Source organism: Salvelinus namaycush, chromosome 2 (genome assembly GCF_016432855.1).
Source record: "Salvelinus namaycush isolate Seneca chromosome 2, SaNama_1.0, whole genome shotgun sequence".
NCBI classification, from domain to species: Eukaryota; Metazoa; Chordata; class Actinopteri; order Salmoniformes; family Salmonidae; genus Salvelinus; species Salvelinus namaycush.
The window spans coordinates 63,894,808-63,966,719 of record NC_052308.1 but is presented as its reverse complement, the minus strand read 5'-3'; the positions used below and the strand labels follow the sequence as shown (position 1 = coordinate 63,966,719).

Genomic DNA, 71,912 nt, shown 5'->3' with positions numbered 1-71,912 from the left:
ATATACTCCAGAATAATATGAAGAGTGATCAGATGATTTGCAATTAATTGCAAAGTCCCTCTTTGCCATGCAAATTAACTGAATCCCCAAACAACATTTCCACTGCATTTCAGCCCTGCCACAAAAGGACCAGCTGACATCATGTCAGTGATTCGCTCGTTAACACAGGTGTGAGTGTTGACGAGGACAAGGCTGGAGATCACTCTGTCATGCTGATTGAGTTCGAATAACAGACTGGAAGCTTCAAAAGGAGGGTGGTGCTTGGAATCATTGTTCTTCCTCTGTCAACCATGGTTACCTGCAAGGAAACACGTGCCGTCATCATTGCTTTGCACAAAAAGGGCTTCACAGGCAAGGATATTGCTGCCAGTAAGATTGCACCTAAATCAACCATTTACCGGATCGTCAAGAACTTCAAGGAGAGCGGTTCAATTGTTGTGAAGAAGGCTTCAGTGCGCTCAAGAAAGTCCAGCAAGCGCCAGGACCTTCTCCTAAAGTTGATTCAGCTGCGGGATCGGGTCACCACCAGTACAGAACTTGCTCAGGAATGGCAGCAGGCAGGTGTGAGTGCATCTGCACGCACAGTGAGGCGAAGACTTTTGGAGGATGGCCTGGTGTCAAGAACGGCAGCAAAGAAGCCACTTCTCTCCAGGAAAAACATCAGTGACAGACTGATATTCTGCAAAAGGTACAGGGATTGGACTGCTGAGGACTGGGGTAAAGTCATTTTCTCTGATGAATCCCCTTTCCGATTGTTTGGGGCATCCGGAAAAAAGCTTGTCCGGAGAAGACAAGGTGAGCGCTCCCATCAGTCCTGTGTCATGTCAACAGTAAAGCATCCTGAGACCATTCATGTGTGGGGTTGCTTCTCAGCCAAGGGAGTGGGCTCACTCACAATTTTGCCTAAGAACACAGCCATGAATAAAGAATGGTACCAACACATCCTCCGAGAGCAACTTCTCCCAACCATCCAGGAACAGTTTGGTGACGAACAATGCCTTTTCCAGCATGATGGAGCACCTTGCCATAAGGCAAAAGTGCAGCACAACATTGCTTAGAATCAAGGGCAACGGTGACATCATTGAGGACCGTTAAGGTTGCAGTGACACATCCATAACCTGGGCGGAAACCAGGTTGCATACCAGAGAGAATACTATAGACATCAAGAAAGCCAGTCAGTTGATTATTGACAAGTTTTTCCAACGCTTTTGATAAACAGGACAAAATAGAAATAGGCCTATAACAGTTAGGATCAGCTTGATCTCCCCCTTTAAATAAAGGATGAACTGTGGCTGCCTTCCAAGCAATGGGAACCTCCCCAGAAAGGAGCGACAGGTTAAAAAGGTTGGAGATAGGCTTGGTGATGATAGGGGCAGCAACCTTAAAGAAGAAAGGGTCTAAACCATCTGACCCAGATGGATGTTTTGGGTCAAGTTTCAGGAGCTCCTCTAGCACCTCGGACTCAGTGACTGCCTGCAGGGAGAAACTTTGTAGCGGGGCAGGGGAAAAAGAGGGAGAAGCATCGGGGATAGTCACATTAGAAGGGGTGGGAGATGAGGAAATGTTGAACAGACAAGGAGGCATGGCTGAGTCAAATAGGAATCCTGACTTAATTAAGTGATGATTAAAGAGCTCAGCCATACGCTCCTTGTCAGTAACAACCACATTATCCACATTAAGGGACATGGGCAGCTGTAAGGAGGAAGGTCTCCAGGTCTTTCACCATTTTCCAGAACTTCTTGGGGTTAGACCCACAGAGAGAGAACCGCTCCTTAAAGTAACTAACTTTGGCCTTCCGGATAGCCTGAGTGCACTTATTTCTCATTTGCCTGAACGAGAGCCAGTCAGCCTGAGTCCTTCGCCAAATGCAATTCTTGAGGTGGAGTGACTCTGCAAGATCACGGTCGAACCAGGGGCTGAACCTGTTTTTATTCTCATATTCTTTATGGAGGCATGTTTGTTAACAATACCACTGAAAATATCAAAAAAGTAGGTCCAAGCTTCTTCCACAGACGATCACGTGAGTGACTCAACCCACTGAACTCGAGTATAGAGAAAAAAGCCTGTGAGCCCACATAATAGGAGCATGTTTAAATAGTGATGATGCCGCTGCAGCCCTATACCAAAAACAGGGACTGATAGCTGTGCGACTGCTATGTTAAACATCCCCCCGTCATGTCATTTTAGCACTTGGAGCAACATTTGTCTTCTGATAAGGAATTAATTTAAGATTCTGCCTTTTGGCATCTCCATCTTGCAATTTAATTTTCTCTACAAATAAAACTTGTCTGAACCGATTTGCACATCATTGAGTAGGTTAGTGGAGGGGCATCCAAGATAAACATTCAATATTCATACTCCATATCTAAAGATCACACATGAACACACAATGCCTCCAGATCATTTCCATGCATGACAGTTTACAGTCAAATCGAGTGGGTGGGGGGGGCTTGTAGTTTTTCCTGATCTGGTAACCTAACCAGGTAAAACTCCAGGCCGTATACGGTATGACGTGATTAATCTGTTGTAAAAAGGTTTAATATGAGAGATTAATATGTTGTAAAAAGGTTTAATATGAGCTATGATGGGACCAGAGTTTTTGTAGGTCACAGGTCACATAATTTTTTTTTAAACTCCTGGAAAAACTCCTGGCCTTGGGGAGGATGAAAACCCCGTGAAACTGCAGCAACCTTGTACTTGTTCACATGAATTATATTTTAAAAGAAGGGGGTCTCCTATACACAGACACAGAAAACAAAGCAACACGATTTCACAATAAAACATTTATTCACAGTCTACGTCAGCTATTGTGTTTATTGATTCATTCCAGTTAATAATTTGGGTTTGAAAAAGTCTAGTTAGCCCAAGTTTGAATATAAACCAAATTTGATCCCATTCATATTTTCTCACAAACAAATGGGCTATAAATACACAACATTACGGCTTTGTTTACCCTTGCCAGAGGGACAGGGCGCATAGTAGGCTAGACTACGCAGCTGCTGTTGTTAGTAAAATAGTCTTGTTTCCACGCAAAGAGTTTTTGGAAGAGTTTTTGCTTGTGTCTGTCTGTCGGGAGTAAAGTGATGTGTTATCACACATAAATAAAGGAGGAAAGTGGAGAGTGCGTCTTGAGCGTAATGCACTGTACTTTGTGCCCGGCCTGTGAGACCTGCAATTTCCGTGAATCTGATTGGTCAAGACATGTAAGTGTCTGCAGCAGCACTCCGGTGTGTAGGACAGAGAAATTGTGCACGTTTTGACAAATCATGATTCAAATTGGTCTAAAAAACAGCACATTGACCCTCTTTTGAAAGCTTTTCGTCAATTGATTTTATTCAATTAAATCAAAAGTGTTTGAAAGGTGCTGTGTCAAATCAGCCCTGATAAAGACATCTCATGCAGTGGGCAACCCGTCATTCAGGGCAGGTGGGGTAGCGACAAATAAAAAAGTACAAATATATATATAATATTTTTTTCATGTTTTTCATGTCATTTTGGCATAAATACTTGTCACATATCAGTTTGCAAACAATGTAAAAAAATATATAATAGTGCCGCATACAAACATGGTCTCTTTTTTGCTTTCTTGAATAAGGCACCTCCAAAATGTGGGTATTTCAGCCTAGCTCAGTGCTGTCTGTGGTAGTAGCGAAGCCAGCGGATAATACGGAGCGTAAAGGTTGGTAATGTCAAATCAAATCACATTTTATTGGTCATCCGATGTTATTGCGAGTGTAGCGAAATGTTTGTGCTTCTAGTTCCGACAGTGTTCTCTACTTGCGCCGTGATTGGCTCAGTGTTCTGTCACTCATGGGGCACTACGTCACCGCAAAATATACGGGGAGAGCTCAAAAATTCAAGCCCCTTGGGTGCTACCATAGAGTTACATTAGTAGTAAATGAGAAGGCTCAAGGTTATTGGCCACAGATAAAATTACATCAAATCACGTTATATCTACCATAGCATTGATTGGACTGATCAAGTCAACATCATACTTTCAAAATATTAGCTAGCAAGCTAGAAGTCTACCTATTGAATCAAAATCAACTATCTTATTTTCAACCCTTGTCATATGAAGAGAAATTATGAAGAGAAATTATAGATAAAACGTATCGGTGCACATTGGCCATTGGACATACACATTAGACAACAAGTTAGAAATCACAATTTCAGCAGTGAGTGGTTTGGAAGGAATCAGTGGCTAACTGCAAGCATTGTAAAGCAATCACTAGCCTGCTATTCAGTGGTGGGTGTGTGGTCCAAGTCTGGGTTTAAGGGTCTCTTTTCCAAGCTTAAAAGGATAAACATTCAGCATTGGCCATGCTGTCAATCCAGCATGACTTCTGCCACATTCAAAACAATTGGAAACTCGGAACGGGGAAATATCAGACTTCATTGAGTTCAAGACAACTTAGAACTCTGAAAACAAAATTGCCCAACTGGGAAAATACGTTTTGAACGGTCATCCAACTCAGAGTTCCAAGTCGGGAACTCAGGCCACTTTCTAGAGCTCTGACCGGAAGATGACTGACATCATGATTCAAACTACTTTTTTTCAGAGTTCCCAGTTGTCTTGAAAGCACCACAAATCCAGAGAATGCCAGGCTTTGATGACAACATTTGCCAACGAAGGACCGCCGCGCCACCTTCCTGTTCAAGTGAGAACAGCACCACAAGGTGAGTCCAAAAATGTCTTGCATGCTGCTGCATAAGTGATGTGATATGCCAGGGAGATATGTATACTGTAGCTAAGAAAGTAATACTAAGTGTATGTTGTGTAGTAAGCTGTTAGTAGCCCATAATGCCTCACCCTAATCATTTGGTCCCTTTTCCCCTCATAACTTAGCCTACTGTTCTGACTTGGTGGTACACATGTAGCCTATAGCCTGTTTTAGAGAAATATCATAATCAAATATTGTAACAACTTTCATTGTCTGTTTATATGCCCCTTTATTTTGCCTACGGTTCTGACTTGGTGCGGAGGGAGAATACTGTAAGAACGACCCATTTTTTTTTAAAGCAGTAAATGAGGCTGAAAGAGCTGTTTCGCTGCCAGACAAGGCTCCACCAGGTGTAGCAGTGGTAAGATGTTGGCGTCACTCCTATCAAATCCCATTGAGAGCATACGTCATTGACAGAAAAACTTGAATTGTTGCATCTCATTGTGTTGTTGTCCTCCGGTGGGAAATTAGTCCTTTCCTAAATTAGCCATGAATGGAGATAGGGATTTGGACATGTGGTTTAACTTAATTCTCTGTACTGGCCAATGACTATAATGGTGATTCTGATCCAACCATTAATTCATACATTGTTGTTCTTCTGGCCAGAGAGCATGGATGTCCAATATGTAGCTAGATGTAGAAGGCTAATGTTAACTAGCTAACGTTGCCCATGTATGGAAGTTGGGCTACCAAGCAAGCATTTTAGCCAGGTAGCCTAGGACAACAAAAAATAAAAGTGTGTACTGTATGACAGAGTGACAGACCGTTTCGTCAACATGAAAGAGAGGAGGATGGCATTGCCGTTTTTCTACAAGTAGGATGAGTCAACATGTTTTTCTACTTGCACGAACACACACACACACACACACACACACACACACACACACACACACACACACACACACACACACACACACACACACAGAGAATCATGGACAGCCACATCATATTTAGCATACGTTGATTGGACTAAATTGTTTTTGGTATCTTTTAGTTTTCACTGTATTAGACTAAGCACTGATTTGATTAGACTGATTTGATGATGTTGAAATGTTGAAGTTGAAGTTGAAATGGTACTGGAATAGCGGAGGCAGCTCCTGTTTTCCTTGCGACTAGCGGTAACTCTCCGTGGTTCTAAATCAATAGTTGTTTAGTGGTCCAAAAATGTCGGAAACATTAACTTGCTTGACCATGCTGTAAGTCATGTTACTGTCTGTTACTGTTGGCTTCCCCAGTGATTTTACCCATGCGCCGCTGCTGGTTGCTTGTTGAGTATGCACAACAGTGTCTCCATCGCTGCTTTCTATTACAGCTGCCTTGGCCTGCACTGCCCTCCATGCATTGCTCTCTGTCACCTCGCAGGGGGTATTGGCCAATTACGCCTGTGCATTAAACAGCACTTCAGCACGGCTTCTCAGCTGCCTTGGTTGTGTTAGGAGAGGGGAAATGTTGTGCTGACATAACCTCTGGTTAACTAGTCTATTTACAACATGGGCCCATGAAAGACCCTACAGTGGGTCAATGCCAGGAGTCTGTCATTGTTTTACACCAATAAGACCTATTTGCCACACGCTGATAAAGGCTCTTTAGCCAAAAAATTGGTCAAATAAATCCACAGCAAGGAGAGGAGCGTGGGACTTTGTTTGACCCTAAGACATCCATTGGACCAAACGCAAATACGAAAGGATGTGGGCTCAGGAGAAACTATTTTAGCACAATGCTATTTCGACAAGCCTAAATATGGAACAGAGAAAGTAGAGGGGACCTGGGTCCAGCAGCCTTCCAGACAAAACCTAATCCGTTTTAGAGAGCATCTTGGAAGAGGACAGGGACAGTCAACCCATATCACAAATCAAACATGAGTGACACTCGTGTTGAAGCCCAAAGAAAGGAGAAGTGGATCAACCCAAACCAACCCCGCAGGACATGGATAAGATTTAGAAAATGCCCTTGTTTCTCTGTCTTGAGTCAGCCAAGGTCAAGAAGCTGCAGAGGATAACAAAGGGAAAGAATGACATCAACACTGGCGTGTTGGTGTGGAACGAGCCAAAAGAGACCTACAGTGTTTATGGCGGAAGGCAACATTAGGTACAGTAGGATAGATAGGTGAACCCCTATGACTTACTGTACTACCCATCCTTGCAAACATCCGATGAGCCATGATAAGAATGCCATAATGTTGAGAAGATATGGGCCTGGCTAGAGTTGGATTACCGGATCAAATGATAGTGTTTGTTTTCTCAGGTAATTGTGCATTTGGTGCTGCTTTCTGGAATTCTAACATACGAGGAGGGGGAAAACTAAGACTGTACTTAGGGAAGTCATATGGTGTAAATGACAGGACTTTGGTCAACAACAGCACATGTGACACAAAAGACCAAAACATTGGTTTAATGACATTTCCATATCAACAGTTACCACTATACTACGATGAGGGAAGAGTGGAAACCATGGCGAGTACAAGTGAATACAATATAATAACAATTTGGAATCAGTCCAAAGCACTAAACCTAAAATGAAGCCCATAGAGAATGGATTTTTCCACCAATCTAGGTAGAATTGTCAAACCCATCATAGCAGATGCGTGACTGATGAGTTGAAAAACTGGAAAGATGTTCACTGGAAGATGATGCTGTCTATCTGATCATGTTCCACTCCATGCATGCCTGGATCTTTGATTACAAAATCATTTTTCATTGAGAATTAGAGTTATTTCCAGATCAGAAACATCGGGAAGATTGCGCAGTCAAGAGAATGTACTATTTTTTTAAAGGCGGGAATCCTTCATTGGTGGAACCACCGCATCCGTTTGATATATTACAACGACAAATAAGTTACTGCAAACAACCAACACTTTTTCCCCCTCAAACATCATTGCATGTGCGAAAGAACAGCAGAATATGTAAAAAAATATATATATAAAAAAATAATAGTAATTACTACGCTCATCCCATGTTCTGCATTTCATCAACAAAAACAATAACAAAAACGATGGCGTGAACATGGCGCTGTTTCCCCAAATGCGGATTCAATCTTTAACGGGTGCAGGCTAATTCAGTGCCTCACATACACAATATAATACAGGTCTATATATTTTCGGCCAAATATCACTGTTGTCATCTCCACCGTCTTCTTGCAGGGTTATGTTGTGTTCAGTGGAGGCTGCTGAGGGGAGGACGGCTCATAATAATGGCTGGAATGGAGCGAATGGAATAGCATCAGAATGGAAACCGGGATGTATCTGATACCATTCCACTTATTCCGCTCTAGCCGTTATCGCGAGCCCGTCCTCCCCAATTAAGGTGCCACCAACCTCCTGTGGTTGTGTTCCTCTCAGGGCTACAGACATAGACAGGGTCTTAGGGAATCATGGCACTGAACACGTCCACAGTACACAAGGGCTTTAAGCCAAGCGCCTGTCTATTTCTGATGCTGATAGTCAACACTTTAATAATAGCACGCTAGTATTTCCCTGTATCAACCAAGCCGGGTGCTAGGATCAGTTTCAATTATACTGTTTCAGATAGACAAGGACAGCCCAAAATTTGCCCACAAAGTATTAACCAATTACATTGAAATGCATGTTCTTGTAATGATTGGAAAATGAAGGGTTTTTGTAATGCATGTTCCTGTAATGATTGAAGGGATTTTAAATGTTTTTTTTGGTGATGTTAAGCAATAAGGCCCGAGGGGGTGTGGTATATGGCCAATATACCACGGCTTAGGGCTGTTTGTTAGCATGACGCAATGCGGAGTGCCTGGATACAGCACTTGGCCATATACCACAAACCCTCGAGGTGCTTTAGTGCTATTATAAACTGTTTACCAATTAAATTAGAACAGTAAACAAGTAATTTTGCATCATACCCGTGGTATATTGTGTGATTTACCACAGCTTTCAGCCAATCAGCATCCAGGAGTCAAACTACCCAGATTATAATGATTGTTAATTAATGTCCAAGTAATGCCTCTGGTGATTAAAAATTATTAGAAAGTCTGTCGAAGGTTTTAGGTGATTGCAAATGAATGTTGCTGTGATCTTGAAAATGATTGTAAATGAATGCTTGTGTAATTACCGTAGTAAATGGATGTCTGTCCGGCACTCGCACATGTAATGTTCGAGCTGAAGGAGCGATAGAGCTTGGCACACCTGGGTGCGCGTGCACCCTAATTGGGCTCTCCTATGCGGGGGTTACCCACAATGGTGGAGGGGATTTGTATTGGGAACATTAAATAGTCAAGGAGAAGAAGGACACGGTGTCACGCCCTGGCCTTAGTATTCTTTGTTTTCTTTATTATTTTAGTTAGGTCAGGGTGTGACATGGGAAGTTTGTGTGTTTTGTCTAGTTTAGGGTGTGTGTATTGTTTAGGGGGTGTTGTATAGTGTATGGGGTTGTGTTCAGGAGAGTTCTAGGAAAGTCTATGGTTGCCTGGTTTGGTTCTCAATCAGAGACAGATGTCATTAATTGTCTCTGATTGGGAGCCATATTTAAGGCAGCCATAGGCTTTAGGTGATTGTGGGAGATTGTCTATGTTGAACGTAAGTAGCTTGTGTGTGCACTTTCGTTTGTAGCTTCACGGTTGTTTGTTGTTTTGTATAGTTTGTATAAGTGTTTCGTTTCATGTTCATCTTCGTCGTAAAATAAAAGAAGATGTATTCATATCACGCTGCGCCTTGGTCCATTCATTCACCTCAAGACGACCGTGACAGAATCTCCCACCACACATGGATCAAGCAGCGTGAGCGGAACCAACAACAGCGGCAAAGTAACCAGGACTCGTGGACATGGGAGGATGTATTGGACGGCAAGGGTTGCTACACATGGGAGGAGATCCGAGCTGGAAGAGATCGCCTTCCATGGGAACAGCTGGAGGCGATTAGGAGAGCAGAGGCAACCGGAGAGAGGAACCGAAGTTATGAGGGTACACGACTAGCAAGGAAGCCTGTGAGTAAACCCCAAAAATTTCTTGGGGGGGGGCTAAGAGGTAGTGGGCCGAGGGCAGGTAGGAGACCTGCGCCCACTTCCCAGGCTAACCGTGGAGAGCGGGAGTACGGGCAGACACCGTGTTACGCAGTAGAGCGCACGGTGTCAACTGTACGTGTGCATAGCCCGGTGCGGGTTATTCCACCTCCCTGCACTGGCAGGGCTAGATTGAGTATTGAGCCGGATGTCATGAAGCCGGCCCTACATATCTGGCCACCAGTGCGTCTCCTCGGGCCGGTTTACATGGCACCAGCCTTACGCATGGTGTCCCCGGTTCGCCTACATAGCCCGGTGCGGGTTATTCCACCTCCCCGCACTGGTCGGGCGACGGGGAGCATTCAACCAGGTAAGGTTGGGCAGGCTCAATGCTCAAGGGAGCCAGTATGCCTGCACGGTCCGGTATTTCCGGCGCCACCTCCCCGCTCCAGGCCAGTACCACCAGTGCCTACACCACGCACCAGGCTTCCAGTGCGTCTCCAGAGCCCTGTTCCTCCTCCACGCACTCTCCCTATGGTGCGTGTCTCCAGTCCAGTACCACCAGTTCCGGCACCACGCACTAAGCCTCCTGTGCGTCTCCAGAGCCCTGTACGCACTGTTCCTTCTCCCCGTACTCGCCCTAATGTGCGTGCCCTCAGCCCGGTACCACCAGTGCCGGTACCACGCACCAGGCCTATAGTACGCCTTGAGAGTCCAGTGTGCCCTGTTGTTGTTCCCCGCACTAGCCTGAAGGTGCATGTCCTTAGCCCGGTACCTCCAGTTCCGGCACCACGCACCAGGCCTACAGTGCGTCTCAGCCGGCCTGAACTGCCCGTCTGCCCTACGCCGTCTGAACTGTCCGTCTGCCAAGTGCCGCATGAGCTGCCCGTCTGTATTGAGCCTTCAAAGCCGCCCGTCTGCCATGAGCCTGCAAAGCCGCCCGTCTGCCATGAGCCTACAGAGCCGTCCGCCAGACAGGAGCCGCTAGAGCCGTCCGCCAGACAGGAGCCGCTAGAGCCGTCCGCCAGACAGGAGCCGCTAGAGCCTTCCGCCAGACAGGAGCCGCTAGAGCCTTCCGCCAGACAGGAGCCGCTAGAGCCTTCCGCCAGACAGGAGCCGCTAGAGCCTTCCGCCAGACCGGATCAGCCAGAGCCTTCCGCTAGACCGGATCCGCCAGAGCCAGCCAGCCAGGATCCGCCAGAGCCAGCCAGCCAGGATCCGCCAGAGCCAGCCAGCCAGGATCCGCCAGAGCCAGCCAGCCAGGATCCGCCAGAGCCAGCCAGCCAGGATCCGCCAGAGCCAGCCAGCCAGGATCCGCCAGCCAGCCAGGGTCAGCCAGCCAGTCCGGTGTTGTCCCTCAGTCCGGAGCTGCCCCTTATCCTGGTGCTGCCCCTTATCCTGGTGCTGCCCCTTATCCTGGTGCTGCCCCTTAGTCCGGTGCTGCCCCTTAGTCCGGTGCTGCCCCTTAGTCCGGTGCTGCCCCTTAGTCCGGTGCTGCCCCTTAGTCCGGTGCTGCCACTTAGTCCGGTGCTGCCCCTTAATCCAGTGGGGTTAATTTGGAGGGTGGCCATTTGGAGGAGGATACGAAAGCGGGTAGTGACTATGGTGGGGTGGGGACCACGACCAGCGCCAGAGCCGCCACCGTGGACAGACGCCCACCCAGACCCTCCCCTAGACTTTATGCTGGTGCGTCCGGAGTTCGCACCTTGAGGGGGGGGTTATGTCACGCCCTGGCCTTAGTATTCTTTGTTTTCTTTATTATTTTAGTTAGGTCAGGGTGTGACATGGGAAGTTTGTGTGTTTTGTCTAGTTTAGGGTGTGTGTATTGTTTAGGGGGTGTTGTATAGTGTATGGGGTTGTGTTCAGGAGAGTTCTAGGAAAGTCTATGGTTGCCTGGTTTGGTTCTCAATCAGAGACAGATGTCATTAATTGTCTCTGATTGGGAGCCATATTTAAGGCAGCCATAGGCTTTAGGTGATTGTGGGAGATTGTCTATGTTGAACGTAAGTAGCTTGTGTGTGCACTTTCGTTTGTAGCTTCACGGTTGTTTGTTGTTTTGTATAGTTTGTATAAGTGTTTCGTTTCATGTTCATCTTCGTCGTAAAATAAAAGAAGATGTATTCATATCACGCTGCGCCTTGGTCCATTCATTCACCTCAAGACGACCGTGACACACGGGCAATTAGAGAAGAAGTGGACTGCATGAGTGCACATGATCGCCCCCCCTTCGCCCAAACATCTCCATCACTGCCGCCATGACAGCACAAAGACACCTGTTGTCATGCCTGCTCCCGCTCTTCCCCCCTGGAGCTCGAGGGTGCCAGGCTCCCCAACATTACGCACTCCTGCCACCATCATTACGCACACCTGCATTCCCCCGTCACGCGCATCAGCGATTATTGGACTCACCTGCACTCAATCACCTCTGTCATTACCTCCACTATATCTGTCTGTTCCCCCGCTCTGTTCCCCGCTTCAGCATTGATTGTCTTATGTCCTTGTATACCCGTGAGCTGACACTGTTCCTGTCTTGTTTCATGTCTGTTCCTGATTAAATGTTTGACTCCCTGTACCTGCTTCTCTACTCCGGCGTCGGTCCTTACACCTGTGGGTCCGGTCACGAAAGTCCAAATGGTTTGAGGTGGATGAGGGCTGAGGCACAATCAGAGGACTCATCTGTGATGGAGAGGAGCACAGGGATAGAACGTTCCCTGAGATTAACAGCAGGACAGGGAGAACCAGTGTCTTGCCTGGTGATGGGACATTGGCAGCTTTTGGACAGACTGTACTATAATATACTATCTACAGCACTACGAGGATTCCCCCCATTAGGCCCACGTCACATGGGAAGGAGGTGGTCCACTAATAAACGCAGTTGAAGATAGGCCTATTTACTGGGAATTGGTTGTTCTGGACACTTGACATGCTCCCCAATAAGCCCACTAATGTCTCAGGTCATGTCAGAGTGGACAGAACATCGTGAATGAATAAGAACGCTAGAACACTGATTAAAATTCCAGAGTTGTGAGTGCATACAGCCTTGCAGTATACCAGTGCATACAGCCTTGCAGTATACCAGTGTATGGCAGTCTTGGAACATAGATTGTATAGATGATATTTCCCAGGCTGCTCTGCTGCCTATCACACAGACAGTGGTCCAGAGAAGATAACTGAGATCAGGTACACACCGTGGTGGGGAGGGAGTCCCTCCGTGGAGCTCACGATGGTTCCACGCTGTCACTAGCCTGACGAGGCAGGGACAGGGACAGTCACAGTCCGTCAAACGCTGCAGATCCTAGGAGAAATTTAAGAAGGAAATTGGCTCCCTTCTTTAAAGCATCTGGCTCTCACACAGGAGCGACGTGATTCAGTACATATCACTCAAAGGCTATGAAATGCTTTAGCCTACACCTAATTGGACGCTGAGGAAAGAGAATGTATTAAAGATTCAGGCAATAAGGACAAATGTGCCTCAAGACACGTTTAATTTGTGGAAGCATTACACAAGTCGAAAACCAGATGATCAACACACAACACCTTTCTTTTTCTCAGTGAAATAAGATTATGAGGACGATATTGGATTTTGCAGGATTTCTTAAAGAGGTGCCACTAATACATCAATTCATTGAGTCAGCGTGTTATAGCTGAATAACAATAACCACCTACTCCAATGTCTACCTGGCTGCACTCCTCGCGGAACACAAAACACCACTTTTGTTGCCAACGATGGAGCCTCTCATCAGGTACAGTTCCCTCCTGGTAATAACACAGTGGTGGCATCTCCCTCAGAATGCATTGAGGGCTTTTGAAATGTTGTCAAATGTCATCAGAGCGGACCTAATGGCCATAGAGTTGTTTCACTCATCAGCAACACAGACACCTGGTGTGGAAAGATCAACAGGAATTAGTTCCTGTGAACACACACCTGTACATGTCATTTACACTGACTGTCCATAAAAAATACATGAATAGGTGTTGTGATTAAGTTCATCTGATATAATATTCAGTGTGTTGTGATTAAATTCATCTGATATAATATTCAGCGTGTTGTGATTAAGTTAATCTGATATAATATTCAGCGTGTTGTAATTAAATTCATCTGATATAATATTCAGCGTGTTGTGATTAAATTAATCTGATATAATATTCAGCGTGTTGTGATTAAATTAATCTGATATAATATTCAGCGTGTTGTGATTAAATTAATCTGATATAATATTCAGCGTGTTGTGATTAAGTTAATCTGATATAATATTCAGAGTGTTGTGATTAAGTTAATCTGATATAATATTCAGCGTGTTGTGATTAAATTCATCTGATATAATATTCAGCGTGTTGTGATTAAATTCATCTGATATAATATTCAGAGTGTTGTGATTAACTTCATCTGATATAATATTCAGCGTGTTGTGATTAAATTCATCTGATATAATATTCAGCGTGTTGTGATTAAGTTCATCTGATATAATATTCAGCGTGTTGTGATTAAGTTAATCTGATATAATATTCAGCGTGTTGTGATTAAATTCATCTGATATAATATTCAGAGTGTTGTGATTAACTTCATCTGATATAATATTCAGCGTGTTGTGATTAAATTAATCTGATAAAATATTCAGCGTGTTGTGATTAAGTTAATCTGATATAATATTCAGCGTGTTGTGATTAAGTTAATCTGATATAATATTCAGCGTGTTGTGATTAAGTTAATCTGATATAATATTCAGCGTGTTGTAATTAAGTTAATCTGATATAATATTCAGCGTGTTGTGATTAAGTTAATCTGATATAATATTCAGCGTGTTGTGATTAAGTTAATCTGATATAATATTCAGCGTGTTGTGATTAAGTTAATCTGATATAATATTCAGCGTGTTGTGATTAAGTTAATCTGATATAATATTCAGCGTGTTGTGATTAAGTTAATCTGATATAATATTCAGCGTGTTGTGATTAAATTCATCTGATATAATATTCAGCGTGTTGTGATTAAATTCATCTGATATAATATTCAGAGTGTTGTGATTAACTTCATCTGATATAATATTCAGCGTGTTGTGATTAAATTCATCTGATATAATATTCAGCGTGTTGTGATTAAGTTCATCTGATATAATATTCAGCGTGTTGTGATTAAGTTAATCTGATATAATATTCAGCGTGTTGTGATTAAATTCATCTGATATAATATTCAGAGTGTTGTGATTAACTTCATCTGATATAATATTCAGCGTGTTGTGATTAAATTAATCTGATAAAATATTCAGCGTGTTGTGATTAAGTTAATCTGATATAATATTCAGCGTGTTGTGATTAAGTTAATCTGATATAATATTCAGCGTGTTGTGATTAAGTTAATCTGATATAATATTCAGCGTGTTGTAATTAAGTTAATCTGATATAATATTCAGCGTGTTGTGATTAAGTTAATCTGATATAATATTCAGCGTGTTGTGATTAAGTTAATCTGATATAATATTCAGCGTGTTGTGATTAAGTTAATCTGATATAATATTCAGCGTGTTGTGATTAAGTTAATCTGATATAATATTCAGCGTGTTGTGATTAAGTTAATCTGATATAATATTCAGCGTGTTGTGATTAAGTTAATCTGATATAATATTCAGCGTGTTGTGATTAAGTTAATCTGATATAATATTCAGCGTGTTGTGATTAAGTTCATCTGATATAATATTCAGCGTGTTGTGATTAAGTTAATCTGATATAATATTCAGCGTGTTGTGATTAAGTTAATCTGATATAATATTCAGCGTGTTGTGATTAAGTTAATCTGATATAATATTCAGCGTGTTGTGATTAAATTAATCTGATAAAATATTCAGCGTGTTGTGATTAAGTTAATCTGATATAATATTCAGCGTGTTGTGATTAAGTTAATCTGATATAATATTCAGCGTGTTGTAATTAAGTTAATCTGATATAATATTCAGCGTGTTGTGATTAAGTTAATCTGATATAATATTCAGCGTGTTGTGATTAAATTAATCTGATATAATATTCAGCGTGTTGTGATTAAGTTAATCTGATATAATATTCAGCGTGTTGTGATTAAGTTAATCTGATATAATATTCAGCGTGTTGTGATTAAGTTAATCTGATATAATATTCAGCGTGTTGTGATTAAGTTAATCTGATATAATATTCAGCGTGTTGTGATTAAGTTCATCTGATATAATATTCAGCGTGTTGTGATTAAGTTAATCTGATATAATATTCAGTGTTGTGATTAAGTTAATCTGATATAATATTCAGTGTTGTGATTAAGTTAATCTGATATAATATTCAGAGTGTTGTGATTAAGTTAATCTGATATAATATTCAGCGTGTTGTGATTAAGTTAATCTGATATAATATTCAGTGTTGTGATTAAGTTAATCTGATATAATATTCAGAGTGTTGTGATTAACTTCATCTGATATAATATTCAGTGTGTTGTGATTAAGTTCATCTGATATAATATTCAGCTCACTATTTGGCTTCTTAAATAATCAGACCAACACTGCCAAAGGGTATATTTATGTCACGCTAATCATCTATGTCATACATTATTAGCGTGACCTATAGACATTACCATGACGGTCATGTGAGGTGAACGGTTTATTTAACCAGGAGGACCATAGCAAACCAGACAGGCTGTCCTTGCACTGGCAAAGAGTTGTTCATGTAGAAGAAAATGACAAGCATGAGTCATAAAGTGGGACGTCATCATTTGATTCAAAATGTATTATCAATCAATTTAGATGTGGACTGAGAGACTTTAACCATGAGGAAATACAGAGCAAGCAGCAAGCAATAGTCTCCTTGATGGAATCTTTTGTTGTTGTAATCACTCTCAAACACATTCTATTGCATTGAAGTCCATACTGTAATCACTACTCAAGGTGGATTTACTATATTTCTAAAATATAGGTAGTTTTTATTGTGCATATGAACACAAAATAGGATATCAAGATGATCAGGCTGCTCTTTCATCTGTGAGCTAATGTTACGTGAGTCGGCGTTGAATGATAATCAGACTTCTGCTCCTACCAGTAGCTCGTTATACACTTTCAGATATCACTTAGTTTTCCCCTCTCCAATCTGTCTAGTACTCCCATTTGCATGCAGACCAGTGATTGGCCACTCATATCTTATGCCTCAATAGACAGCTGTGAACTGATTGGCTCCTGCCAGAAGAGGGCATGGAATCCCTGCGACCAAAAACACACATAAAAGGGAGCGTGGAAAACCACAGAGGCAGACAAGCACCTACCTACTACAAGAGAACTTTGAGCACTATCAGAGACCTTATGCTAGAATCTTTGGACAGAAATCTCTGACAATCTACACTCAGTGTGCAATTGCGCAGCTGTTTCTACCGACAGCAACTTCACCAGAAGACAGAAGAGTTTGACTGGTCTTACGTTCTACTATTCTACCTGTCTACTGACAGAGACTGTCAGTGACTGAGCGGCCAGTTTAAAGACACTTTTAGAAGCATATCGTCATCCAGACAAAAAGCAGTATCATGTCTCTAGAGGTGAAGGAGAAGACGCAGGTGAGGTTGGTGTTCCTGGGGGCGGCCGGCGTGGGCAAAACGGCCCTGATCCGCCGCTTCCTCCAGGACACCTTCGAGCCCAAGCACCGGCGCACCGTGGAGGAGATGCACAGCAAGGAGTACGACATCGGTGGCTCTAAGGTCACCGTGGAGATCCTGGACACCAGCGGCAGCTACTCCTTCCCTGCCATGCGCAAGCTCTCCATCCAGAACAGCGACGCCTTCGCCCTGGTCTACGCGGTCGACGACGCAGAGTCGCTGGAGGCCGTCAAGAGCCTCCGCGACGAGATCCTGGAGGTCAAGGAGGACAAGTACACCCCGATCGTGGTGGTGGGTAACAAGGCAGACCGAGCGGGAAGCGACCGGCAGGTGGCAGCTGACGACGTACTGTCAACAGTGGAGCTGGACTGGAACAACAGCTACGTGGAGACGTCGGCCAAGGAGAACAACAACGTGACGGAGGTGTTCAGGGAGCTGCTGCAGCAGACCAACCTGCCCTGCCGGCTGAGCCCTGCTCTGAGGCGCCGCAGGGAGACCTTCCCCAAAGGAGACCCCAAGGCCTCCCGGCCGCCCATGAACAAGACCAACTCCTGCATCATCTCCTAATAGGGCAGGTTGAAGGAGAAAGAGAGGGAAAGGGCGTGGGCTAGTACACCTGTTAAAGTGCTGCTGGACAAGAGGGAGAGGGAAACTTTACTATGTATGGGCTGAAAAGGTTGAGGTGAGGAACTGCCAGTGTGCTGAAACAGAACTGAACTCCCAAACACTCTTGATTCCACGTCTGCTTCCCTTGTCCAAGCGATGTGGTTGATATGGGAAGAGGATGGGCGACAATGAATGGTTATGAAAGAGGACTTGGTCCAACTAATGTAAACATTGTAAGGTGGGGAGATAAGGGTGAAAAGGTGACAAAGATGTTCAACTGCTCAGTTGTTTACTTAATGTAACGTGATGCTGCTTATTTGGTTAACAGGCTTCTGCTGTTTCCGTTTAGATCAATGTATAGCTTTTGTATTCAATTGATGCTAATTTTGCAACGTGTGTTTGACATTCACTTGTAATAAGACATTTGACTATTGCAACCATACAAGAAGAGTATTTATTGACTCAAAGGAAAGATTTATATGCTGGGGTTTGTGCAAAGTTAATGGTTTGATGTAAAACACCATCTATTCAGTTGGAAATTCACGTGTAGGACAGCATTATTGTTTACAAAAGACTCGCTTGTATTCAAGTTTTTATTATTGATTTGCTATTAAGCATGACTTGATTAATGTGTGTAAAAAGTGGTGACATGCAAATGTCTACTACATGCAATTTTTATTTTAAACATGTTTTTATATTCTTACGTTTTTTTTATTCATGATTTATACATGAAACCGCTTTACCAGTGTTCATTTTACAATGGAATGTTTACCCCATAAAGCTAAATAAATAGTACACAAAAAAAAAAAAAGCTATGATCTCCTGTAATAACTAACTGCATTATGAATATGAGAGACACATGTTCATTCTCTATTGAGAATGCAAAACGCAGACACAAACTGGAGGAGTGAAACGGATGTCACACACATCAGACATCGCACACGTCAATCAAATAGCAACGGTCTATCTATCATCATGGCCCCAATAGATGTGCAGGTGCACCATGACGTGGACACCATCTACTACCTGTAGTCTGGTTCAGGTATCAACACATTTCCACAAACAAACTACAAAAACATACTATCAAATCCCACTACTAGTGAAAGTTTGCACTGTAGGATAAGGCTTAGGCCAGGGATGGGCAACTTTGATGGGGGTAGGGACTCATGAGGGGCCACTGTGGCTCACGGGTCTGCATACCCACATATGCAGTCAGAGCAGGCCCTAGCCTTTTGAGGGCCCTAAGCTAAAAAACAAATTGGGGGGTGGGGGATATTGATTCGCGGGCCTACAAAAGAGCTGCCAGTTGCCCATCCCTGGCCTAGGGTATAACTTACAATTACACAAGGCACTTTCTGATAAAATGTTTAAAGATGACTATGCTGGCGTTATCAGGCTACCAGGAATACAATTGAATAACATTAAGCGTAAACCGTCATTTCTAACTGTAAAGAACAAGATAGGCTTATAAAAATTGCAGATATAGCTTACTGTGATTCAGTTCACACAGCCCCACTTCTTGGTCCAGAAAAGGCGTCGAACTGAATTGTGCAGGCTGTATTACAGTCCAACGTCGCCCTCTAACCACAGTTGTCTTTCACTGCGCCCCCCTTCATAAAATATTGATCAACTTTATAAGCATAAATCTTTGTATTTCTTTAAAATTACTGTATTTAAATCAGTCTTACTTTGAGACATTGACCGTTGCTCTCACAAACAAAATTTGGCTAAATTAGTTACACCTGCTGTGAGCAGTCTAGGCATGCGCCACAAGCCTCAGTGCTGTATGCAAATTAGCATCATTATGAGACAATAGGCAACCTTTCTCAACTGATATAAGGTATTTAGCACAATATACTGCACTTGAGTGAGCCCATCTTGGGACCTTTGTACTTTACAAGGCATATCCCGTACAAAGTATTGTATTTCTGTCTTGTTTCGATAGCCTTGCACCATAAATCAAATAGAAGCTCATTGTAATTGTGCATATTAGGAATGTTAAAAACACTGAAAGAAATATGTGTGCGGATGTTCCCTGAATGTCATGAACACAGACAACACGGTCACAGCTTCCAACATAGAAGTAAAGTACAACACACTCTGTCTCCACCAATAGCTGTGGTTGGTCCATGTGCTTCCCCCTGTCCTCATCAGATGCATTGTTTCCCTTCTCATATGGGGAAGTGGCCTGTTGAACGTTAGGCCTGTAGTTCCTCTTTCTGTCCAGTTAAAACATTCTTCCGTACTCTCCCCCTATTCATTCACAGAATGGACGACTGGAGAAGAGAGCTCTATATACACACACAGACGAACAGGTACGTAAGGCCTTTGAGACACAATAGTGTTATTCAATGACATGACTGAGGGCGTTTTAATTGTTATGCCTAAAATTGGTTCTCATATGCAATAATTGTCTGTGATGAGTGTTTACTGAATGTAGTACTACAGCCTACTGTATTGAAATGACTTGGTTTATTTTTTGTAGAGAATCGAAATAAGTTAAAAGTACATATCGTGTCCTCAGTTCAGATGGATTGTCCAGTGTCTATGGTTGTCTCTGCCCCTAGACTTGGTCAAAGCTCCTCAGCAGTTTGAGAATCCTGAGGCGTTTAGAACAAGTTCAGGGTCCTGGACTCTTTTTGACGACTACAATGCATCTCAAGTTCAAACATTTGCTATGAAATGTGATGTGTTCTGTGAAGACAGATCAACAAGTTGGTTGAGACAATATACAAATTCTCTTAATATGCTGCTTGCACGACATAGTTAGCAGGTGCCGTTTGACTCCACATTCTATCCCATAATGAACTGTGGTCTTTCTACTTTTAGCGATATACCGTAGTTGCTATTAATGCTATATCCTCAGACAAGCAGAAGTGAAATTATGTGATATCACTTGCACACGTGGGGAAAAAATAAATAAAACTACAAAATATACATGTCCTCACTTCTTTAACAGACTCGTTGCCTAGTCCATCCATGCACTTGCCTCATTCTTTTAAGCCAGTGCCACTTGCTTTCATGACACGGTTCACATGGAAATCAGACAGGTTTCATTTGAATTTATAGAGGAACCCAGATGTTACACACGCAACCGAAACCACCGTCAACATTGAGAGACAATGTTTCCATTGAGTGTGTGGTAGATCAGAAAATATGAGAGAAGTAGGCCTATTGAATAAGCTGGCAGAAAGAGACAACTGACAGAGCTATTCAGCTTGACCCTTCAACATCAGCTCAACAGGTTTATTCAGTCCATTGATGGTAAACACTTAGCTGTGTGAGGGAGACGAGAGGCACGCAATATCTAGAAACAGAAAAAGGCCAACTCAATGCACCTCTGCAGAACAGAGCCAGTGTTTCACCATTCAGACTGTTGTTTGCTCATGACAGACTTCAACAGAACACAAAGCTTCAAGGGAACGAGAGAGAAGAGATTATCGCTACACATGAAAGTATGTAAGAGCAGATTTAAGCATTTGTTCTCTTCAAAGGCTTAGCCTTGTCTACTTCCGTGTGGTTAATGGGTTCAGTAAATACCTTGATATGCATATTCCCTGTTTAAATCTATGAGCAAATGGAGATCAAATCCCCATGAAAACAGAGTTGCTGATAGACTGAGGTCCTCGTGATTTGTCTATCATAATTTGAAAAGTGACAGATGAAATAACCTATTCATGATGTTTTTTGTGTGCAGAAAACAGACTGTGCAAGTGTCTATTCTTGTCCGATATCAGTTAGAGAGGTATCAGTATCTGTGACTAAAATAGGCATTGACACTTGTTACAATACTGTGCTCTAGTTCAATGGCTGCGAAGGGCTTTGGGCCATTGGCATGTAACTACAAGCTAATTCAGTAACCCTTCGAAAAGACTAACCATGTACCAGTCTTGCTTCAATATTGGAGTTCAATTGATCGCAAATACATATTAATCAAAAAGGCTTAATTAACCAAATGCTATGCTGTACAAGTTGCATACAACACACACAACATGGGATTAAATGAAATGAATCCAAGATATATCAGTGCACTTTGTGCTTCATGAGAGTCTGCATGGGTGATGTATTTACCATGCACATAGTATAGCAGAGTACAGTAAAGGACTATTGGTATGCATGAACAGTAGACATTTATTGAGAATGCAAGATATTTTGTTTTACATAGGAAGTCAATTAGAATGAAAAGAAACAAGTTCCTATGTAACGGAATTGAAAATCCTTGGTCTCACAGTGTGAACACAACATATTTGTGCGTGTAGCTCAGTCATCTACTGTGATGTTACGGAACAGGTAAGCCATGGACTCTCCATTGTGGATGCGTCGGATGGCCTCGGCCAGGATCATACTGACGTCCACCGTCTTGATCTTGGGACACTGGAGCTTCTGGACCTCATGAGGGACTGTATTGGTCACCACCACCTGGGGGGGGGGGCACAAGAACACAAAATGGAGAGCTAGGTTACAGCCGAGACTATGTTAAAGAAAGCAAAGTTGTTGTTTTTTGTGTATGCATTGCATATTTCTGTATTTGGGTATCGGTTTGTGGACTTGTCTTTTAAGAAAGATTTGTTTGATTTATCCAGCAAAGAGACATAATTCCGACCATGAGCAGCTTCAAGTATCAGAGCAGCACAGACTACGTACAATAATTGTCAGCTGTGTGGATGTTAGAAAAAAACAGCCATTTCAGGCTTAATAAAAGCCTGCGCGCATACAGCCTGTGTCCTTCGTCTTACCTCGTCGATGGCGGATTCCTCTATGAGTCGCGGGGCCTCTGCTGAGAGCAGGCCGTGTGTCGCCATGATATAGATCTTATAGGCCCCCCTCTCTTTCAGAATCTCAGCCGCCGCCACAAAGTCCTCCACGTCATCTATGATGTCATCCTGAGAGAGGGAAACAGTTATTAGCGTCTAAATGACACACGAGCTCTGTCATACAGTATGTCCAAATACATCTTACATGAGGACTTCCTCAGAACAGTGAGTGTTAAACATAAATAGTTTATATACAGTTGAAGGCAGAAGTATGCATACATTTAGGTTGGAGTCATTAAAACTCATTTTTCAACCACTCCACAAATTTCTTGTTAACAAACTATAGTTTTGGCAAGTCGGTTAGGACATCTACTTTGTGCATGACACAAGTCATTTTTCCAACAATTGTTTACAGACAGATTATTTCACTTATAATTCACTGTATCACAATTCCAGTGGGTCAGAAGTTTACATACACTAAGTTGACTGTGCCTTCAAACAGCTTGGAAAATGACAGAAAATGATACCATGGCTTTAGAAGCTTCTGATAGGCTAATTTACATAATTTGAGTCAATTGGAGGTGTACCTGTGGATGTATTTCAAGGCCTACCTTCAAACTCAGTGCCTCTTTGCTTGACATCATGGGAAAATCAAAAGAAATCATTCAAGACCTCAGAAAAAAAATTGTAGACCTCCACAAATCTGGTTTATCCTTGGAAGCAATTTCCAAACGCCTGAAGGTATCACGTTCATCTGTACAAACAATAGCACGCAAGTATAAACACCATGGGACCACGCAGCCGTTATACCGCTCAGGAAGGAGACGCGTTCGGTCTCCTAGAGATGAACGTACTTTGGTGCGAAAAGTGCAAATCAATCCCAGAACAGGAGCAAAGGACATTGTGAAGATGCTGGAGGAAACAGGTACAAAAGTATCTTTATCCACAGTAAAACGAGTCCTATATTGACATAACCTGAAAGGCCGCTCAGCAAGGAAAAAGCCACTGCTCCAAAACCCCCATAAAAAGCCAGACTAGGGTTCGCAACTGCACATGGGGACAAAGATCGTACTTTTTGGAGAAATGTCCTCTGGTCTGATGAAACAAAAATAGAACTGTTTGGCCATAATGACTATCGTTACGTTTGGAGGAAAAAGAGGGAGGCTTGCAAGCCGAAGAACACCATCCCAACCGTGAAGCACAGGGGTGGCAGCATCATGTTGTGGGGGTGCTTTGCTGCAGGAGGGACTGGTGCACTTCACAAAATAGATGGCTTCATGAGGAGGAAAATTATGTGGATATATTGAAGCAACATCAAGACATCAGTCAGGAAGTTAAAGCTTGGTCGCAAATGGGTCTTCCAAATGGACAATGACCCCAAGCATACATCCAAAGTTGTGGCAAAATGGCTTAAGGACAACAAAGTCAAGGTATTGGAGTGGCCATCACAAAGCCCTGACCTCAATCCCATAGAAAATTTGTTGGCAGAACTGAAAAAGCATGTGCGAGCATGGAGGCCTATAAACCTGACTCAGTTACACCAGCTCTGTCAGAAGGAATGGGCCAAAATTCACTCAATTTATTGTGGGAAGCTCATGGAAGGCTACCCGAAACATTTGACCCAAGTTAAACAATTTAAAGGCAATGCTACCAAATACTAATTGAGTGTATGTAAACTTCTGACCCACTGGGAATGTGATCAAAGAAATAAAAGCTGAAATAAATCATTATTATTCTGACATTTCTCATTCTTAAAATAAAGTGGTGATCCTAACTGACCTAAAACAGGGATTAAATGTCAGGAATTGTGAAAAACTGAGTTTAAATGTATTTGGCTAAGGTGCATGTAAACTTCCGACTTCAACTGTAACACTAACTCTTGCTTATTAGCAATAGCTTGGACAATGCAGTTTTTTTTGTCCCATAGGGATCAAAGTTAAACAGAAGAGAGACGATAGAATTCTTACAACAATGATAGCGATGCGACCTCCCACATCTCCCACTACAGTGATAGGCGGTTTCTCCTTGGCCATCATTACTGAAAGAGAAAAGGAGAGAGATTGATCATTACTTTCAAACCAGTGGTGAAGAGGAAATGAGGGGGGAAAAAATGACATTCAAATGATTGGGTTGAGGAGAATGAGTAAGAAGGGATCAAGTTCAACACCTGCAAAGACCATCCATGCACGACAGCTCTACCTCAACGTCCACAGACAGCTACAACCCGCTACAGAATAATCCTGAAAACGCTCATTTTGACAGACGGGACAACAACTAGGTGAAATGATTTTGGCCACTAAGTATAGGGCAGCTTCAGGCATATTGTGATGGTAGCAACACATGGCTCATGAGTATAGAGCTGTCTTCCTTCCCACAAATAAAAAATCCGGTTTGGGATTTAGGGATCCCCATAGCAACCCCATGCCATGCCAAATCACAACCGACTTCAAAGCAGTGTCATCGTCAGCCCGGAGGCGTCCAACCAGATGTCTGCGTATTTAAAAACTCTCAGGGTTGAATCATGAGGCTCTACTTGGAACTCTGAGGTGTTGACATTAGCAACAAAATAATTTTGTTAAAATATTTTTTTTTAAGGCTTCAGGGAGAGGGGTGAGTTTTTAAATAAACAAGAATCATACCGTTGCTGAAACAGCAAGTTAGCTCGAAAAATTCTAAACTAGGAATTGATCAAGAGAAAGGATGCAGGGGAACAACCAAGCTTGCCATCATGCCTCATTCGGCCTCTGAGGTGCTTGCAATGTTTCCTTCATCTCCATTTGGAGTTATAGACGTAGTTAAATTGCCCAAATGGCATAATGTTTATGGGGAAATGATTGGCTCCATAAAATGTATGTCAATCACCAACCTGGCAGTGGAATACAGTAGGTGCCCTCTGGTAAGCCATATGCATTAGCAGCCCTTTTGTTGGTTGCTTTGAAGGGGTCAAAGGTCAGATAAATGCTACATTTGAGGATGAGAGGCATGTTGAAGGGAATGTTGACAAGCCACACGGTTTCAAACGGGTATTAATTGTAGTGCAACTCCAAAGTATACATGGGAAGAGCCATGTATTTTTCCAATGATGCTTGCATGAATGCATCCAGCAGATCCGTATTGCTATCGGTAGGGTTGAATGTGATGATTTTATTTGAATTTTGGAAGTTCACAGTTAATTGTCTATTAGACAAAAGGCATGTAAATGTCAAAAATGCATCAAGTGAGGAATACCGTACCCTGTAAACTTGGGATGATCTCAAAGACCTTGACACCAATTTGGAGGTGAAGAAATCTGCTGTTTTACAGATATCTTGTTTCAATAATCATACCAGATTTGGTGACAGCCAACAGTCGAAACCAGGGGGGGGGTCTTCACTGAGGTCCGGGGGGCCGCACTTAAAATTGACTACATCGCCTCACCGTCCAATTAAAAAAAAAATGTCCTCTATCCATCACTTTTGGAATTTCCAATGCTCCCACGACTGTCTGGCTTTCGTTTCGATGACTGCTAGCAGGCTGAGTAAAAAATGAAAAGACTATAATTGTAGGACCATTATCATTTCTACACAGTTCAGATGTGGTTTTAGTCATTTCAATGTCGACTGAGCTTATCCCCTGAATGTTTATTTATTTTTTACTCAAACCCCCGCGTATGTTTGACCCCCGCCCCCGCCCTCGGTCTAAACACTTAACTGAACTGAGATCTTCACAAAGGGGAATTTAGAAGGTCAGTGCTGCTAGAAATGGAAACTCCCTCGGTAGACATCAACATCACATGCAGGCAGGTATAAGCGATCACAGATAGTATTACAGGATGGGGGTCAGAGGAAGAGAGAGTTGAGCATTACGGTCGTACTTGGGAGCTCTATGCCTGGGAATGAAGCCTGGTGCCTCCCTGTGTCTTCAAAAGATAAACGGGATACGTTAACACTGTCATATACAGAGAATATATAAAAAAAACATACAGACAAACAAAGGCAGCATACAGACAAACAACTCCAGAACTGAAGACAGGCCTTCTGGTCCTATTTATCCAAGGAACGCAATAAAATAAAGTTTAATATAAAGAATAACACAGGGGGGGAAAAATTGTCTTATTTTCTCAAAGATTAAACGTGTCACTTCGCTCCGTATCTGAATTTAGCTGCTGTTTTGATAATGTCCGTACCCTGTTTCTGTATAAAGGAGGGAGGAAATGGAGAGAAGTATGAGAGAAAATAAATACAGTCGCCGTATAAAAAGGAGGAGAAAAAAGAACAAAAAGAGGGCGAGAAGAGAAATCCAGAGGCTGTGTGGAGAGAAACGAGGAGGGTAGAGGGGAACGGTCGCCTGTTATTGCCTGCAGTATTTCACAGGCATCTGCAGTAGTGTCAGGCTGCTAAGAAGGAGTGCTTTGTTGCTGAACCAACACATACTACAGCCCTGACTGGCTGAACACTCCAGTTGTACACTGTCAGCATGAGGACAATGTGTGGAGGTCCTCTTTGCTACTGGTACCTTAGGGAATTCAGGGCTAGATATTTTTACAACATTTCTGTGACAATTGGATTTGTAAAAAATAACTTTCTCTCGGCTATGGGTTGTTATTCGGGCAGATTATCACTTTTCCAGTCCATAAATGTAAAATAGTTTGTTCTCTTTTCTGTAAATACTGTTCCATTCGATCTCTGTAAAGCCGCACTTTGACCCAAATGCCATGTTTTACAGTGGCTCTACAATGGATAGGATCAGAGTCTGGGTGTACGTCCGTTCACAAGTGTATGCATGCTACATGGGAGGCCCATCCCAGTGCCGTCTACTCACCATAAGCAGTGGGGGTTTAACCCTGCTGTTCAGACTCATTACCTTTCTATGGATTCCTCAGATAGACAGCAGTCAGGGCTCAACTCATCCTGTCCTGACACTAGTGGTTACATAAACCAGCACTGTCTGCTGATTAGGCAGATTATATACATGAGAGCAACGCAACAGTGATTTTTGTGTGTTAGGATCAAAGGCAGGAGTATTTTCTAGTGTGTGTGTGTGTGTGTGTGTGTGTGTGTGTGCACACGCATGTGCGTGTCGGGGGGGGGGGGGGGGGTATCTTACATGGCAGCTCCAGACCAGGGTGACCAGAGGTGGTGCGTCCTGAAGACATTGGAGGGGGAGAGTGTCTTCCGTCGGCCATGTCAGACTCTGAACACTGGGCCTCCCCGTGCATCACCGCCAGGCCCAGCCGCAGCCTCTCAGCATAGGATTGAGCTCTGGAACACACACACAAAGGATTTAAATACATACAGAGCAAACACAATCACCCACAAATCTGCAGCCACAAAACACACTTCACATCATTCACTATCCATCTTGCTGGAAAACTCCCAACCTTTATGTTACCTCTTGGCCGCCGAAGGAGACTTTGCAACGATAATGGCATTTCTGTAGTCTGGAATCTAGAAACAAATAAACAGTAACAAATAAACATTATCCAACATGATTTCACAGTTCAACGCCAGATTAAAACTAAACTTTAGTCAACAAATACATGATAATGATACAAGTGACTGGAGAGGATTCTGGGTAGTCTTACTTCCTCCTGGATGTACTGTAGCAGGAAGGGCGAGGCACGCAGGTTATCAACAGGGAAACTGAAGAAGCCCTGGATCTCCTTCTGGTGTAGGTCCATGGTGATGATGTGAGTCAGCCCTGTGATAACACCAGTGGGTCAAGCCAGTGGTGTAAAATACTTAAGCAAAAATACTTTAAAGTACTACTTAAGTAGTTTTGGGGGGGGGGGGGGGGGGGGTATCTGTCAAATATAAATAGTAAAGTACAACTTTTACTTCACTACATTCCTAAATAAAATGATGTATATTTTACTTCATACATTTCCCTGACACCCAAAAGTACTCGTTACATTTTGAATGCTTAGCAGGACAGGAAAATGGTCCAATTCACGCAAATTTCAAGATAACATCCCTACTGCCTCTGATCTGGCAGACTCACTAAACATAAATGCTTCGCTTGTAAATTATGCCTGCATGTTGTAGTGTGACCCTGGTTATCCTTACATTAAAAAAAAAAAAGAATTGTGCCGTCTGGTTTGCTTAATAAGCAATTTGAAACAATTTATAATTTTACTTTTGATACATAAGTATATTTTTGAAATTACATTTACTTTTGATAGCTAAGTATATTTATAACCAAATACTTTTAGACTTTTACTCAAGTAGTATTTTACTGGGTGACTTTCACTTGAGTAATTTCCTATTAAGGTATCTTTACTTTTACTCAAGTATGACAATTGGGTACTTTATCCACCACTGGGTCAAGCAACACCCCGGCTAGACTGGCTTGCGCATGTCCGCGTGCAAATTATAATTTTGTCCATTACCACCAGACACGTGTGTGAAAACCAAGTGTGAATCAATTCTATTAATTTCGGGGCAGATCGAAACAAAAACATTTACAGACATTTTTCGGTTTGCCTGGGAGATGAACATTGGATTGTAATTTAACCCGACATGCATATGGTCCTCTTTTTAGATGTTAGACCCCGGTAATACAAAATGGTGTTTCTCTACTCTGACGATTAATCCACAGATCAAAGATAACCGTTTCCCTTTTATTATTCTCTCATTAGTTTTTCAAGCACCCACGTGGGTTTGTATCCTTGTGAAAACCAAAACAAGTTCTATTTTAGCGTTCGGCAACACAGACGCTCGTTAACGCACAAGAGCAATGTGGATAAAATGATTGAATAACATTCATGTGTACATTTTTTATGTACACATGCTTGCGCATGCAATGTGCCCGGTCTAGTCAGGGTGTTAGCTTTTACAGGGTGATGCAATAAGTGTTTCCCTACTAAAATACCATAATATGACCGTTAGCTTTTCTGCTAGCTGTATGTGGTGACAGTTTACTTGCTATGGTGTAACGTTACCCGGTCTCAGAGCATTTCGTATTATTCTGTTCGTAAATCCAAGACACTCCATCTAATATGTTATGTTTCGTATGGTATTTATTAATTTGTGGATGTACATCACCCATTTCGTATGATATGTTATGAATTACAATTTGTATTATAAATTCAGGGGGAAAAAATAAACATCCCTTTTTCAGGACACTGTCTTTCAAAGTTATTTGGATTTTTACGTATTAACTTCACAGATCTTCATTGTAAAGGGTTTAAACAATGTTTCCCATGCTTGTTCAATGAACCACAAACAATTAATGAACATGCACCTATGGAATGGTCGTTAAGACAATAACAGCTTACAGACGGTAGGCAATTAAGTTCACAGATATGAAAACTTAGGACACTAAAGAGGCCTTTCTACTGACTCTGAAAAACACCAAAAGAAAGATGCCCAGGGTCCCTGCTCATCTATGTGAACGTGCCTAAGACAGCGCTACAGGGAGACAGGACGGACAGCTGATCGTCCTCGCAGTGGCAGACCACGTGTAACAACACCTGCACAGGATCGGTACATTCGAACATTACACCTGCAGGACAGGTACAGGATGGCAACAACAACTGCCCGAGTTACACCAGGAACGCACAATCCCTCCATCAGTGCTCAGACTGTCCGCAATAGGCTGGGAGAGGCTGGACTGAGTGTTTGCAGGCCTGTTGTAAGGCAGGTTCTCACCAGACATCACCGGCAACAAAGTCTCCTATGGGCACAAACCCACCATCACTGGACCAGACAGGACTGGCAAAAAGTGCTCTTCTCTGACGAGTCGCGGTTTTGTCTCACCAGGGGGGATGGTCAGATTTGCGTTTATCGTCGAAGGAATGAGCGTTACACCGAGAACTGTACTCTGAGCGGGATCGATTTGGAGGTGGAGGGTCCGTCATGGTCTGGGGCGATGTGTCACAGCATCATCGGACTGAGCTGTTGTCATTGCAGGCAATCTCAATGCTGTGCGTTACAGGGAAGACATCCTCCTCCCTCATGTGGTACCCTTCCTGCAGGCTCATCCTGACATGACCCTCCAGCATGACAATGCCACCAGCCATTCTGCTCGTTCTGTGCGTTATTTCCTGCAAGACAGGAATGTCAGTGTTCTGCCATGGACAGTGAAGAGCCTGGATCTCAATCCCATTGAGCACGTCTGGGACCTGTTGAACGGAGGGTGAGGGCTAGGGCCATTCCCCCCAGAAATGTCTGGGAACTTGCAGGTGCCTTGGTGGAAGAGTGGGGTAAGATCTCACACAAGAACTGGCAAATCTGGTGCAGTACATGAGATGCACTGCAGTACTTAATGCAGCTGGTGGCCACACCAGATACTGACTGTTACTTTTGATTTTGACCCCCCTTTGTTCAGGGACACATTATTCCATTTCTGTTAGTTACATGTCTGTGGAACTTGTTCACTTTATGTCTGTTGTTGATTCTTATGTTCATACAAATATTTACACGTTAGTTGGCAGTTGACAGTGAGAGGAGATTTCTTTTTTTGCTGAGTTTATATGTCAACATAGCTCAAACAATAGTTAGCGCTCTCATCCATTTATATGCAGACAATACAGTCTTATTCTCAGCTGGCCCTTCCCCGGATTGTGTGTTAAACGCTCTACAACAAAGCTTTCTTAGTGTCCAACAAGCTTTCACCGCCCTTAACCTTGTTCTGAACACCTCCAAAACAAAAAGGTAATGTGGTTTCGTAATAAGAATGCCCCTCTCCCCACGCGGTGTGATTGCTACCTCATACAAGTACTTAGGAGTATAGGTAGATGGTACACATCAAAGCTGCAGGCTAAGGTTAAATCTAGACTTGGTTTCCTCTATCGTAATCGCTCCTCTTTCACTCCAGCTGCCAAACTAACCCTGATTCAGATGACCATCCTACCCATGCTAGACTACGGAGATGTAATTTATAGATCGGCAGGTAAGGGTGCTCTTGAGCGGCTAGATGTTCTTTACCATTCGGCCATCAGATTTGCCACCAATGTTCCTTATAGGACACATCACTGCACTCTATACTCCTCTATAAACTGGCCATCTCTGTATACCCGTCACAAGACCCACTGGTTGATGCTTATTTATAAAACCCACTTAGGCCTCACTCCCTCCTGAGATATCTCCTGCAGCCCTCATCCTCCACATACAACACCCGTTCTGCCAGTCACATTCTGCTAAAGGCCCCCATGCAAACACATCCCTGGGTCGCTCCTCTTTTCAGTTCGCTGCAGCTGGCGACTGGAACGAGCTGCAAAAAACACTCAAACTGGACCGTTTTCTCTCCATCTCTTCATTCAAAGACTCAATCATGGACACTCTTACTGACAGTTGTGGCTGCTTCGTGTGATGTATTGTTGTCTCTACCTTCTTGCCCTCTGTGCCCAATAATGTTTGTACTGTTTTGTGCTGCTACCATGTTGCTTTGCTGCTATGTTGTTGTCATGATGTGTTGCTGCCATGCTGTGTTTTGTCCTACATTTTATTTTACAATCCCAGCCCCCGTAGGAGGCCTTTTGGTAGGCCGTCATAGTAAATAAGAATTTGTTCTTAAGTGACTTGCCTAGTTAAATTAAAGGTTGAATAAAAATAAACTACGAATTTTCAAAACGTACAATATGTTCAGAATTTCCAAAACGTACTATAAAGTTACAAAACGTATGATGCGGTTAAGGTTAGCTAAAAGGGTTAGGGTTAGCTAACATGCTAAGTAGTTGAAAAGTAGCTTAAATGCTGAAGTTATCCGTGATGAAATTCGAACTCGCAACCTTTGGGTTGCTAGACATTCGCCTTATAACATGCTGACCCGACCGGACATGTTGTGTGCACGAGCGTCGCAAAATAAATGTAGAAATCCATGTTATACAATTATTGCACCCACACTGCTCACGCGTGCCAACGAGCGTCTGCGACGCCAAGGGCTAAAATAGAAGTAATTCCTATTTCTGACGCAGATCGCGCTGAAAGTCCTGCCTCTCCCATCTCCTCATTGGTTTATAGAAGCAGCTACCCACGTGCCATCTTCTCATTGGTTATACCCACGTGGGTGATTGAAAGACGAACTTTGTTGCCGGTTGTCGTGGTAATACAATGAAAGTTTAGATGCGATCACCATATAAGTTCAAAGATGAAAAAGCCTGGAAGGAGGAGAGATGGCTAGAAACGATTCAGTTGGCCATTTTATGTGTGGATTCATTGTCGGAGTAGAGGTTCTTGTGCATTTCAGGTAAAATAACAACTCAATGTTAATATCCCAGGACAAATTAGCTAGCAACAGCAAGCTAGCTAAATAGGACAAATTAAGGTAAGCTAGCAAGTGCAAGCTAACTAGCTAAATTGCCATACATGTTTAATGCTTTTCGACCTGTCCCCAAATTAATGTCATTGGTTCAGAGTTTGTTTTGATATTTTAACCTGCGTGTCGTGATCGCGTTTGGTGTGGGGGGGCAAAATAAATTTATGCACGATGGCGCACGCGCGCAGCCGGTTTGGGTTCCGTGTAAGCCCGCCCACCCACCCGACTTCAAATTTTTGCCTTAGACCATCTGTCTTATGTAACATATCATACAACTTCTGTGTCCGGGATTTACATTTCCTATGTTACGTCTAGTAGATCATCAAGGACAACAACCACCCGAGCCACTGCCTGGTCACCCCGCTATCATCCAGAAGGCGAGGTCAGTACAGGTGCATCAAAGCTGGGACCGAGAGACTGAAAAACAGCTTCTATCTCAAGGCCATCAGACTGTTAAATAGCCATCACTAGCACATTAGAGACTGCTGCCTAAATACATATACTTGAAATCATTGGGCACTAGTAATTGGAACATTAGTTACTTTAATAATGTTTACATATTTTGCATTACTCTTCTCATATGTATATACTGTATCTTAAGTCTATGCCACTCTGACATTGTTCGTCCATATATTTATATATTCTTAATTCCATTCCTTTACTTATTTGTGTGTATTGTGAAATTGTTAATATTTACGTGTTAGATATTACTGCACTGCTGGAGCTAGAAACACAAGTATTTTGCTACACCCGCAATAACATCTGCTAAACACGTGTATGTGACTAATAAAAGTTGATTTGAGACCAGGCTGCGTTACCTCACAGTACATGGTAAAGCATTTTTTTTCATAATAACTACGTGTATAACTCCTACCAAATTATTCATTTGTGTACAACTTATCTTAGCAGTGTTTTAACCATCTTCCTAAAACATTGTAAGCATTTATGCAACCATTTTTTGTTTATATTGGTATCACAACAACAAGAAAACAACATGATGCATACAGTAGCCATATAGTATCATACCGGCTTTGGCGAGCATGGAAGCCAGCAGCTTGCAGACAATGGAGCCCCTCTTCCTCATCTTGCACTGCTTGCTGTAAGGGAAGTAGGGGATGACCCCAATGATGTTCTTGGCACAGTTAGTCTTGAGAGCGTAGGCCATGACCAGCAGCTCCATGATGGCCGTGTTCACATCTCTGGGCAGGACAAAAGAACCGTTCAAAAGGCAATGGAGACAGACGGACAGAGATAAGTTAATGTAATAAGATAAGCAAGAGTGAGATAAAGAGTAGTATGTGTAGATATTTGAATAGAGATAAGATAAGTAAGATGGAGTCAAGAGTAGTTATTGTAGATATTTCAGTAAACTGATGTCGGCGCGTCTCAAGACCACATTGGCCCCACAGAATGTTCATGCTCACAGAGTGAACACTCGTCTTCGTTGAAACACATCCACTACACATTTGAGTGAGTCTATGACGCTAGTCAGTATCCTACAATGTTAACTTACTTGAGCGCCACACTAATAGTCGTTCCCTAAACCCTGAAGTATAACCTTGAAAGCTTTTGGGGCATTTCTAAATAATTAAGCCTCTCAAGATCGTATCGAAGAACGACTCCATTGTTGTAGGGGATTCAGCCGGTTCATGAGAGAACCAGAGGCAAACTTTGTTGGGGACTTGATGCACCGTTACAAACACTATAATTAGTAGCTTAACTCATACAAAGAGTGCAATGAGGTAGTGCCAGAGTAGATTTGGCCTAGGCAGCATCCTGAAACAGCAGAGCCAACCACAATAATTAAAGAGTAACTCAACCCCAATTTCACCCTTTGCCCAACCCTTCATATGTTCTAAAAATGCATTCAGGGGAGAAGTTGTGGTTGGGGGGAATTACTCATAAATATTCATTTCGGGGGTGGGTAAACAGTTATACCTGCTCCCAACACTTTCTCACTAAAGCATCATCTAATAAAGTGATGTGCATTGTGAGCAAATACATCTCTGGACAGTCAGCTCACAGTGGTTAGTCACCAAGTTCCTGACATCTATTGCCACTTGCGGTTTAAGATCGAATCCCCCTTGGGATGCAAACAAATATATATTTTAAAATGTGGACTCACATTTATTGCAGTATCGTGTTGGGGGAAAAATGCAATCGTCACCTTGAAAATGAAGATTAGGGGCTCAATTCAATCCAACCTGTATTACATTATTTACACAGTAGCTCTTTTTCTAATTGTCAAATTAACTCACAGATTAGTCTTGGGCACCAGGGCCGGCCCGCTCATTAGGTAGGATTAGGTGACCACCTATGGTGTCAGATTGACTAAGGCGCTATTTTCTGAGCTAAATTGACCAAGATTCACCTCCAACAACACATCACATAATTCTGCCCAAAAACAATGACAACTTCTCTCAATCGGTGGCATATGGGCTTTTAAAGTGAGCGCTGATGCTGCCCTATGATAAGCAGTGCAAACTTTGTCAAAGGCAGGGACGCAAAATATTTATCTTGTCCATTCCAAGTGCACCTCTCCAGGGCGCTGTTGGAGAGAGACAGCGCTGCGGTGTTCCACCAACATACCATCAAAAGAAATTACATAAATCATGTAGCATATGGTAGAACGAGTATGTGGCCTTTTCTGTAGCCTACAGGCTGGAGATAAAATGTATGACAATGTAATGAGACGGACACTTTTTACATCATACAGGTTTTTCCCAATCAAATAGCCTAACCTAAACAGCATTCCAATCAAATAAAGAATGCACTGACGTTAATAAACATATCCTAAAAACAGGACAGGTCAAAGTAAAATAGACAAACAGGCTACTCAGAATTGCTGTCCAGGACATTCATCCCGTGGGCTAAATTTCATGATCAGTGGTTTCAAGTTTGTATGCGTACATTTTTTACAAGCTGATAGCGAAAAATAAAATTCTGTATTTCCCACTGTGTAAACACATTGCAAATAGGCTCAGGATAACTCCTACTGATAAAATTGGATAGGTGATACAGCTTAAATAGCAAAATGTATTAGTCACAGGAATCAGGACTAATAACGCCAATGCAACGGCCTGTTTCACAAATGATGGACCTACACCATTGTGGGCTGACATGGTAGGCTACACCCCAGCAAGCACGGACCGACACCGTCTTTTGGACGTCTTTTTTTGGTCCGGTCGTCTTTTTTTGTGTTTTACCAATGGTAGGCCTACCACACAGATGGGCATTCATAAAATTACATTTTAGACAACACTGTAGGCCAGGGATGATTCGTGTCACACTTTTGCCCTAGATAACACATCTGACACCAATAATCAACTAATCATTATCTTCAGTTTAGAATGGAATTAGTTTCAGCAGCTGTGTTGACTAGGGATGTGGAAAAATTTTGACTCCCCTCCCACCCCCAAGGACTGGAGTTCCCCATCCCTGCAGTAGGCTATACCTCAGTAAGCACAGACCGATGCTGACGCCTTTTGGACTTATTTTTTTGTCCGGTCTGGACCAGCCTTTATTTGGAACAAACAGACATCTATGAATTACATCTTCTCAACTTACATTCAGAACCGAAAACGAACATTATTTCAACGTCCGGAATAGATGTCTTTTTACCTTTCATTCAGAACCTAAATTGAACCCAACGTCTGGAAAAATGTATTTTAGACGTCTTTCCAACATTTTTGCTTACTGGGACTATTCTTGAAGGGGCAGCAATTTTTTGTGTCTCACCTAAGGGTGCAGAACAGGCGAGTAAAACCCTACAACTACTACCAGAGATAAAATTTGTAAATTAAGGGTTTGAAATAAAAATGTATATCTTGCTCATGTGGGATTAGAACTCCCAACCATTGAACTATGAGCCACCAATTAGTCATAGCAGTTGGGAGAAAATATGAGTTGACATGGCCACCATTGTCACCTATTTCTCGTTATGATGGACATACCTACGAATATAAAACGTAAAATCCTCATAGCCCACGTTTTTATTCTTCGTAAAAGCACATAAATGTATGAAACGGTAATCAAAAACATTGAATTTGGTCATATGTGGAAATGTGCCTTACTGCCTTGAGTTGTGTAACGTCAGTAGTTTAGTCAGGATAAAAAAAACTGGCACACTCCACTTACCAAGACCATTGCAAATAAGGCGTGCTGTCACCTGCTTTAATAGTGAGCCTTGAGGTGGTACCACCCAGCACATCTAGAAGAGAGTGGATTTCATACCAAACCCCACCCTTGAGATGCTGAAGAGGCACTATTATTAAGGTGCCTTCTTTACATTATGATTTCAAATGGTTGAATTTAACCGCTAGATACAAAAAGAGCTAGATTTACTACTAAAATACCTAAATATATCACTTTTGCAATGAACTGTCAAAATGAAGACCGGAATTGATGCGTTTCACTATAAATAAGCCAAAAACATCTGGTTTTCGATTAAAATACATAAAAAAATTCAGGAAAGTTACTCTTCACAGGTCAGTGCCCCCTAGCTGGCTGTTAATATTGCTCTCTCACTTCACCAGGCAGCTCCTGCCAACCAATGAATGACATAACCACTGGATGAAAAGATGTTGGTGGAGACAGCGACCCACGGGGGTCATTCTGACTGATCAGCGATGGATCAACAATGTCTGCCTGATTTCACAAGGGAATACATTTACTTTCCTCTCACCTAGTTTCTAATGGTCCATTTGGTTCTGTGGCGATACGGCATATCCAACCAACTAGAATATACACACTCATTTCAGATGGTGTAGAAGAAAAGACACCCGGATCCTCTCACCTTGGAATGGTCTGGATGATAAAGATGTCTTGACCACGAACAGACTCCTTCACGTCCACCCTGGTTTCTGTAAATAAAAAAAAAGAAGCAAATCAGTTTCAGGAGCAAGTAACCCAACATACAGTATGCCGACCATCATCTACGGTGCATTCGGAAGGTATTCAGACCCCTTGATTTTCTTCATGTTAAAGCCTTATTCTAAAATGTATTAAATGAAGCCTTTATGGTAGAGTGGCCAGATGGAAGCCACTCCTCAGTAAAATGCACGTTGACAGCCTGCTTGGAGTTTGCCAAAAAGGCACCTAAAGACTTTCAGACTATGTGATAGAAGAGTCTTTGGTGTGATGAAACCAAGATTGAGCTTTGGCCAGAATGCCAAGCATCTCATCTGGAGGAAACCTGGCACCATCCCTACAGTGAAGCATGGTGGTGGCAGTATCATGCTGTGGGGATGTTTTTCAGCGGCAGGGACAGGATTGAGGGAAAGCTGAACTGACCAAAGTATCATTGATGAAAACCTGCTCCAGAGTGCTCAGGACATCGACCCTAAGCACACAGCCAAGACAACGCAAGAGTGGCTTTGGGACAAGCATCTGAATATCATTGAGTGGCCCAGCCAGAGCCCGGACTTAAACCTGATCGAACTTCTCTGGAGAGACCTGAAAATAACTGTGCAGCGACGCTCCCCATCCAATCTGACAGAGCTATAGCCGATCTGCAGAGAAACATTGAAGAAACTCCCCAAATACAGGTGTGCCAAGCTTGTAGCGTCATACCTAAGAAGACTTGAGGCTGTAATCGCTGCCAAAGGTGCTTCAACAAACTACTGAGTAAAGGGTCTGAATACTTATGTAAATGTGATACATTTGCAAAAATGTCTAAACCTGTTTTTGCTTTGTCATTGTGGTATTGTGTATAGATTGATGATGAAAGAAAACTATTTAATCAATTTTAGAATAGGGCTGTAATGTAACAACATGTGGAAAAAGTCAAAGGGTCTGAATACTTTCCGAATGCACTGTATACCAGGGACATTTAACTCTTACACTACGAGGTCCAGAGCCTGCTGGTTTTCTGTTCTACCTGATAATTACTTGCACACCTGGTGTCCCAGGTCTAAATCAGTCCCTGATTAAAGGGGAACAATGAAAAGATGCAGTGGAACTGGCTTCGAGGTCCAGATTTGAGTTTAAGGGATCTATACTATAGTTCTATAGTAAGCCTGTAGACTTTATATACACTGAGTGTACAAAACATTAAAGGACTTTCCATGACAGACTGACCAGATGAAAACTATGATCCCTTATTGATGTCAGTTGTTAAATCCACTTCATAATCAGTGTAGATGAAGGGGAGGAGACAAGGTTTAAAAACCCTTCTTTACCTAAGACAATTGAAACATGGATTGTGTATGTGCGCCATTCAGAGGGTGAATGAGCAAAACAAAATATTTAAGTGCCTTTGAACGAGGTATGGTAGCAGGTGCCAGGTGCACTGGTTTGTGTCAAGAACTACAACGTTGCTGGGTTTTTCACACTCAAGAGTTTCCCTGTGTGTGTCAAGAATGGTCCACCACCCAAAGAACATCCAGCCAACTTGACATCTCTGGGAAGCATTGGAATCAACATGGGCCAGCATCCCTGTGGAACGCTTTCGACCCCTTGTAGAGTCCATGGCCCACGAATTGAGGCTGTTCTGAGGGCAAAAGTGTGGGGGGGTGCAACTCAATATGTGACTCGTTTCAGGAAAACTCCTGCCGCGTCACTACTTCACGAGGTATTTGAATGTAAAGATTTTTTTTTTAATCAAAATGCTTATTTCTGTAATGTGAACTCTCAAGTGCCTTAACAAAATTGTATGCCATCTGTAAATACAAATAAAATAGTTAAATTACGAGCCTTGTTGGTTAAGCTAATGAAAAAGACAGGAACCTTTCTGCTAGCCATGATTAGCTGAGATAATGGATGGGCTGGACACGCTTGTTTCTATAACATGAGCTGCTCAGTATGTGTAGTTAATCCTTTCAAACGCTACTTTTTTGAAAGATATCACAAAGACTGCAAAAGTGTTGCTAATGTTTTCCACTTTCGTGAGGACAGTTTGGAAATCGGTGGAATGCCCAGTGGAAGCAGAGTATGATAGCTAAGGAAATGGAGAAAATTCTGACGTTTGACTGCAAATATGCAGAGGGAGTCAAAAAGAGAACGCACAGAAGGCTGTTGTACAAAACACCTGTCTCCGGATTACATCTTCAAAATAAGGTGAACCACGGCATCCGTGAGGGAGAAATGTTAATCTATGAATATGGGTAAGAGAGCCTAGCTAGCTACATTTTCCAATATTATCCGTTTCTAATTGGCAGAAAATAATTTTCATTGGAAGTTAAAGCGTACTGTTAGTTAGCTAGCTAGCTAACGTTAGCTGGCTAGCTAACGTTAGCTGGCTAGCTAACGTTAGCTGGCTAGCTAACGTTAGCTGGCTGTCTCGCTAGCTAAGATTATGTGTATGATCTGTGTAGTAATATTATTCATATCTCAGAGCCATTTGCATTGCTAGCTATAGCCTAATGTTAGCTAGCTAAGTAACATTGAACCTAGTTGTTTAGCTTTAGCTACCTGTAGATTCATAAAGGACAGTAAGTAACGTTATGAGTTGGGATTATGGTTCGTTGTTTTGCTAGCCAGCTAGCTACATGTCTAAAAAACTATTACAATAATTTTTAGAAAGACTCCACTATGCAAGTAACCTTTCACTGTCCTGTTAACACCTTTGTATCCTATGCATGTGACAAATAAACATTTATTTTATTTGATATAGTGCATGGATACCAGAAACGGTAATGTGAAGAACATAGCCTGCACCAAAGACAAATTAGGATATAACATTAGGCCAACGAGACAGTGCCCAAGTACTAAAATTATTTTATTTAGTCACAATCACAACCATAAGATATTTTCTCTAATTAGCTTGCCATTAACTTGTAAAGTTAGAAACGTTTCTAACAAGCTAGAAACGACGAAAAAACATTGTTTAGAAAGTTGCTTTTAGTTGCCTGGTTTGCTAGATTTACATAAACTAAATTCATTTTTAAACAGATGGGTTTATTGGTGTTAAAATACACCAGTTATGCTATTTTGAACCACCAGGGTGCTGATGTCATACAGCCTGTCGTTTTTGTGTTTATACTTTTTCATAACGACAACGATAAGTTTGATGTTGGACGATAATAGAATGTTCATGGTGTCACTGCGACAACTGTATACAGACATGTCAATAGACATAGTATAAACCTTTAGTCTTAATCTTTGTTTAGTACACTACTGTACTCACTCGGTTTAGCAAATGGCCTCACGTGAATCCGTAAAGAGATGGGTGGGGCTAAGGCTTAAGAGGGTGTGAACGATAATGAACGGGTATAGACAAAGAGCTCTCCAATAGGTGTAACAAAACATTTAAGGGCCATTTTATCAAAAGTGGGGCTACATGTTTATCAACTTTCAAAGAAGAAGTACTTTCCCAATTGTTCCTCAACTGTAGTGTATGATACCATTTTCTAGCTCCAAGTTTACTTTTATCCAACGTAAAAAAATATTTTTTTAAATACAATTTTGCCACATAAGACCGAATCGAGCTGGTCGTTCACATATAAGGTGTCCTTAATGTTTTGAACACTGTGTATACTGTATGAAGCTGAAACGGATAACCTGGCATCTCACCTCTGTTGGACTCTTGGTAAACAACTGACTTTCCCAAGTCTACGCCAAGCCGTCTGCAAGGAGAAGGAAGATGTTAGACAGTAAAAGAACAGGAGGAATGCCCACCTTGTAAGCAACATGCCCAACTGTCATCAATTATTATTATTAATAAGAATAATGATTATTATTGTGGGTGCTTATATTTGTCCTATTTCATAGAAGTACAATTGTATTATGCACGTGTGAATTGGAAATGTTTTTTTTGCATATTCAAACTCAACGAGAGACAATCAGAGAGTGGGGTCACACCCAGGGTCTGCCATTATCAACGGTGACCCTGGAGCATTTAGGGTTAAGTGTCTTGCTCATGGGCACGTCGGCAGATTTTTCACCTTGTCGGCTTGGGGATTCGAACTAGCGACATTTGTTACTGGCCCAACACTAACTGCTAGGCTACTTAACTAGTCCACTCATTTCTCAAATGCCCTGACCGTACAAAAACATTGAGTGAGAACAGTGAGAATGGCAAACGTGAGTTGTTTATGACATGGCTACTCGCCATCCGCTGAAGTGAAAGCACTGATGTTGGGCGACGAGGCCTGGCTCGCAGAAGACACATTAAATGCAGAAGACACATTTCAGTTGTAGAACTGACTAGGTATCCCCCTTTTCCTTGTGATACAGCCTGGATTCGAAACAGGGTGTCTGTAGTGACGCCTCTAGAACTGAGATGCAGTGCCTTAGATGGGGCTCCCGGGTGGTGCAGCGGTCTATGTGCTGTTGAAAATATTTTTACCGGAATAAAAGTAATCTACCAGAGACAACTCATTTTTAATTTTATCTAACTAGGCAAGTCAGATAAGAACAAATTCTTATTTACAATGACTGCCTACCCCGGCCAAACCCTCCCCTAACCCGGACGACGCTGGGCCAACTGTGCGCCGTTATTGGGACTCCCGATCACGGCTGGTTGTGATACACCCCGGGATCGAACCTGGGTCTGAAGTGACGCCTCTAGCACTGCCTTAGACCGCTGCGCCACTCAGGATCCCAAACAGACTCATCTGGCTATAACTGCTGAACAGGCCGTACAATAGATATTATTTTGATTGTTTAGGTTCACGATCAGCAACAGTTTTGGTCATTTTGCATTAAACAATCAGTGTATATGCTCATTTTTAGATATACAGGGTAAAGTTGATCATTTCATAATAAGGACAGCAATCACTTGTGAGGCGCACTACATGGCCAAAGCGAGAAGAGAAGATCTCTCTGGTAGAAACCATTCGATTTTGAGATGGGTGGAATCCAGTTGTGCCATACACTAAGTGTACAAAACATTATGAACACCTGCACTTTCCGTGACAGACTGACCAGGTGAATCCAGGTGAAGCTTATTGATGTCACTTGTTAAATATACTTTAATCAGTGTTGATAAAGTGGAGGAGACTGGTTAAAGAATGATTTTAAGCCTCGAGACAATTGAGACATGGATTGTGTGTGTGCCATTTAGAGGGTGAATGGGAAAGACAAATATTAACAAACCACTGCTCTTAATGTTTTGTACATTCAGTATATATTCATTGACTCATAATTTGTAAACAATAAATATTGAAACATTCCTAGCTCGGACACTTAATCTGCAAAAATGACAAGTTTAATTAGTGGGTGATGGTGATTTCAGAACCAAAGTGGGGGGGGGGGGGGGGGGGACAAATAGACTACAATGTCCCCCCTAATCTGATAGGTAATGTAGATGCCTAGTCTCCCTTATGGGTCAGCTCAGGTGCCTACATAGTACATACATCATAGACATACATCATTTACACACACATAGTCAGCTCATATAGATAGTTACACTTAACTACACAATTTCCCCAAGAGATTGCCCTTCCTTTTAACTTACATTCTGACATCAGAAGCCCTCAAAGATAAGATGCAGTCTTTGTGAGCCAGCAGTTTCTGCCTTCACTGCCCATTCCTCCTTGCTACACTTGCTGACTATTGACCCATCGCTAAGCCCAGACCCCCTTGGTTACTGTTGTGGACAACATTTTCCCGGGAAGCCCAATTTCCCCCTTCTAACCACTGGCGAAATCTCACAATTATCTCACTGTGTTTTTAATACACAATGAAATTAAACACACACCGCCCCTTGCTAATCAAGAAACTCTTGGGTATGTTTTGGTGGACTGTTATTATTGCTTCTTGGGAACCTGGTAAAAGTATGTTTGTAGTGTGGCTAGCCACTGAATGGCTCTGAATTCATTGTCAACATGCTGTCAAAGCTACAACCACTTGGCGCAAACCAGATCTCTCAAATTGTATCCTATTGTAGACAGCAGATGCGAGTTGTATTAATAACATGGCTAACTTACCTAGTTAATAAACATTGCAAGAACAAGTTAAGTGGCTAGCGTTAGCAACGTTTGGTGGTCAATGAGACAGAGCTAGCTAACCAGCTGAGCTAGCAAACAATATAACATAAGTATAATTTCGTATTCAAAAAAATACTCCCAACAGGCTCTGCATTTGAGGAATCACAGTAGCAAGTACCCCTGGTACACTGTTAAATGATTTAGCCATTCTAACAATTCATTTTTTGAAGAAAACAAATTTCCCCAATGCCCTGACTGGCTTTCATTGGTTTCAAACAGACTCAACAACGTACAACAAACTCTTGCATATATCGTTTTGGTACGTTTCATTGAAAGTGGCTAATATTGCATTGATTTGATCACAACTGCCACAGTGAAGGGAAACGTTGATTGTGTTAACTAAAGGATATATATGCGCTAAACTACAGTCATGTTTGACAAATATGATGTAGGATAATTAATATTAACGTCTAAAGGCTTGATTCTGTCATACTCGAGGCACTGTTCGCAAAGGCCAACGCCTGTTGCCCATTGCAACATCACCCACCTTGCAATCTGAGCAGAGGCAGTAAACCTTTTAAAATTATTTTATTTATTTTGAAATTATTCTAAATGTTACCCAATTTCATGATATCCAATTTGCGATCTCGTCTCATCGCTGCAACTCCCCAACATGCTCGATAGAGATGACGGTTGAGTCATGCATCCTCCAAAACATGACCCGCCAAACCGCGCTTCTTAACACCCGTCCGCTTAACCCAGAAGCCAGCTGCAGCAATGTGTAGGAGGAAACACAGCTCAACTGACGACCGAAGTCAGCCTGCAGGCGCCCGGCCCGCAACAAGGAGTCACTAGAGCGCAATGAGCCAAGTAAAGCCCCCCGCTGGCTAAACCCTCCCCTAACCACGCTGGACGCTGCCTTATGGGACTCCCGGTAACAGGCGGTTGTGACACAGCCTGGGATCGAACACAGGTCTGTAGTGACGCCTCAAGCACTGTGAAGCAGTATCTTAGACCGCTGCGCTACTCGGGAGGCCATGGCAGTGTACATTTAACTCTAAAACCTAGACTTTTTGACATTTTATGAGGCATGTCTTACCGCGTTCCGACCATAAGAATGTTAAGGGGATTCTTTCATAAACACTTCCTCATATGCCATTGAAACCAGTATTTCTTTCATGTTCTCAACACAATCCTAGTCATAGTAACAACCCATGCAGTGTGCTTTGGAGAGCGGGGTTTTCCCGCTAATTGCATTTTTGGAACATTCATGCTTATAGCATACTGCCCTGTGTGCATTGCTGCGCTTATAATGTGAAGAAATGGACGAATAGTTTATCAACATTTTAAGCTAAACGTTCTGATCTGTTGCATCAGCCTCATTGCTTTTAAAAGTATTTTTTAACATACACTGGCTGTATTAACTTGAGATCCTTTGTCCAACAACTGTCCCAGAGTCTCTCCTTGGAATATTTATTTTTCGCACCGAATGACAAGCCGTCCAATGGAATAAGTAAACCTTTGTAATGTGGGGATAGCAGATTGACATAGGTTAGTGCTTTTGCTGTTTTACTCATCTTGGCTGACGAAAAGTAAATGTGGACGGTTCTTCTAACATCTTCAATATGCACCTCGGAATTGGATAAGAAAGACGTTCACCGTTGCATCCCCGATGTGTCTGTCTTCACTAGTAGCCTACTTCAGAGCTGCGATGCCTGTGAGGACACGATCACGTGACGGGCATTTGGCTAATAAGAATTGAGATATCTGAGAGAACCGTGTGAGTGAGAGGTGCTTCGGAGCACTTTGGCTGCAAGGCATGTATTTTATTTAAGGGACATTACGGCCACACAAGGGCCGTCAATGCCGCCGGGAAATTTTAGGCCTGGTCAGCAGGGCTCTAAATAAACATTTTGCTGTTAGGAGCACTACGAAAAGTAAGGCCCACCACATTCAATTTTAAGAGCACTAGATTAAAAATAAAATACATCTTGATTGAGATACAGGTTATATTGGGCCTAGGGGTACTTTTGAACACTAAAGTGGTGGTGTAAAGACATTTGTTTATTATAAAAGCTCAAATGTTTATATGAATACCTGTTATTTGTGGAATATTAGGTATCTACATTGTGTAAACACAAATGTTCTATTGAGATGCATTACATTGAAAATTGTCCACCATCTCTAAAAATGTCAGGTGCAAGAGATGTCATTCATTCTTTGCTATGATCATTAATATCCTGAAGAAGCTATCCCTTCTCTCTCTTTGCCCCAAAAGGTTTGGATATACTGGTAAAGTTACATTATTAGCTAGCTAGTCAATGACGTAACATGACTGAAAAGTGTAAACAAACGGTGAGTAGTTTTATAAGGCCCACAACATGGTTAATGAAATTAAAATGCGGCCCAGGTGATCCACAATGGGAGGATAACGTTGCACCGGTGTGGTGAGAGAATTCGAGCCGATGGAATATGACTATACGAGTGCTTATTTCAAAGAGCGCTCCGTAAGCCAAGCCCCAGTGGGCAGAGCTAGGCATGTTGCGCTTGGATATGTTTTAATATGGGAAGAATAGCCTCTCATTTTACAATGGGTCAGTGTGGTTCTGTGTTGCCTAGTGATGCGAATATACTTTTGTGTATACAGTTGAAGTCAGAAGTTTACATACACTTAGGTTGGAGTCATTAAAACTCGTTTCTTCAACCACTCCACAAATTTCTTGTTAACAAACTATAGTTTTGGCAAGTCGGTTAGGACATCTACTTTGTGCATGACAAGTAATTTATCCAACAATTGTCTACAGACAGATTATTTCACTTATAATTCACTGTATCACAATTCCAGTGGGTCAGAAGTTTACATACACTAAGTTGACTGTGCCTTTAAACAGCTTGGAAAATTCCAGAAAATGCCATGATTTTAGAAGCTTCTGATAGGCTAATTGACATCATTTGAGTCAATTGGAGGTGTACCTGTGGATGTATTTCAAGGCCTACCTTCAAACTCAGTGCCTCTTTGCTTGACATCATGGGAAAATCAAAAGAAATCAGCCAAGACCTCAGGAACAAAAAGTGTAGACCTCCACAAGTCTGGATCATCATTGGGAGCAATTTCCAAACGCCTGAAGGTACCACATTCATCTGTACAAACAATAGTACGCAAGTATAAACACCATGGGACCACGCAGCCGTCATACTGCTCAGGAAGGAGACACGTTCTGTCTCCTAGAGATGAACATACTTTGGTGTGAAAAGTGCAAATCAATCCCAGAACAACAAAGGACATTGTGAAGATGCTGGAGGAAACAGGTACAAAAGTATCTATATCCACAGAAAAAGGAGTCCTATATCAACATAACCTGAAAGGCCGCTCAGCAAGGAAGAAGCCACTGCTCCAAAACCGCCATAAAAAAGCTAGACTACGGTTTGCAACTGCACATGGGGACAAAGAGCATACTTTGGAGAAATTTGGAGAAATGTCCTCTGGTCTGATTAAACAAAAATAGAACTGTTTGGCCAAAATGACCATCGTTATGTTTGGAGGAAAAAGGGGGAGGCTTGCAAGCCAAAGAACACCATTCCAACTGTGAAGCACGGGGGTGGCAGCAACATGTTGTGCTGGTGCTTTGCTGCAGGAGGGACTGGTGCACTTCACAAAATATTTGGCATCATTAGCAAGGAAAATTATCTGGATATATTGAAGCAACATCTCAAGACATCAGTCAGGAAGTTAAAGCTTGGTCGCAAATGGGTCTTCCAAATGGACAATGACCGCAAGCATATTTCCATAGTTGTGGCAAAATGGCTTAAGGACAACAAAGTCAAGGTATTGGAGTGGCCATCACAAAGCCCTGACCTCAATCCCATAGGAAATGTGTGGGCAGAACTGAAAAAGCATGTGCGAGCATGGACGCCTACAAACCTGACTCAGTTACACCAGCTCTGTCAGGAGTAATGGGCCAAAATTCACCCAATTTATTGTGGGAAGCTTGTGGAAGGCTACCTGAAACATTTGACCCAAGTTAAACAATTTAAAGGCAATGTTACCAAATACTAATTGAGTATATGTAAACTTCTGACCCACTGGGAATGTGATGAAAGAAATAAAAGCTTAAATAAATCTTTCTCTGTACTATTATTCTGACATTTCACATTCTTCAAATAAAGTGGTGATCTAACTGACCTAAGACAGGGAATTTTTACTTGGATTAAATGTCAGGAATTGTGAAAAACTGAGTTCAAATGTATTTGGCTAAGGTGTATGTAAACTTACTAAAAGCTAAAAGAAAGGAACAAGGTGGATAGATAAGTGTGTCATTGTTGCAAAGTATTTCTAATCTAAAAATCAGATCTCTTAAAAGTTTTGTTCACTGTTGTTCTATTATCTATACAGTAGGCCATAATTGATTTTGGCCCAATAGGCCAGGCATATTCCCACTTTCAAGGAGCTTTCCGTTTTGATTGGATTATTTTGCTTAAAAACTTTTAGGCCAACCTATAGAAAAATAAAACAACTATGCATCTCTGCCCAGCCAGGCAAGAGTGGCCAAAAGGGTGTTTATCATCCCCAGTGGCTCGCTGCAATGGCCAAACTACTGTTTCTAAAAATGATGTAGCCTTTTTTGAAATGATGAGCGCTTACATTCACCTTTTTTTTTACCCCTTTTTCGTGGTATCCAATTGGTACTTACAGTCTTGTCTCATCGCTGCAACTCCTGGTATGGACTCGGGAGAGGCGAAGGTCGAGAGCCGTGCGTCCTCCGAAACACGACCCAACCAAGCCGCTCTGCTTCTTGACACAATGTTCCCTTAAACCGGAAGCCAGCCACACCAATGTGTCATAGGAAACACCATACACCTGGCGACCTTGTCAGCGTGCATGCGCCCAGCCTGCCACAGGAGTCGCAAGAGCGCTATGGGACAAAGACATCCTTGCCAGCCAAACCCTCCCCTAACCCGGACGACACTGGGCCAATTGTGCGGCGCCCCATGGGTCTCCCGGTCGCGACTGGCTGCGACAGAGCCTGGACTTTAAACCAGTATCTCTAGTGAATGAATTTTCTGACCAATGCATGTTCCATTTGGATCGGTTTGAAGTCCGCGGACCGATGCACTTGTATCTTAAACATGTGAATCGGAAAAACAGAGCAGTCTGGGGCCGGGGCAGCAGCTGTAACTGCTCCTATGTTTGAAATACTGTTTGCCGAGAATGGGATCTGTTTGTTAGCCCAGTTTGCTTGAAGTCTCTTAAAGTTATGTGAGACATCATCCTCTCTCTCATCCTTGCAATTTTGAGTGACAGATCCTCTGGAGTCTAGCGACCTGAAAGTAGACTTAATAGGCTGCTTTTACACAGACAGCCCAATTCTGATATTTTCACACTACTTTTTTTTTCTTTCTTTTTTAAGGAGGGGGGCAGTCCTGTCCCTTACTTATTTTATTGTTTATTGGATATGAGAGAGGAACGTTTTTGCTGAAAGAGCACTGGGCCGAATTCAAACCCACACTGGCAGCGGTACATGTTCTCTAGAAGCAGCGGCCTATACCACTAGACCAGTGGTTCCCAGGGGTACTTGGCCTATCCACAGGGGGTACTTAAGAAGACTCATGAGACCATAGGCCTACTGCTAAAATGCACGAGGGGGTACTTCAAGGGTACTCCGGCAGAGCAAAACTCAGTTGGTTATACAGTAACTGCAAAAGTTTGGGAACCACTGCGCTAGGACATCACTAATGTCTTAACTACGTTCAAAATCCAGTTGAAGAGAAAAACATGTAATTTGAGGGAGTTGCAAGAGATTAATTTACTTACTCTGTGATCTTCTTGGCGAGCTCTGTGCATGCGGTGGTCGAGTTGGCAGAAAAGACACGGTACCCACTTTTTGAGATATTCATTGTTGAGTGACTATAGGAAAACTTTGAAGTGTGAGAATGACAGACGAGAGTTGAAGCTCAATAAAAGTCAATAACCACGTATTTTGCCTACTCACATTGACAATATCGACTATAAATTCAGGATTTAAGAACACGGAAATACGTCGAATGAGTGCGGAATGTTACAAAATCTCAAAGCATAAACCCTGGCCTACATGTAGCTAACCTACATAACTGGCGTAAGTAAACAAGTCTATTTATCGATCGCAGTCTGACTGGTCTAACAAACTAGAAAACGGATAAACTGAGTTGTTCCACATCCGCACATAGATCTGAAAGCTACTCTATGAAAAACGCGCTCCACCTAATTCTTCAATTTGAAAAATATTTTAGCAATAGAAATACACTATATCAGACTCGTATAATCTCAAAACGTGTATACAATGTTGCTTCTATCGTAGCTAATGTAAACTTTGTAGCAATGAGGTTGCATCAAAGAAAAGAAAACGAGTAATTTCATTGGGTAGCCCAAGATTAACATATTGGCAGTAGAATAATCCAATGCGAGTGCTGCTTTGGAACAGAGGAGGGTGGTTTGTTCGAATTTTCAACCACTCAGAGCACTTCAATCATGCGCGAGGTCAAAGAGTAACCTTACGTAGCAGGCGTCAAAAGACGTAAAGAGTCGCTAAAGTAATGGGTTATATTGAAGAAACATGTAGGTAACATATTCTGTTTTAAATGTTTAAAAAGTGGTATTTCAGGGGGAACGGTATGTCATATGTAATTCAATACAATACAAATAAGTAAAAAATTGTTACACAACTTTGTCATATTTCCTAGAAATCTAATTAGCCTACATACTGTATTTAAACTTTTCTTCACTCTTTCCTCAATTGACAAATACAGTTTCTAAATTGCTTGCAGCCATCCATATCATTAGTAGGTTATGCAAGTACTTTCTTGGAATTTTCAGCAGGAACAGCTTCATAATAATGACCATAAAGTCAGAATTGACCAGAGTTAATTGACATTGGGAGAATTGTTGGCAATTTGTCTTTTCACTATAAAACATACTTTTGTTGAACAGCTTGTTATTCTATCACCAAAGGGTTTGTTTAATAAGATAATGTATGGGTATGTACAGTGTGAGGATGTGCTACCTATTTTTAGTCACAGTGTCCTTGTGGAACGCGGTCATCCAGCTTAGCTCAATGCTAGGCATGGATCTCCACACTTGGATATGGGTGTCACAGCTAATTCCTTCACTAAGGCCATTGGCGTAGAACAAAGTGCAGAGGGTGCGATCCAGAGGTAGTACCACCCTCCCAATGTCTTAATGTTATGTCCACACCATACACCTAGGGTTACTTCAGCACCTGCCCCCTGCCACCACCCCACCAATCCTCTCATCCTTTGAGCACCTTCTCCTTTAGCAGGTCCAATATGACCTGTCTTTCCTGGCTCTCCAGCTCGAACCTCCTCTCCCTCTCCTTCCTCTCCGCCCCCAGCCTCTCTCTCTCCAGAGTGATCTTACTCCTCTGGATCTCTAGCTCCTCCCTCCTCAGCGATAGCTCCTCCTCCCGCAGTCGTTGTTCCGCCTCCGAGCGCTTCTCCAGGAAGCTGAGGATCTCTGAGTAGGTCTGGCAGCAGCATTGGCAAGGCTGCTTGGCCATGGGCGCCGCCGAGACTAGCGAGAGCTCCGCCAGGTCCTCCTGCTCCTCCTCGGGCTCTGGGGTCATGGGGACTGAAGGGGGCAGGGAGGGGAGAGAATAGAGAGGGACATAGTTGAGATGGGGAGGATAACGTCTCAAAAGGTCAACGTTTTTTGGTCTGTAGTCACTCAAACATTTTTGCTGAGGAGCAAACATGTCACTGTGTGAGTCTCTTGAGTACCGACACACATAGGAGGTGAGGCAAGGGCAGGCCACCTAAAACAGTATTCTCAGTATTCTGTAGTATTCTGCAAGGGCAGGGCATTCTAAAACAGGAGAATACTGTTTTAGGTGGGGCAAGGGCAGGGCATTCTAAAACAGGAGAATACTGTTTTAGGTGGGGCAAGGGCAGGGCATTCTAAAACAGGAGAATACTGTTTTAGGTGGGGCAAGGGCAGGGCATTCTAAAACAGGAGAATACTGTTTTAGGTGGGGCAAGGGCAGGGCATTCTAAAACAGGAGAATACTGTTTTAGGTGGGGCAAGGGCAGGGCATTCTAAAACAGGAGAATAGTGTTTTAGGTGGGGCAAGGGCAGGGCATTCTAAAACAGGAGAATAGTGTTTTAGGTGGGGCAAGGGCAGTGCATTGTAAGCAATTACAGGAGAACCACTGGTTTGGTCACAGTAGGGCTATAATAACAGTATTCTCTTCAGGTGTGTGTCCTATTTCCTTCCTCCCTTTGGATATGATCACAGATCTAAAAGTTATTCTCTCACCTCACAGATCTAAACAGACTTGGATGGGGTTCTTACCTTTGGGTTGTCCTGTTTGTGTGGAGATAATGATGGGTTTGTCCTGCTCTGGTAGACTAGCCAGCTCTTCCAGGGCTCGTTTCCTGAGTTCCTCATCCTGGTACTTACTCTCCCCGCTGGCCAGAAGACCCTTCTCTGCCTCCAGCTCCAACACCTCGTGGAGTAGGTCTTCTTTCTGGGCATACAGCCTCTCTGTCCCAAACCTGAACACATACAGGCACATAAGCATGAACAGACACAGACACACAGGGTTGGGTATCAGCTTCTAATACATTCCTCCTATTAAGCCTTGTGTAGACTCTTGTGTATGTATGTCTAATGTCAACTTCTGGCCAGTCTTGACCAACCTGCGTAGGCTGGGGAAGTCCTGCTTCTTGTAGTAGTCCAGCAGCAGCATGGTCCTCTCCCTGCAACGCCGGGCGTCCACCTCGAAGCTCTCGTCCTGCAGGGCAGCAGTAATGATCTCCCCGACACGGGCCCAGATACGACCCGACTCCTTGGAACAGAACGGGTTCTGAGCAATGACCTCACGGAGCAGCAGGATGTCGTGGCGGGCGGAGAATCGCACCTGTCGCTTGCGGGGAGTGGTGGAAGGACCGGCGAGGGAGAAACCTGAGGAGAGGAAAGGGGACGGAAAAAGTGAGAGGCGATATCTAAGTCGTAGACTATTGGTATAGAATCCTCATATGACCTTTGCCAAGAGGTCTGGGCCTTAGTACACTTATCCTGTAACACTGGTTCAAGCTTCACTGACTGTTCCTCCTCAATTGCTACTTCAGAAAGTAGATAGACAATCCAGATGGTAAGGAAATAACTCCACTGGTAGGCCGCCTAGTTTATACAATCGTGATGCATAGGCTAAGAAGTTCAACATTATGTTTTATAGGGAGCTGCAAGATAAACTACTGGGCTGAATATAAGGGGTTCACATTGGTGAATGTTAGGGAAACATACCTGGGTTGTATACATTTTGGAAACCGTCTCCGTTTAAGAAGGAAACGTAAAGAAAACGGGTGGGGCTCTATTTTAATTTGTCCAAGAGAAGCTCTCGTTTGCGTTTTCCGTTTGGAGTAAACGGTTTTGCAACAGGGCGAAACGATTTGTAACAGAATAGGCTATAATGAATACAACCCTGGCAAAGTATTTAATCATTAACGTAATTTACCTGTGAACGGCCTGTAGGCTATTTGTTGGCGATTGGGGATCAGCTGTCATACAAAACAAAGCCGATATTATCACTTTCACTGTCAAAGCAAAAGCCGAAGCCCCCTATTTGCCTGGTGATGTAGGATAGTTGCTAAAACGCTTTGCCATTCCAAGCACAAGTGCAAGCAGCACGGCACGTCTACCCATGCAGAGGCAACACAGTTAGAATATTAAAGTATACATGTTGCATTGTTTATTATGGGCCAGCGCGCGCACAGGAAAATCACACGAGCCGCATAAAAATGACAAATGCTGGTTATGGATTTATGAACAATAAAATATGTAATGTCAGACGTAGCAGTTTATGTCGGGCTCACCACCGTTATTTGCCATCTCCACCACACGTTCCATATCTGCATATATCCGGGATCAGCTGATACACACAAAATGTTGAGGTCACAGTACACGTCCACTCACCAGTACAGGTTCCATTCTGACGTGTAACTCAACTTCTCTGGAAATCTGGCAAAACTGGCGAGTCGAAATTTGTGCAGGACCGCCGAGTGTCCACAAGATGGGGTCAAAGTACCGCGCGTAAAGTTTCTGGTATGTTCTGATAAGTGAAGTCAATTCCATCATCACAGAGAAAAGGGTCTGGATGCTCTGTGCAGTCCATAATACAAAACATATTCACTTGTGGCTTTGACTTGACATGGTAACAGGAAATCTGGAATACATGGTTGATTTACATAAGATTGTGCTATTCTGCATCTGATACATTTTTATTGACATTAAACAGTCAGAATGAGTGTCACTTCAAATGTCATACCCTCCAGGTCAAGAGCTACTGAAATTATGTGTTGAATAATTAAATTTGAATATCATCAGTATTCAGGTGGTCTCTTACCTCCAACCTTTTGACCTCATCCACCTCGCTTACTTACACACACACATCACTCTGCCCCCCTGCAACTCTCTCACATTTTAGTCATTTGACAGGCGCTCTTAACCAGAGCAATTAGGGTGAAGTGCCTTGCTCAAGGGCACATTGACCGATTTTTCACCTAGTTTGCCTGGAGATTCGAACAAGCGACCTTTCAGTTACTGGCCAAACGCAAGGCACTTATCTTGTCACAGTGACTTGGAGCTAATGAAATCTACTGAGGTATTGGACAGGCTTAATGTGCTGTGTATAACACATCACCATAATAGTTATGCAATAGTCATTATAATGGTCTCTACCCCATCAAACCAGAGTAGGCGCACTCCTAAAAACACACATCTAGTCTGTATCCTAAATAACACCCTATTCCCTATATATAGTGCACTACTTTTGACCGCACTACTTTTGACCAGTGCCCATAGGGCTCTGGTCAAAAGTAGTGCAAAAGTAAGGAATAGGGTGCATTCGGGACACTCTTAGAGATGACCTACTTGACCAGTGTCTCATTGAAGAAGACAAACGTACATCTACACTGAGTGTACAAAACATTAGGAACACCTAATATTAAGTTGCACCCCTTTTGCCGTCAGAACAGCCTCAATTCGTCAGGGAATGGAATGGACTACAAGGTGTCAAAAGCGTTCCACAGGAATGTTGGCCCATTTTGACTCCAATGCTTCCCACAGTTGTGTCAAGTTGGCTGGATGTCCTTTCGGTGGTGGACCATTTTTAATACACACGTAAAACTGTTGAGCGTGAAAAACCCAGCAGCTCTGCAGTTCTTGACACACTCAAACTGGTGCGCCTGGTACCTACTACAATACCCGTTCAAAGGCAGTTAAATCTTTTGGTTTACCCATTTACCCTCAGAATGGAACACGTACACAATCCATGTCTCAGTTGTCTCAAGGCTTAAGAATCCTTCTTTAACCCGTCTCCTCTTCATTTAAACCAGGGATTTCCAACAGATCGATCACGAGCTGCCAGTAGCTCGTAGCCTGTAAGCTACTAGTAGCTCGTAAGCTACTCGTAAGCTACCAGTAGCTCGTAGCCCGTAAGCTACCAGTAGCTCGTAGCCCGTAAGCTACCAGTGGCTCATAGCCCGTAAGCTACCAGTAGCTTGTAGCCCGTAAGCTACCAGTAGCTCGTAGCCCACCTATGAATAGCTCGCCAAAGAATTCTGAAAGTACATGCAATTTTCACGTGTTCCACCGCAAACTGTCATAAACAAATCTCACAAGTATCAGACCCCTCAAGCTCCCAGCTACTATTTAATCAATGCAACTTGACATTATCCCACCCCTGGTTAGCCACTATTAGCTTAAAAAGCCAAACCTAACACAATATCTTCCAATTCATTTCCAACAATATTGTCCCTGTCTGTCTGTGTGGTGCGCATGTGTGTCTATCACTCTGTGTGTAGCCAGTTGATGTGATAACCATCTTGTAGGTTGACAGAAATACTTTTCCCCAAAACCTTTTCAATTAATTAAGAATCTGGCCCTTTTAAAAAAAAATAGCCTAAAATGACATACCCAAATCTGACTGCCTGTAGCTCAGGACCTGAAACAAGGCTCTCATGCTAGAAAAGGTTGGAGACCCCTGATCTACACTGATTGAAGTGGATTTAACAGGTGACATCAATAAGGGATCATAGCTTTCACCTGGATTCACCTGGTCAGTCTATGTCATGGGAAGAGCATGCCTTCCTAATGTTTTTTTACACTCACGCTTCGATCACACCGACAGCGTCATTGCATTTTGGCACGCCAGAATTTCCAATGAAGCGCTGCGTTTGCCTTGCAGCGTTGCGTTGCAGAGCGTTCTGTGTGGTGCATACATCGAACGTATGCGTCAAACTGTATGCCTAGACGGCTTGACAGAAATGGTAGCAGAAGGTGAATGTTGAACTTTTGTTGTACACATATCCCGGATGATGCTGCGTACTGTTTTGCCCAATGACACTGTCGGTGTGTTCGAAGCATCAGTGTTGCTTACTTCCTGCAAGGTCTGAGATGGAGAGGCGATAATATGAATACTATCATACACTATCATCATAGACGCTAACTTGGCCCAAGCTACATTTACACAGTACAAATGCTTTATACAGTACATGTATGAGTAGTCTGTAGTAGTCTGTGGTCTTCATTATCTAGTGAGATTTTGAACAAACCTTTGCCAATTGGCAATATGCTTTGTGTTACAGTAGATGTTAGTGTCCAATAACTTTATATTCCCACAGTAGAAAATTCTTTATACTCATACTATGCTATGGACAGTGTATTCTGTATGTATATGAGACGGTGGTAATTTAATTATGTCCATATAGGTTTTGGCAAAGCCCTATATCACAGACTTAGTATTTGCTCAGCCTAAGGCTGCATTTACACAGGTAGCCTACTTCTGATCTTTATGACCAATCAGACCAGAGCTTTTGCTAATAATTGGGCAAAAGATCAGAATTGGGCTGTCTGTGTAAACACAGCCTAAGTGGCACGTGGAAGGTCTGACAGACATTAGTGTGCCATTCAGTTTAATGTTGACGGGTGCCAGACTTGGCTTTGTGCATAAATCTGTCATCTTTCAAATGCTGTGACAGCTCTATCTCAACGGCAGGCAGGCTTTTTCTATAGACTCCATGGCACAATACAGCTGTCACCGTAGCCTCCCCCCCCCCCCCCCCCCTTTTTGTCTAGCCAGCATTTTATTAACCGTCTCCTCTGGCTGTGGCGAGCCACTGAGCGAATGTCAAATGTGGAATTTTCAATATCTTCAATGCAGATTGACCCCTTCTGTAGCAGGTTTCTTCAATCTTCTTGTGTTGGTCTGTCTGCATTGCACAAATCAAAGTGTCATTTCAAACCAGACGATCCAAGACTTTTGTTGAATTTACTTTTGAATGGTTTCATCAAGTTTTTTTTATGAATCATACGTCCAGTACAATTGAATCAGTGAGAAGTAAATACTCTATGACAGATAATGTAATTCATGTTTAACCTTATTTCTTGACCTCCATTATTTATTTCATAACTTTCTCAATAGCCTGAATGCAAATGGTAACTTCTCTTTTTTACTCTCTCTCTCTCTCTTCTATCTGCTTTACCTGTCAAACGGTCAGGCACAATGTCCTGTGAGAGTCTGTGGAGAGACAGAGGCTTCCTATAGCTTTTTCTGTCACAGTTTATACAGGCTCTCTCATGAGACGATACAGAATCCCACCACGAGCGCACACACACACACACACACACACACTCTTTCTCTCTTTCTCCGTTTCTTTGTTTCTTTCTTTCTCTGGTAGGGGAGCTGTCTTCTCTCTGAACTTCTGTGTTTGTGAGGACCTGATGGAATGACGGAGGGAGTGGGAGAGAGGGGTGGAGAGAAAAGAGAGGGGTTAGAATAGAGATCATCTAGGATCTGTGTGCGTGTTCAATGTGCGTGCATGTGTGTGCATACGTGTGTGTGTGTGTGTGTGTGTGTGTGTGTGTGTGTGTGTGTGTGTGTGTGTGTGTGTGTGTGTGTGTGTGTGTGTGTGTGTGTGTGTGTGTGTGTGTGTGTGTGTGTGTGTGCGTGCGTGCATGTGTTTGCATGTGTGCGCACATTAGGTAGACAAAATGAAAGCGAGAAAGAGAGAGAGAGAAAGGGAGGGGGAAGGAGGGAGAGAAAGGAGTGTGTGAGAGGGAGGCGGGAGGACAATACAGAGATCCTAGATGCTCTCTATTCTACCCCCTCTCTCTATCTCTCCCCACCCCCTCTCTTTTCTCTCCACCCCTCTCTCCCACTCCCTCCGTCATTCCATCAGGTCCTCACAAACACAGAAGTTCAGAGGGAAGACAGCTCCCCTACCAGAGAAGGAAAGATACAAAGAAACGGAGAAAGAGAGAAACAGTGAGGGGAATAAAAAAAGAAGTGGTATTAACAGTGGAGGACAAGTTTTGGAGGAGAGGAGAGCAAAGGGAGAGAGTGGTGGTTTTGGTGGGGGGTGGGTGGGTAACGTTCACGGCTGCTCCGTCTGTCTCCTCCATCCCTCCATCTCCGTCGCCGTGGGTTCACAGCTCTCCCTCTCCCTCCCCCCCTCCCTTGCTCCCTACCTCCCCCGCTCGCTGCTGCCGGGAGCCTCCGAGCTGCTGCGGCGGAGGTCGTCTCGGATGGAGTCGCCAAGAGACGTAGGAGGAGAGACGATGGAGCGTGGGGAGCGGCCGGAGCGGGCCGAGCCGCTGACCGATGTCGAGCGGGAGATCATCCAGAACACCTGGGTACACATCTACGAGAACTGCGAGGACGTGGGCGTGTCGGTCCTCATAAGGTATGTGGTCAGGTGGGGGGGGGGGGGGGGGGTCCTCATAGTGGTGGGGCTGTTGGTCTCCACAGTGATGGGGCTGTTGGTCTCCACAGTGATGGGGCTGTTGGTCTCCACAGTGATGGGGCTGTTGGTCTCCACAGTGATGGGGCTGTTGGTCGCCATTGTGGCGGGGCTGGAGGTCCTCCTAAGGCACATATAGGGCTGATGGTCATTAAGTACGTGGGGCTTAGAGTCCTCATAGTGTTGCGGCTGGTGGTCCTCATTAGGTACGTGGAGTATCAGGGGGTCCTCATAAGGTACGTGGAGTATCAGGAGGTCCTCATTAGGTACGTGGAGTATCAGGTGGTCCTCATTAGGTACGTGGAGTATCAGGGGGTCCTCATAAGGTACGTGGAGTATCAGGTGGTCCTCATTAAGTACGTGGAGTATCAGGGGGTCCTCATTAGGTACGTGGAGTATCAGGTGGTCCTCATTAGGTACGTGGAGTATCAGGGGGTCCTCATTAGGTACGTGGAGTATCAGGTGGTCCTCATTAGGTACGTGGAGTATCAGGGGGTCCTCATTAGGTACGTGGAGTATCAGGGGGTCCTCATTAGGTACGTGTAGCTGGTGAGACCAGAGGGCATTGGGGGGCGGGGGGGTCCTCAGAGATGGTGCCAGGGGTCTACAATTTTAGTGGAGTACAATTTTAAAAATGACGTTCTCATGTGCAGCATCTTATCAGGCATAGAAAAGTTTGGGCAAAAAAGTTGTGAGTGGAGGGTGATTGGGGTTAATGGGGACTAGACTTGACCAACATATAGACACAGATTTCCACTGATGTTTACTGCACCTGAGCACCGCTGGATGTGTGTTTTCCATAGATTTGTGCAGATTGGAGGGGGCTCATGCATTTCTATGAAATCCCACAGCAGGCTCTGGAAAAAACAGGGAGATGCACAGACCACATACACACATAGACAATTCTGCTCTCATTCACTCACTTCTGTCCTCATTAAAAAGCAATTTCTCAGAAGCTCTCTTCATTCCACAGACTATTTTTGTAAGACACTATAATTGAGGGAGAGCACATGTTTCTGCTTAAATGTCCCCCTGTCTGAGGCAGACATTCCTGTTCAAGCTGTTTATTAAGGATGTTATAGGATGTTTTACACATATTTCACATCTTTTACCTGTCACATCTTCACTCTAAAACTGAACCAGCAGGTACCTTTCTGTGGCACCTTGATGACTGCTTATTGTTCTTTGATTATTGGAATTCTAATATTACACGTTGTCTGTCACTTTGTTTGTATGTGTGTGTTGGTCTTAATGCTGAGGCTCTGCATCTGAAGAAAGAGTCGCTGTCTGACTGAGCTGGGATGCGTTTGACTTTAGTCTCAGTGTTGTCTCAGTGTTCCACATGGAACGCCGAGAGGGCTCGTTAAAACGGACAGCGTGGCGTCGCTAAGGCAGTGATGTGCTCTGATTTTGGGTCAGAGCGACAAGATAGTCCCTTAGGGAAAGCTCTGAGGGCAGAGAGTGTGTAGAGATGTGTGTGTGTGTGTGTGTGTGTGTGTGTGTGTGTGTGTGTGTGTGTGTGTGTGTGTGTGTGTGTGTGTGTGTGTGTGTGTGTGTGTGTGTGTGTGTGTGTGTGTGTGTGTGTGTGTGTGTGTGTGTGTGTGTGTGTGTGTGTGTGTGTGTGTGTGTGTGTGTTTGTGTGTGTGTGTGAGAGAGAGAGTGAGTGTGTACATACGTGCACGTGTGTGGCATTCTTATCTGTGGGTAACAGCAACAAGCTTTGGCACTTCAATGTCTCTCTCGACTCTCCCTGACGGTCTCTCTCTCATTCTCCATATCTGTTCCTCTCTCTCCCTCACTTTCTTTCTCTCGTTTTCCTCAGTCTCCTTCACATTCTCTATTCACTATGTCTCTTTCTTTCTATCTTTTATTTCTCTCTGTCCCTTGACATCATGATCACAGGCTCTCTTGACATGCCCAGGCTTGAATGCTCTGCTGGGTCTGATGATCCTCCTGAGTGCAAAGCTTCTCATCTGCACCTACAGTACCAGTCAAAGTTTGGACACACCTACTCATTAAAGGGTTTTTATTTTTTATTATTTTCTACATTGTAGAATAATAGTGAAGACATCAAAACTATGAAATAACACACATGGAATCATGTAGTAACCAACAAAAATATTTTATATTTGAGATTCTTCAAAGTAGCCACCCTTTGCCTTGATGACAGCTTTGCACACTCTTGGCATTCTCTCAATTCTCTCAACCAGAATTCTCTCAATTCTCTCAACAGGTGTGCCTTGTTAAAAGTTCATTTGTGGAATTTCTTTCCTTCTTAATGCATTTGAGCCAATCAGTTGTGTTGCGACAAGGTAGAGGTGGTATACAGAAGATAGCCCTATTTGGTAAAAGACCAAGTCCATATTATGGCAAGAACAGCTCAAATGAGCAAAGAGAAACAACAGTCCATCATTCCTTTAAGACATGAAGGTCAGTCAATATGGAAAATGTCAAGAACTTTTAAAGTTTCTTCAAGTGCAATCGCAAAAACCATCAAGCGCTATGATGAAACTGGCTCTTATGAGGACCGCCACAGGAAAGAAAAACACAGAGTTACCTTTGCTGCAGAGGATAACTTCATTAGAGTTACCAGCCTCAGAAATTGCAGCCCAAATAAATGCTTCACAGAGTTCAAGTAACAGACACATCTCAACATCAACTGTTCAGAGGAGACTGCGTGAATCAGGCCTTCATGGTTGAATTGGTGCAACAACAAAAAAACAGTACTAAAGGACACCAACAAGAAGAAGAGACTTGCTTGGGCCAAGAAACACGAGAAATCTATCCTTTGGTCTGATGAGTCCAAATTTGAGATTTTTGGTTCCAACCGCTGTGTCTGTGAAATGCAGAGTAGGTGAAGGGATGATCTCCGCATGTGTGGTTCCCACCGTGAAGCATGGAGGAGGAGATGTGATGGTGTGGGGGTGCTTAGCTGGTGACACTTTCTGTGATTTATTTAGAATTCAAGGCACACTTAACCAACATGGATACCACAGCATTCTGCAGCAATACCCCATCCCATCTGGTTTGCGCTTAGTGGAACTATCATTTGTTTTTCAACAGGACAATAACCCAACACACCTACAGGCTGTGTAAGAGCTATTTGTCCAAGGAGAGTGATGGAGTGCTGCATCAGATGACCTGGTCTCCACAATCACCCAACCTCAACCAATTGAGATGGTTTGGAATGAGTTGGACCGCAGAGTGAAGGAAAAGCATATGAGGGAACTCCTTCAAGACTTTTGGAAAAGCATTCCAGGTGAAGCTGGTTGAGAGAATGCCAAGAGTGTGCAAAGTTGTCATCAAGGCAAAAGGTGGCTACCTTGAAGAATCTAAAATCATAAATACATTTTGATTTGTTTAACACTTTTTTAATTTCTACATGATTCCATATGTGTTATTTCATAGTTTGGATGTCTTCACTATTATTCTACAACGTAGAAAATAGTACAAATAAAGAAAAACCCTTGAATGAGTAGGTGTGTCCAGACTTTTGACTGGTACTGTATGTCACACTCCCTAACATCCCTCTGTACCCACTAATTGGCCTGCTCGTATTAACAAGCAGATGGCCCGAGTAAGCAGGTCATCTGTGCGGAATGGATAATGGTCTAATAGCTATCCTGAAAGCACGTTGAAGAGTGGATGGATACTGGGTCAAAGCCTTCCACTTTTCGGTTGACTTCCATGGTTCGCCATGTGAATGCTTAGCTATTTGCATTTCTATCCTTCTGCTTGGATGGACGGAAAGAATAGACAGTGACAATAGCCTGGGCTAATGTCATCATCAATGCGCACAAATGCAATTTCACCAATGAGGAGACCACCTCCGGCCATTTCGAGTACTGTACAAATGGCAGCCCAATGAAATCGCCAAACATCGAGCAATAGTATTAGGCTGTGACTGGATGATGGATAAAGTGGTCCATCTTGGTGACTGAGGAGATGAGACTTGATTTGATTTCATGGAAGTCCTTTGAATGACCGTAAAGAGAAACCACCTCTCCGTGCTGTGTCTAATCCTCGCACAGGTTAGTCAAGGTCGTTTTTCTCAGTACTCGAAAGCGTGTTGCCTTCCCGAAAAGAACCCTTCAAGACTAATTAGAATGTGACCAACAAGCCACTAATGGTGCTGCTTTGATGACTTCATTTAAATGCAGCGACAGGTTGGGGGAATTCAGTGTGAGAGCATCTTTGACACTCCAGACACTCCACTCTCACTCTCTGGTTCTGGTTGTGTTAGGCTTTCAGGGCAAATGTTTTAACAGTCTTTCATTATAGAGATGTAGAAGTATACATGCAGATATAAAAGTGGATATACACTGTTTGTATATTTAACAGTATATTGCACAGTACTCTTGGACCTATAAAAGGAGGCCCTGAAGAGGATTGGCGAGGTATACGATAAAAGTCCTTCATTTCTGACTTCTAAGAGAAAAAGTCCTTTCCTCACAAAGCTCTAAGGGACTTTCATGTTTCTCTGCAAGGAACAACACGCTAGTGTCCCTTGTTGTTTCAAAGACAAAGTGACGCAGCGACAGCTGGGAGAGCTTGGCTTGGGGACAGCTATGGGCAAGCAGGCGCCTCTTTAGCGTAGCGTAGCATAGCATGTCACAGGATCTGCGGGGATGCAGTGTAGTGTAGTGTAGCGCTGCTGCCAGGGGCCAAACCTAACCAACGCTGAATAACTAAACCCTCGTACCCAGTCAGCCGCACTGGTGTAAAGCACTTACAAGAGTCAAATTGGGTCAGGGGTGAAACAAGCTGAGAGTGTATGTGTGTGTGTGTTTCAATGATTCATTTGTTTACATATACAGCATGCTGTGCTTTCACCAGAAAGGGTGAGAGCAGAGTCAAAAATCTAAAAATATCCCCCACATATCTCCTTGTACGAGCAGTGCACCGCTTTGTAAGCTTGTGGAAACTTCATCATAGTCTTATCGTCAAAAATACACAGCCGCTAATTGAGGTGCCCTGACGTGGTCAGTCTCAGCGGTGGTGACGTACAAACTGTAGACCTCAATCAAAACAGAGCGGGGCGATTCCCATTCTCTCAGCTTACATCTCATAGGGTGGTTGGAGAATGGGCTTTACTGTGTGGCCCTGAAATAACTTGCAGTTCAAACTAGTCCATAGACGGCACACACATCAGTCAGAGTACCCTCTGTGTGAAGTCCAGTAATCCTCAGAGAGATGCTCTTCCTTTTGAACTTCCATTATTTTCCATTCAGGGAAAGTGTGAAGTTCTGCAGGTTATACAGTATCTGTGACTAGAGAGGGAAGGACTTGACAAAAGCACTTTAGGACATGGTATGGAAGCTGGTATCTACTGCCACTTTTGTAGATGACAAAGCAGTCACAGGACATAGTTTTTTTGCATCTTTCATTGCTGTGTATGGCAGGTATTGTTATGTGGCTCATAATCAATGCCAAAGCTTTCAGGCAGAGGAAACCTCCTACGCACAGTCGCCGCGGGTGAAATGCTCCGAGAGGAACATCGACTGCCACCCGTCTCGCTCCTCCGGTCCCCAGCAGCACCTGCCTCTAATTACACTCAAAGAAACGTAATGATCTTAATGCTCCTCGCCTCATCAGCACCACTTTACCGTTCCCGCCTGACAATCACCCCGCGTTGCGTGTTGTTGGCGCCCCGAGCAGATTCTCCAAGGCTCCAAGTAGACGCGAGAAATCATGAGAAGTGAGCCGCACACTCCACCTCGCAGGACGTAAACACTTGAGAGTCGTAAGCCCAAGTCGTGACAAGTGATAAGTAAGCCCAATCACCTAGGTGCAGATGAGGCTATTTTAAGAGGCCGATTACAACTTGAGGCACATTGTGCATTTTGAAAACTTTGGATAGTTTTCATTAGCTCTAGGTCACACATTACAATGAGCAATAATGTCTCCGGAATTTTCTGATTAACTCGTCTGACTTTATGGCCACAGGGCATCCTTTCAATGAGTAGATTCAGAAATCTTCAAGCTTGAACGCTTCGATCAAATGTTCTGAAGCGTACATATTCCCCACTAGTACCGATTTCAGTCATTTCGGTGACTTTTGCCGAGGGTATTAACTGACATATTATGCATACCTCATTTTTGCACTGACATCATTTGATTGCCTGTAGGCATATTGATATCTTCTGCTTTGCTCTGTGTGGATTATGAGGACATTCAACTAAGAGTGTTATTGTCTCATTAGAATATCATTGTCCTGGAACAATTGAAACCAGCATGGATGATATCCACATAAGTTGTGCTTGTACCATCATGGCTCTGTACAAACTCTAACCCTGACTCTTTTGTCCCCCAGTTTCTTGGACTTCCCCCGTTATTGTTTGGTTGCATGGTCGTTCAGTGGGTTTTATGATATTATGAGTACACTAACTTCTACCCAGAGCCATAGATACACCTTGTCACCAGAAATCCAGGAAAATCACAGAGTAAGAATGTTATTGCTCTTCTGTCCTCCAGGTTCTTTGTGAACTTCCCATCGGCCAAGCAGTACTTCAGCCAGTTTCAGGACATGGATGACCCAGAGGAGATGGAGCGCAGTGTCCAGCTGAGGCACCACGCCCGCCGGGTGATGAGCGCCATCAACACGGTGGTGGAGAACCTCCACGACCCAGAGAAAGTGTCCTCTGTTCTGGCTCTGGTGGGCAAGGCGCATGCTGTCAAACACAAGGTGGAGCCTATGTACTTTAAGGTGAGGGCGTGGCTTGTCTGTGTTAATGGTCCCTAATGTCCCTCTGAAAGGTTTTGAGTGGAGAGGACGGAAGTTGCGTTGCTCTGTTTCAAGTTGAGGCCAACTGGAAAGGCTTTGAGGGCGCTTTTGTTAGATGAGATTGCTCTCCTCCATTTTTACTCCTCTTTCTTCATCTACCAATTTTTATTTTTACTTACATCTTGCCATCCTCTTCCTCTCACTTTTCTCCTCATTGTTAATCTCACTTCCTCCCTTTCTCCATCTCTCAGATCCTGTGTGGTGTAATGCTGGAGGTGTTCTCGGAGGACTTCCCAGAATTCTTCACGGCAGAAGTGCAAATGGTGTGGACCAAACTGATGGGGGCGGTGTACTGGCATGTGACGGGCGCCTACACAGAGGTTGGCTGGGTGCAGATCTCCAGCTCGGCAGTGTGAGGGGCGATAGCAGGGGAGTGCAGGGCTGTAACGGTCTGTACGGATCCTGAAGGGGAAGTTTGGTCTCTGTAATGCCCCTGTCCAAGAAAAATGAAGGGAACAGGGATGGAGGAAGGTGATTTTTAGGGCTGCGACTGTTCATAGAATATCTTGTTGTGTTCAACTTTTGGGGGAGTCGTTCCCCTCTCCCTACTGACTCATTGTGTGTACTTTACTGTATAGCCCCTGAGGTGTTGTCTGTATAGCCCCTGAGTTGTTGTCTGTATAGCTCCTGGGATGTTGTCTGTATAGCGTACAGTAAGTGAGTGTGTGTATTCTCTTATGCCCTCATTCAACACTCATTGTAGTATCGTAAATCTTCAATGTTTTCAAGGGAACTAAGGGCTCCATTTTAGGGAGTTTTGTTGCTCACTGAAAGTATGCCACTTTGGATTCCCAAATACACCCTGTCTCTTTCCATGCCCATCTCATGCACTATACAAACACACCCATCTGCTAACACCCTGTCCATACAGCAATTGGCTATTTTAATTTATAAACAGTTTCAAAGTGATGGGATAGAGCCACAGGCTGACAGACCACTGTTAGGGTATCATCTCCTCTTTATAAGCATGCACGCACGAGCACACACACACACACTCACACACATACACTGCTCTGCCAACTTTGACCACCCATATGCTAATATTTACAGAGCATTTACTTGGTTTACATTTCCTCATTAAGAAACGGACTCCGGAGGTCTCTGGAAATACAACGGACCCTTTGAAGTAGCATCAGTATATCTTTTACCTCTGAACCACTAGGGTAAGAAAAAAGATTCATATCGACCATATCTAATATACTAAGCACTCTACAACCCTACCAAGAGGTCTAGACACTTTGGTACAGTTTAAACCATGTTGGGTTGGCATGCACAATACGACGACACAAGTTGGAGCCCTGCTCCCAACTTTTCCCCTGAATACACTACAAATGGATTTTGAATGTCAGTTTAGATCCAATCTCCTCTGTGTCTCTGATGGTAACTCCTGAGCTCTGGTCCCTCTCGGCTTTGTCATTTACCATTAACGAGGAAGTAATGGGGCTCCGCTCTTCCTCTTCTGGTCGTTCATCAAATATCTCCCCTACTCTCTCATCCTTTCTTTCCTCTGGCCAAGTGCTGAGAGAAAACATCCCTCTATCTGCTTTGCTACCATGGCTACTTGGCTAATAATATAATTCTACTCATATTCTACTGCCTTCTCCTTTGTTGTTCCTTTGGAGGCCAGCAGTAATGTTCCAAGATGAAGGATATACAGTAGGCGTACATGGCTGATAAATAACTGACACAGGAAGTCGAGCTAATACAATATGACAAACTCATTCAGCAAGAGACAAGTGGCTGTAGATGAGAGGAAATTAGGTGGATTACTGTAGAGGTTGTTGTATATAATACATTCTCTCTCCCATTACACCTACAGTACAATACACGCACCAGTCTCACACTGTTAGCAAAACATTTGACGTACAACCCCGTTAGAGGTCAGGCTCCTCTGTTCCTCTGAGTAGCTCGGGATGGAGGAGTATTTGTGTTAGGCCTGAACCACCCGACAGGTTGTTTATTAAACCCATGTCACCCATAATTCACAAAATGGCTACATAATCTTTTTTCTCCCTTCAGCTGTAAGCTCGTACCCTCCATCTGCAGAGTTTTCCTCCCTGACACTCTCTCGTGAACACACACACACACACACACACACACACACACACACACACACACACACACACTTAAGCATATGTAGACATCATATACTACATCTGGGACTTCTTGTTGTGATTTGTTTTTTTGTCAGTCAGTTTTAAAGCTTGGACTTTATATTTTTCTAAATATATAAAAGAAAATTATTATCTGTATATGTATTTGGAATACTGTATATGACTGAGATTATATACATTTGTTGACTGGGGGAGTGGGAGTGGTTTTGTGCTGTTAGCATGTTTGCACAGCCTACTACAGACGTGTACCTTTGCAGACCTGGTGAAATTAACTATCAATGACTATCAATAAAGTGATAATTACCTACACTTGTTTCAGGGGGGTGAACTGTCTTTTAATGTGTTACCATATACTGTAGGTTTTATGTATTTTAATGTGTCTGGAATATATCTGCCAAGAGTATACAGTTGAAGTCGGAAGTTTACATACACCTTTGCCAAAAACATTTCAACTCAGTTTTTCACAATTACTGACATTTAATCCAAGTAAAAAGTCCCTGTCTTAGGTCAGTTAGGATCACCACTTTATTTTAAGAATGTGAAATGTCAGAATAATAGTAGAGAGAATTGTTTATTTCAGCTTTTATTTCATCATATTCCCAGTGGGTCAGAAGTTACCATACATTCAATTAGTATTTGGTAGCATTGCCTTTAAATTGTTTAACTTTGGTCAAACGTTTCGGGTAGCCTTTTACAACCTTCCCAGAATAAGTTGAGTGCATTTTGGCCCATTACTCCTGACAGAGCTGGTGTAACCGAGTCAGGTTTGTAGGCCTCCTTGCTCGCACATGCTTTTTCAGTTCTGCCCACACATTTTCTATACGATTGAGGTTAAGGTTTTGTGATGTCCACTCCAATACCTTGACTTTGTTGTCCTTAAGCCATTTTGCCACAACTTTGGATGTATGCTTGGGGTCATTGTCCATTTGGAAGACCCATTTGCGACCAAGCTTTAACTTCCTGACTGATGTCTTGAGATGTTGCTTCAATATATCCACATTTTCCACCCTCATGATGCCATCTATTTTGTGAAGTGCACCAGTCCCTCCTGCAGCAAAGCACCCCCACAACATGTTGCTGCCACCCCCGTGCTTCACGGTTGGGGTGGTGTTCTTTGGCTTGCAAGCCTCCCCCTTTTTCCTCCAAACATAATGATGGTAATTATGGCCAAACAGTTCTATTTTTGTTTCATCAGACCAGAGGACATTTCTCCAAAAAGTATGATCTTTGTCCCCATGTGCAGTTGCAAAACATAGTCTGGCTTTTTCAATGGCGGTTTTGGAGCAGTGGAGTCTTCCTTGCTGAGCGGCCTTTCAGGTTATGTTGATATAGGACTCGTTTTACTGTGGATATAGATACTTTCGTACCTGTTTCCTCCAGCATCTTCATCTCTAGGAGACAAAACGCGTCTCCTTCCTGAGCAGTATGACAGCTGCGTGGTCCCATGGTGTTTATACTTGCGTACTATTGTTTGTACTGATGAACATGGTACCTTCAGGCGTTTGGAAATTGCTCCCAAGGATGAACCAGACTTGTGGAGGTCTACAATTGTTTTTCTGAGGTTCTGAGGTAGTTTTTTTTACTTCTAACCCACTGGAATTGTGATACAGTGAGATATAAGTGAAATAATCTGTCTGTAAACAATTGTTGGAAAAATTACTTGTGTCATGCACAAAGTAGATGTCCTAACCAACTTGCCAAAACTATAGTTTGTTAACAAGACATTTGTGGAGTGGTTGAAAAGCAAGTTTTAATGACTCCATCCTAAGTGTATGTAAACTTCCGACTTCAACTGTATATGTTGACTATCAAATCAAACTTTATTTGTCACATTCGCCGAATACAACAAGTGTAGACTTTACCGTGAAAGGCTTACTTACAAGCCCTTAACCCAACAGTGCAGTTCAAGAAGAGTTAAGAAAATATTTACCAAGTAGACTAAAATAAAAAGTAATTTAAAAAGGTAACACAATAAGAATAACAATAACGAGGTTATATATAGGGGGCACCGGTACCGAGTCAGTGTGCGGGGGTACAGGCTAGTTGAGGTAATTAGTACATGTAGATGGGGGTGAAGTGACTATGCATAGATAATAAACAGCGAGTAGCAGAAGTGTACAAAAGGGAGGGGGGTCAATGTAAATAGTCCGGTGGCAATTTTATTAATTGTTCAGCAGTCTTATGGCTTGGGGGTAGAAGCTGTTGAGGAGCCTTTTGGTTCTAGACTTGGCGCTCCGGTACCGCTTGCCGTGCGGTAGCAGAGAAAACAGTCTATAACTTGGGTGACTGGAGTCTCTGACAATTTTATGGGCATTCCTCTGACACAGCCTATTGTATAGGTCCTGGATGGCAGGAAGCTTGGCCCCAGTGATGTACTGGGCCATACGCACTACCCTCTGTAGCACCTTACGGTCAGATGCCGAGCAGTTGCCGGCGGTGATGCAACCGGTCAGGATGCTCTTGATGGTGCAGCTGTAGAACCTTTTGAGGATCTGGGGACCCATGCCAAATCTTTTCAGTCTCCTGATGGGGAAAAGGTTTTGTCATGCCCTCTTCACGACTGCCTTGGTACATTTGGACCATGATAGTTCGTTGGTGATGTGGACACCAAGGAACTTGAAACTCTCGACCGGCTCCACTACAGCCCCGTCGATGTTAAAGTGGGCCTGTTCGGCCCGCCTTTTCCTGTAGTCCATGATCAATTCCTTTGTCTTGCTCACATTGAGGGAGAGGTTGTTGTCCTGGCACCACACTGCCAGTTCTCTGACCTCCTCCCTTTAGGCCATCTCATCGTTGTCGGTGATCAGGCCTACCACTGTTGTGTCGTCAGCAGTCGTGGGTGAACATGGAATACAGGAGAGGAATAAGTACACACCCCTGAGGGGCCCCAGTGTTAAGGATCAGCGTGGCAGGCGTATTGTTGCCTACTCTTACCACCTGGGGGCGGCCCGTGAGGAAGTCCAGGATCCAGTTGCAGAAGAAGGTGTTTAGTCCCAGAGTCCTTAGCTTAGTGATGAGCTTCTTGGGCACTATGGTGTTGAACGCTGAGCTATAGTCAATGAACAGCATTCTCACACAGGTGTTCCTTTTATCCAGGTGAGACAGAGGAGTGTGGAGTGTGATTGAGATTGTGTCATCTGTGGATCTGTTGGGGCGGTATGCGAATTGGAGTGGGTCTAGTGTGTCTGGGAGGATGCTGTTGATGTGAGCCATGACCAGCCTTTCAAAGCACTTCATGGCTACTGACGTGAGTGCTACGCGGCAGTAATCATTTAGGCAGGTTACCTTCACTTCCTTGGGCACAGGGACTATGGTGGTCTACGTGAAACATGTAGGTATTACAGACTCGGTCAGGGAGAGGTTCAAAATGTCAGTGAAGACACTTGACAGTTGGTCCGCACGTGCTTTGAGTACACGTCCTGGTAATCCGTCTGGCCCAGCGGATTTGTGAATGTTGACCTGTTTAAAGGTTTTGTTCACATTGGCTACCGAGAGCGTTATCACACAGTCATCCAGAACAGCTGGTGCTCTCGTGCATGCTTCAGTGTTTCTTGCCTCGAAGCAAGCATAAAAGGCATTTAGCTTGTCTGGTAGGCTCGCGTCACTGGGCAGCTCCCATCTAGGATTCCCTTTGTAATCCGTAATAGTTTTCAAGCCCTGCAACATCCAACGAGCGTTAGAGCCGGTGTAGTAGGATTCAATCTTAATCCTGTATTGACACTTTGCTTGTTTCATGGTTCGTCTGAAGGCATAGCGGGATTTCTTATAAGCATCCGGAGTAGTCTCCCGCTCCCTGAAAGCGGCAGCTCTAGCCTTTAGCTCGATGCGGATGTTGCCTGTAATCCATGGCTTCTGGTTGGAATATGTACGTACAGTCACTGTGGGGACGACGTCGTAGATGCACTTATTGATGAGGCCGATGACTGAGGTGGTGTACTCCTCAATGCCATTGGATGAATCGCGGAACATATTCCAGTCTGTGCTAGCAAAACAGTCCTGTAGTGTAGCAGCCGCGTCATCTGACCACTTCCGAGTCACTGGTACCTGTTTTAGTTTTTGCTTGTAAGCAGAAATCAGGAGGATAGAATTAGGATTATACTTGCCAAATGGAGGGTGGGGGAGAGCTTTGTACGCATCTCTGTGTGTGGAGTAAAGGTGGTCTCGGATTTTTTTTCTCTGGTTGCACATGTGACATGTTGGTAAAAATTTGGTAAACTGATTTAAGTTTGCCTGCATTAAAGTCCCCGGCCACTAGGAGCGCCACTTCTGGGTGAGCATTTTCTTCTTTGCTTATGGCCTTATAGAGTTGGTTGAGAGCGGTCTTAGTGCCAGCTTCGTTCTGGGATGGTAAATAGATGGCTACGAATAATATACATGAGAACTCTCTTGGTAGATAGTGTGGTCTACAGCTTATCATAAAGTACTCTACCTCAAACGTGCAATACCTCGAGACTTCTTTAATATTAGACATCGCGCACCA

At 43.2% G+C, this 71,912-nt stretch overlaps 4 protein-coding genes across 5 annotated transcripts; 2 read left to right on the top strand and 2 right to left on the bottom strand.

The window, feature by feature from the left end:
• The first annotated feature begins 17,210 nt into the window (after positions 1-17,210).
• On the top strand, positions 17,211-17,846 carry LOC120027370 (GTP-binding protein Rhes-like). Its single transcript, XM_038972290.1, has one exon. It carries the CDS (start codon positions 17,211-17,213, stop codon positions 17,844-17,846), a length of 636 nt encoding a protein of 211 aa, XP_038828218.1.
• A 4,150-nt stretch (positions 17,847-21,996) lies between these two features.
• LOC120065979 (phosphoribosyl pyrophosphate synthase-associated protein 1-like) lies at positions 21,997-50,112 on the bottom strand. Of its 2 annotated transcripts, XM_039017029.1 has the most exons (11): positions 49,734-50,112; positions 49,556-49,648; positions 41,387-41,439; positions 37,671-37,737; positions 33,902-34,074; positions 28,203-28,318; positions 28,010-28,065; positions 27,725-27,879; positions 24,607-24,677; positions 22,622-22,768; positions 21,997-22,304 (listed from the first exon to the last, which is right to left on the bottom strand). In XM_039017029.1, the coding sequence occupies exons 2-11, from the start codon at positions 49,636-49,638 to the stop codon at positions 22,146-22,148; spliced, it is 1,080 nt and encodes a 359-aa protein (XP_038872957.1). In that variant the 5' UTR covers positions 49,639-49,648; positions 49,734-50,112; the 3' UTR covers positions 21,997-22,145. The 2 variants fall into 2 exon arrangements, with proteins under 2 accessions (XP_038872957.1, XP_038872950.1); XM_039017022.1 differs by having other exon boundaries at positions 49,556-50,112.
• Positions 50,113-50,468: 356 nt separating this feature from the next.
• On the bottom strand, positions 50,469-53,660 carry si:dkey-45d16.4 (scaffold attachment factor B1). Its single transcript, XM_038972278.1, has 4 exons — positions 53,609-53,660; positions 52,433-52,697; positions 52,086-52,288; positions 50,469-51,364 (listed from the first exon to the last, which is right to left on the bottom strand). Exons 1-4 carry the CDS (start codon positions 53,640-53,642, stop codon positions 51,027-51,029), a joined length of 840 nt encoding a protein of 279 aa, XP_038828206.1. The 5' UTR covers positions 53,643-53,660; the 3' UTR covers positions 50,469-51,026.
• A 4,344-nt stretch (positions 53,661-58,004) lies between these two features.
• Positions 58,005-67,706, top strand: LOC120027352 (cytoglobin-2-like). The gene is made up of 3 exons (XM_038972270.1): positions 58,005-58,477; positions 65,009-65,240; positions 65,510-67,706. Exons 1-3 carry the CDS (start codon positions 58,320-58,322, stop codon positions 65,672-65,674), a joined length of 555 nt encoding a protein of 184 aa, XP_038828198.1. The 5' UTR covers positions 58,005-58,319; the 3' UTR covers positions 65,675-67,706.
• Positions 67,707-71,912: the final 4,206 nt, after the last annotated feature.

Coding starts and splice junctions, on each gene's coding strand:
- LOC120027370 (XM_038972290.1), top strand. CDS start 17,211: ATGTCTCTAGAGGTGAAGGAGAAGACGCAGGTGAGGTTGGTGTTCCTG.
- LOC120065979 (XM_039017022.1), bottom strand. CDS start 49,638: ATGAATATCTCAAAAAGTGGGTACCGTGTCTTTTCTGCCAACTCGACC. Junction 37,738..41,386: donor TTACCAAGAGTCCAACAGAG/GTGAGATGCCAG, acceptor TTTTATTTACAG/AAACCAGGGTGGACGTGAAG. Junction 24,678..27,724: donor CCCTGGTCTGGAGCTGCCAT/GTAAGATACCCC, acceptor TTTCTCTTTCAG/TAATGATGGCCAAGGAGAAA.
- si:dkey-45d16.4 (XM_038972278.1), bottom strand. CDS start 53,642: ATGGAACGTGTGGTGGAGATGGCAAATAACGGTG. Junction 52,289..52,432: donor GACTTCCCCAGCCTACGCAG/GTTGGTCAAGAC, acceptor GTATGTGTTCAG/GTTTGGGACAGAGAGGCTGT. Junction 51,365..52,085: donor ACAAACAGGACAACCCAAAG/GTAAGAACCCCA, acceptor TGCCCCCTTCAG/TCCCCATGACCCCAGAGCCC.
- LOC120027352 (XM_038972270.1), top strand. CDS start 58,320: ATGGAGTCGCCAAGAGACGTAGGAGGAGAGACGATGGAGCGTGGGGAG. Junction 58,478..65,008: donor GGCGTGTCGGTCCTCATAAG/GTATGTGGTCAG, acceptor TCTGTCCTCCAG/GTTCTTTGTGAACTTCCCAT. Junction 65,241..65,509: donor TGGAGCCTATGTACTTTAAG/GTGAGGGCGTGG, acceptor TCCATCTCTCAG/ATCCTGTGTGGTGTAATGCT.